General features: G+C 44.8%; 1 long non-coding RNA gene across 1 annotated transcript; it reads right to left on the bottom strand.

Annotated features, from left to right (window-relative positions):
* Positions 1–14,289: 14,289 nt before the first annotated feature.
* LOC144299712 (uncharacterized) lies at positions 14,290–62,898 on the bottom strand. The gene is made up of 5 exons (XR_013366373.1): positions 62,361–62,898; positions 60,776–60,919; positions 17,856–17,946; positions 16,717–16,801; positions 14,290–15,982 (listed from the first exon to the last, which is right to left on the bottom strand). It is a non-coding gene; the product is annotated as an uncharacterized LOC144299712 (long non-coding RNA).
* Between the last annotated feature and the right edge of the window lie 9,191 nt (positions 62,899–72,089).

Here is a 72,089-nt window from a genome sequence, read left to right as displayed (position 1 = left end):
CTCCAGGAGGGAATTTAACAGACAGATACACAAATTATACCTCTTGACCCTGTTGAAGTTCCCAGTCTAAGTCCATGGGAGTCTCCTGGCTGCTTCATCCTAGACAGTAGGGATATGAGTCCCTCGGCCCCAAATGCTATCCAGATAGCCTTCAGATTGTCTTCTGTGAAAGAATTTGGTGAAGTGGTGAAGTGTAGAGGTGCTGTGTGAGGGTTGTGATCATTCAAAATAAATGTGCATGTTTCTCATGCATTACAATTAGCCGATGCTGCATTTGGTTGGGGTGGCTGGAGAGAGTGACTATATAAATATAGACCAAGCTGAGACAGCTTTCTTGTGCCTCCGAAGCTGGCACTTAACCTGAACTTTATGTGCATTCTCTTGCCTGAGCCTCACCTGGCTGGGGTTGGGGGATGCTATCAACCTCCTGTTTGTTTAGATGGTGGAAATGAGAACAGACAGTGATGGTGAGTCCATCCAGATAATGCTTGCGTGTCCAGTTTCCTTATATGGTACCTCATCAATATGAGAGCTTCCCCAATAATTAGCTGCTGATTTATAGAAAGCAGTGTGCCTGAGAAATCATTTTTCTTGGGGGTCAGGAGGAAGACAGTATCCCTTTTATGAAACCTGGCTCATGTTGAGATTTAACTTTTTTTTTTTTTTTTTTTTTTTTTAGATTTTATTTATTTATTTGAGAAAGAGTGAGCACAAGCCAGGGAAGAGGCAGGGGGAGAGGGAGAAGCAGACTCCCCACTGAGCAGGGAGCTAGATATGGGGTTCAGTCCCAGTATGCTGAGATCATGACTGGGCCAACCAGGCACCCCGATTTAACCTATTTTTTTTTTTTTTAAGAAAAGCCATCTCAATTCTGTGTCAGGGGATATCTAGAGATTCTCATCCATCATTCCCTGGAAGACACTCTCCTGAGTCAACAAATGAGCATCCCAGGCAAAAGACATAGTGACACTTTGCTGATACCATGTCCAGGATAAAGATTCTACATTGAACAAGAATAAATAACCACTTCCCCTGCCCAGGTGAAAAAATAGAGAAGTCCAGAAGTCTCTCACATCTCTCTGCCTTGAATTCCACCAGGGTGGCACAGCAGCCCGTCTCACACACGGCAGGAGGCTCGGGTGACGGAACATGATTCCTGCCTCTTCCCTCCAGGTTCACTTTGCTGTGGACAGGTGACCCTTTGTTTAAAAATCTCAAAGTAGCATGTCCATTTCTACCAACCTTCTGTAATAGAAAAAAAAAAAAAGATATTGAAGCCCTGGGCAGAAAAACAGTTATTGTGTTCAAAGTTCTTTATTTGCCATCTGATAGCAGAAGGCAAGAATTGGGGGTGTGATGTGTCAATCCATTTTGCTCCATTCTTGCTATCAACGCTGCTCACCCACGAGCCTCCAGCTGAAGAGAATTCCATTCAGATGCCTTTTGCAGGGGTCTCAATTTTCAGAAAAAAAAAGTGACCTCCAGGATCACAAATAGCAGAAAGAAAAGCTCAAAGCCATAGATGACAACTTGATTTTCCACTGGCCAGACAATGGGACTCAGTTTAATAGCTTGAGCTAGGATTTTATAAAGTCATAACTGGCTACAATAAATTCCCCAGGTTTCCTGAAGAGCAATATTGATAAATGTGATCCAGCCATTGTATTCATTAACCTCATTCCAGCAATGAAAAAAAAAAAAGGTATTTTGATTTCAAATAACTTCCAACAGGAAGAACGCAAGATCACGAAAGTGAATCCTTGGTTCATGGATGTAATAAATTACAATGTGGGCATTTGGCTGCAGGACCAGAATTAAGACCTTTGCTTTCTGTATGACTCACTGGAACTGAATTGGTTTCTGGATGAGGCAATGAATCCTGGGGGTTTTTCTGAGTTTTGGAATACACCTTCATGAATTCTTTCAGACGTTCTCATCCAATACTCCAGTAGTTAATTACTTGCTTTGGCAACCAGAAAATAGGTTTATCTTATTTTTTAAATGACTTATCACGACCATGGTAGATCAATCTAACGGTTTAGTCAAATTGCGTCAAATTATTTATACACAGCCACAATACAATAGGGATATAAGTAATACAGCATCAGTATTATATCTTCTAAATAGACCAGATAGGGAAGAATGTTTGTGTAGAAGAAAAAAAAAAAAAAAAGACATTTCGGGCTAAAAGTTTTGCTTTATTTTGTTATGTTTTAAATAAATAACTACTACAGTTTAATTGTGGCCTCAGTTCAATGACACTCAAATACTTTCTTACAAAAATAAGAGCCTTCATAAGCTTTTTAAATGGATATAAAGATATATTCATTGTAGAAAATCTGGAAAAAAATAACTTGCAATAGCAATCATATACCCACCAAGAATAACTGTTTTTATTGTATATTCTTACATTTTTATAAATGTGTAAATTTTATTTTAATTTTTTAAAGATTTTATTTATTTATTCATGAGAGCACAGAGAGAGAGAGAGGCAGAAACACAGGCAGAGGGAGAAGCAGGCTCCACGCAGGGGGCCTGATGCAGGACTCCCAGAACCCTGGGATCATGTCCTGAGCCAAAGGCAGACACACTCAACTGCTGAGCCACCCAGGGGTCCCCATAAATTTTATTTTTCCTAATGAGTACATTTCTGTATCATGCTGCATGTGTAAAATTATAGTCTGCTCTTTCCACTTAACAGTATATCATGGATATGTTCAATGTATTAAGTATCTGTTTTAGTCCCTTCATCAAATTCCATCATAGATGGATTCTATTTTATGTATGTCATTTCCTAATATTGAAACTTTACACTGCTTCTTGTCTTCACTATTGGATGTTTCTTTGAGGATAACAATGTTCACAATATCTTTGAATGTGCGCCCAATTACACCATAGGATAATTTCTAGAAGTGGAATGATTGGGTTTTGCATGCATCATTCCTTCAAACATACTGTTAAGTGCATCTCTCCACACCCACTCATTTTACCCTGGATAAGAGTCGCCCTCCAGAAATTGCCCCCAGGTTTATAGATTAACACCTACAAAACCACAGGCTCATGGCAAACAGAGAAACCTAAAGTCTCCATGCCGAGGAGCTCCCTGTCTTCCAGGATGGGCTCAAAGTTGTCTCTTCAGTTTGCAGGCAAGCAGATCCAGGGTTTCTGCTCTGCAGTGGAGACTCTCCAGGACACTCATGGACTAGGACATTGTTGGGAGGGAGAAAGCTCCCTGGGCTCTACCAAGCCAACAGGATCACACGTGTGCATGCAAAACATGGACTTCACAAATACACCAAGATGGCCCAAGGCAAACAAGCGAACAAACAAAAACAAAATTTAAGCAACAAATGCAATATTGAATTGAGGTCAAGTCAATTTACCTATAATCCTGTCGTGTTGAATGTGAAGGATACTCACAAGTGATCCCAGCTCCAGAAACAGCATTGGGACAGCTCCCTTCCTGCTGCCAAAGGAAGACACCCTTCCTGCCCCTCAAAGACACCCATTGTCTAGCAGCAGCAGGAACTGATGTGCCTATGCTTGCCCTTTATATAAATGGAATCGTGGGGTATACCCCTTATTGTTTCTTTGACTTGTTAGCAATGGAGTGATGTCTAAAAGATTTACAGCTTATATTTTGTATGTGTGTATCTGGCCTATATTCTGTATATGTTGTGTGTGTGTATCTGGCTGCCTTTGCAAAGCACTGTGGGGCATGTAGTTACAGATAATTTATTCTAGGTGTTGTAGAGCACTCCTGAGTATGATTATACCACAGTTGGGTTATCCATTCTGTCCTTAGTGCTGTGGTCAGGCAGCTTTTTAGGTTCTCAGAATAGGATGCTGACCTGGACAGAATAAGCTTACATTTTATGGAGAAGACAGATATGAATGACCAATAACTCTGGGGAGAGATAGGTACTATGGGGATAGTAATGCAGGTGAGCATGAAGGATTTTGACGTGGTGGGTGGAAAATATGATATAGAGTGGGCCCTGTAGATAGCTCCAAAGAGGGGGTGTTTGTCCTGAGCTCCAGGTGGAGATCAAGTGTCAAGCAAAAGAAGGTGAAGGGGCAGATCCTTCCATAACAAGAGAATAATGAGCTCAGAGGCTCTGAGTTGGGAACAAAGCAGTCTGTTTAAGGCAGAAAGAGAAGCAGTGTGGCTAGAAGACAGGGGGTAAGGAGAAAAGGATGTGAGGTGGATTTAAGAGATTGGTGGGGCTAGACGATGCAGGCTCCCCAGAGCCATGAGAAAAGCAGGGGTTTGATTCTAAGGTTAGTGGGGGCCATCAGCTTGCTTTAGAGCAAAGGGGTGACATAATCCTTAGACGCCATGGAATTCGAACTCGTTTTTTGGACTCTGCCATTGTAACCACTGGTTGCAAATAAATGACAGAATAAGTGGAAATGTAAAGAATACACAGATTTTATTGGGGAATGAGGATTGCAATTTCAGTAACACGAGCTCGTTTCAGGAATTCTCATTTCTAGCTATCAGGGCGACTGAACACAAATTAAACTCACTCGGGGAAGTGGTAGGACAATGTACAAACCCCTGTCTCTCTCTGGAACATTCACTTCCCAAATGGGCCACTCCTTGTAGCTCACAGGAGGCTACATGAGTCCAACGTCAAACCTATTGTTACCGTATTTCTACTCTTGTTAAGCTATAAAATGCATTTCCATGAGATTAGAACAGACTTCTGAATTTCCTTTTGTTTTATAGGGATGGAGAAGATGAAGTGATTTGTTTAAAATAGAAACATCGCCATCAAACACTTTCTTTAAAGATGAGTTAAAGACACAGGTCTGCTAAGGAACAATTAGTTCCCTGCAGGCAGGGTAGACATATGTTTCCTTGTAGCAACATTCTGAGAATGCTGTTCCAGGTATTTTATCCTGTTTAACTGAGCATCCTCTCCTGTTAGCTGTGAATTTCTTCTATGATTGCATCTGGCCTTTGTTATTTTTTCCCCAATTTTGTACTTTTCTGGCTTTATTGATATGCTATACTATAACCCATTATTTATTCTTTTTTTTAACATACTATAATTTATTTAGGACTAATTACTTTTTTCAGGATTCTGTTTTTTGAATCAATAGAGAGAATGTAGGAAAAGGAGGTATATTCCCCCCCAGATGAGTTGAAGACACTGCCTGAAGCTGGTTTATTAATGGCAGGTATCTCTGTTAATTCAGTTAATGTTTTCTAGGGATGCTTATGACTTATATGACTGGATTCCACATGAATTTATTCATTTATTATCTATCCAAGCCAATATAATCAAGGCTTTTCATGGTCTCAACACTGACCCAGACAATAAGGTTATAGTGATAAATTAGAGAAACCCAATTCCTGCCCTTAGGAAACCTAGAAATGAAAGAAAACGAGATCACGCCGTTATTATAGGTATTACAAGCATTGCAGGAAGAAGCAGGGCTGCTGCAAGCCCACACAGTTACAGGGTTTGGTGTCCATGTAGAGCCCATGGTTCCCAGACAAGCCTCTTCGAAGGATGAAGAGGTAGACCAGAGGAAGAATGGTGGGCAGCCCAGCAAAGTTTATTGAGCAAGAGAATAAAGATCCTGGAGAGGGAGGGGGATCCAAGTGGGTTGTCTCTGGAGTTTCTAAGTTTAGGTGTTTTTAAGAGCTCTTTTGATGAACTCTCTTAGGCAATCAGGTTGTGTGGAGTCATGCCAATCAGGGTCACATCTCTGTACCTACTAGGTCAATGTCCACGTGTGGATGGTCCTCTTTTTTTTTTTTTTTTTTCTGATGTCTGGTGGCTTAGGTCCTAACTGGCCCTTGCCTGTGATACTGACAAATGCTTTTGTGATTAATTGTCTTATTTTAGGACATTTTGCAGAAGTCATTTCTGCAAAGGCTGCAAAGTAGAATGTCATTGCAGTTTTGCCTAAGCTGAAAAATAGGATGTCAGTGCTGTTTGCTGTCCTGACTCCCTATGTCCTTGTTGGGCACCCTGGCCCTGACTGACCCAACTGTCCAACTAACTCCTAACACTACCAGTGTGTCCACCAGATGCCTTCCCTACAGTAGGAGACTCCCACTTGAAAAACCAAGTGTTCAGCAGCCCGGGTGGCTCAGCAGTTTAGTGCTGCCTTCAGCCCAGGGCCTGATCCTGAAGACCTGGGATCGAGTCCCACGTCGGGCTCCCTGCATGGAGCCTGCTTCTTTCTCCCTCTGCCTGTGTCTCTGCCTCTCTCTCTCTCTCATAAATAAATAAATAAAACTTAAAAAAAAAGAAAAGAAAAACCAAGTGTCTTTCTTCTAGAATGAATGTTTTAATGTGCCGTATTAAACATACTTTTAAATATTTTATTTTACACTAATTTTGCATAGCTAGTCCTCTTAATCCCAATGATTCAACATGTAGAAGGAATGTTAAATTTTCAAGGGGCGGATGCAATTTTCACCTTTCTAAAATGGTGCTGCCTAATATGCCAAGCGCGTTGCTTGTATGCTCGAAGTACGGAATGCATCTGGAAATAATAACCAGGAATCTTAGAAAAAAGTGTGTGCATGTGAGTGTGTATGAGTATGCATATGTGTATGCACATATGTGTGTATGTGTATGCACACGTGTGTGTGAGTGTGTGTTCTACAGTGTGTTTTTTATTTTTTTCTTTTACTTTTTACAAATAAAATGTATGTGGGAGCTTCCTCTGGAGGAAGTAATAAGGAATAGTTTGCATGAAAAAATAATTAAAATAATCGAACCCATACATGAAAACATTTAAAATACATGTTGGGGGCACCTGGGTGGCTCAGCTGGTTAAGCAACTCTTAATTTTGGCTCAGGTTGTGATCTCAGGATCATGAGATTGAACCCTGCCACGGGCTCTGTGCTCAGCAGGGAATCCGCTGGAGATTCTCTCCCTCCTTCTCCCTCTGCTGCTCCCCTATCATTCTCTAAAATAATAAAAAGTAAAATAAAACAGATTAGGTGTAGGCAACAAGGGTAGGGAAGGGTAATGTGGGACTTGATCCTAGGACCCCGGGATGATGACCTGAGCCAAAGGTAGACGCTCAACCACTGAGCCACCCAGGTGCCTCAGGATAGTCATTTCTGAGAGAAAGGGAATTAAAAGGGAAAGCCTTGAAATGGCCCCTGGACATTGCCCTTGGGAGCTCTAGGCGACAGGAGAGTGCTTGTGACAGTCTTGATTGAGGAAACAAAACTGAGTCCTGGGAATGAAGAACCAGGGCACACAGAGAGACCTCCGGAGAGGTGTGGGGAGGTCCCTGCAGGGGCTCAGCAGAAAATGGATTGGCACACACCTGTGGCAACAACAGATGGAGGCCAGGGAAAAACACACACGCGCACACTCACACACTCGCACGCAAGGACTGGAGTGAACAGCACCATGAGAGCACACAGAAGCTTGAGATAATATCTGTCCCATCAGATAAACAGAAAAACTTAATTCAAAGAGAGATAGGGTCAAGCACTGAGGATGGTTTTCACTCCCTCCTGTGGAGTAATTAAATGCTGCTCCAACTCTGCCTAGTAAAACCTAAAAGACTAACCCAAAAGTATTGAACTGTTCCCAAATGCTCTGTGTTCCACACATACTCTAAAGAATATCTATAGAATTTAAGAAAAAAAAATCTAGCTCCTAGCAAGATAAATTTCATAATATCTTGCATCCAATCAAATATTAGCGGTCAGTGCAAAGAAGCAGGAAGACATGACACACAATGAGAAGAAATGTCAATTCATCAAAACTGACCTGAAACTGACAGAGGTATGAGGCTTTAGACAAGAAAGGCATTAAAAATTATTCAGTATGTTAAAAAAAATGTAGGAGAAAGGTTGAGAATGTTATATGACAATGAGAGAAATAGAAACAAGGATTATAGTTGAAATTGTATAGATGGGGGGCACCTGGGTGGCTAGGTTGGTTGAGCATCTGACTCTTGGTTTCAGCTCAGGTCATGATCTCAGGATCATGAGAGGGAGCCTCACATCTGGCTCCATGCTCAGCACAGAGTCTGTTTAAGATTCTTTCTCTCCCTCTGTCCCCACCCCCTGTGCTCTCTCTAAGTAAATAAATAAATACATACATACATACATACAACCTTTTTTTTAAAAAAAGATTTTATTTACTTATTCATGAGAGACACAGAGAGAAAGGCAGAGACACAGGCAGAGGGAGAAGCAGGCTTCCTGTGGGGAGCCCGATGTGGGACTTGATCCCAGGACTCCAAGATCATGCCCTGAGCTGAAGGCAGGTGCTCAACCACTGAGACATCCAGACACTTCAAATAAATACATTCTTAAGAAACATTGTAAAGATGGTATAGCTACAATGAGTGAGCTGAAACAAACATGCCCTGGCCCAGAATGACAGATTTGACAAGGCAGAGGAGACATTCAGCAAACTTGGTGACAAAGTATCCCCAGTATCCAAAGTAAACCACAGAGAAGGGGAAAAAACACAAACGCGCACTCGCACACTCACACACAAAAGCAAAACCAGAATACAGATTCATTATCTGTAGGAGATGTAGCCCAGTGAAGGTTTAAGGGGAGCTCCCGAAATAGGGGAGTAGGAACAAAAATGTTTGAATAAATTCTATGATGCAAGCATCAATCCACAAACCCAAGAAGCTCAATAAAATCCACTCACAGGAAGCGTGAAGCAAACCACACAAAAGAATATCATAGTTACATTACCCAAAACTAGCGACAAGGAAAAATATCTTAGAAAGAGTCAGAGTAAAAAAGAAATATTACATGGAAACAAGAATTCTAAGAATTACAACATAGTCTTTGTTAAAAAAATGCAAATGAGAAGACAGTGGGGTACCATTTTCAAACAACAGAAAGAAAAGATGTTAAATTACAATTTTATATCCAGAAATGTGTGTTTTTTGGCTGAAGGAGAAATAAGGACATTTTCAGATTTACAGAAGCTTGAAAGGATTCATCACAAGACTTCACTGCAGGAAACGAGGAACTCCATCTGAGAGAAGATCTCATATTGGAAGAAGACAATGGATCTACATCAAGAAATAAAGAGGACTCAGAATGGGTACTATGTTGGTATTTGGATCACTTCAAAAGAACATGTGCCAGCATTAATTCACACAACAAATACTTATTAACCACCACATAGGTCTTGGGCATGTCAAGTGGATCTTGGAAATACTGTAGTGCAGCTGCTGGGAAAAATGTAAATTCAGAGAGCAATGTATACAACTATGCTAGAATGTAAAACAATATGCAATTCATGGTCTTCACAATGGCTTGTTTTATTAGAAAGACAAATATCAACAGTCAAGGAAAACACAGTGAGTCAATAACAAGAACTAATTTATGACGGCTGTGCACTCCAAGAAACTCAATCCTCCACTTCCAAATCCTTGAAGAGATATGAATTAATGCCTATTGAGGGAATTAGCAAGGGCTTTTGATCAGTTATTGGTTTAATGAAATGTGGCATTTGGACTGATTTTTCCTTGCATATGCTAAGGATCCCCAGTCGCTGAAAATTGCAAAGTCATTTTTAGCTACTTGCAAAAATTCTATGCAGGTACTGGTTTAACTTTTGTATTGTTCAATAAATATTTTCTGGATCTATTATTCTTTCTCCAACCTGTCTATAAGGCAGGTTCCTTGTCTTAAAAGCCCCACATCCACCTGTCAAAGTGAATGCAAATGAATGGTCTGGATGGGAAGGTGCTCAACAAACAGGCAGCGTGTTCTGGGTATAAGGCATAGGCAGTGGGATCTGGGGAAACCATGTGTTATTTACTTCTCTGGCACTTTTCTTTTTAAAAGATTTTATATATTCATTTGAGAGAGTGAGAGAGAGTACGAGCAGGGGGGAATGGGCAGAGGGGGAGAGAGAAGCAGACTCCCCGCTGAGCAGGAAGCCCATTGCTGGACTCAATCCCAGGACCCTGAGATCACCACCTGAGCCAAGGCAGATGCTTAACCAACTAAGTCACTTACTAGTTTTATGACTGTATTAGTTCTCTTAGCTGCTGTAACAAAGTTTCAAATACCAGGAGACTTTAGACAACAGAAATGTATTCTCTCACAGATCTAGAAGCTGGAAGTCTGCAATCAGAACCAGGTTCCCTCCCAAGACTCCAGGAGAAGGTGCTGCCTTTCCCCTTGGGTTTCTGGGAGCCTGGGGATTCCTTAGCTTGTGGCTGCATCACTGGCATCTCTGCCTTGGTCATCATGGGGTCATCTTCTCCCCCATCCCTCTGTGGGTCTCGACATCATCTTCCATCTGTGCATCTCTGATCAATGTTCAAATTCCCTCTTCTTATACGGACACCAGTCATAGTAGCGTAAGGTCCACCTTCATAACCTCACCCAAACTCAATTCTACCTTCAAAGACTGTTTTTAGGGAAGGCCACATTCACAAGTACTCAGGGTTAGGACTTGAATGGATCTTTTCAACCCACAGGAGTGACCATGAGCACAGTCTTGATTTCTCTAGGCCTCGGATTCTACATCCATGAAATGGAGACAGTATCAGCAACAATCCCTAGGTTATCCTAAGACCTAAACTAGATCGGGAGTTAACAGCATGGTTCTATAGTGGTGGCACTTTGGGAGGGGAGGAAATGAGGTGACATTAGGACAGCATCCTCCTTGTTCAGGGCTTCAAGGAGGAAGAAGGTGGTGGGGAAAGTGTTAGGGGCAGGAGGGGATGGGGGTGAGTTAGAAAAAAGCCCATTTCACTTTTTGAGGCTCTACTGAAAATCTGTAATGAAACAGCAATTTAAAAATTGGTAAACTTTTTGGCCAACTAGGGCAACCGTAGCATATTAGGCCTTAGAAGAAATTGGAGAGCTGCTAAATTGGAGCAGAATATGAGAGAACATCATATGAAAATAGTCTGCATTATGCAGCATCAGTGAATGCTTTATGACTATGTGATCCCAGAAATTCTAAACAAAGTCTTACCTATTCATACTGTCACAATCCTAAGCAGATACAACTAAAATCTATGTTCATTTGCCAGAATGCACATATTTATTTTTCCTGAATCGGATTCCAAATTCTTGCTTCATTTTCAGATGTATCTCCAGGTCCCTGATAACTTGGTTTTTGCTCAGGGAGAAATCACCTGGCTAAGGACCTCACTGTGGGAACACTTCCTTCTCCTTCAGAATCTGCTCCGAGTTCACCTTATGCAAGGCTTCCATGAAGTGAGATCGCCACGCGTCCTCAAGTCAGGCATCCAAACAGCCCCCAGCGGGTAATTCCACAGGATGGTTTAAGGAGACTGCTTAGCTATTAACTAATGCTTTGTTCTAACTACCCTTTTCCAAGTGCAAATTTGCCAGCAATCCATGGGTGTACCACACACGAGTAAGTATAAATGTCTTTTGCGAACAATGCAAGACCCTGTTACTCTCATACAGTCAGTCCCAAGATGACCATTTGCGCACCTGTTAGAATTCCACATTCTTCCACTAGCAGCTTGAAAGCTCTTTAAGAAGTGCCCACCCACCCCACCTAGAGGAACATATGCAGGCAAGATCAACGGGAGGCAGGGTAAGGTGACAGAGATGCCAGCAACGTCGACGTAGCATAGCCTGATTATGATGTGTACACCTCCCTCACGGAAAGCCACAGTCCAAGGGGTTCACGTTTAAAGGGAAATAATCCTCTGGTTCTGACATGAGACAATCCCCCCAGATTGCAGGCCTGGGGCCAGGTGGTCCCAAAAGACTGTGCACTGTGGAAGTTTCAGGACATTTGGCAAAAGGTATGGATCTTTGAAACTCATTTGCACAACTAGCTTACTGAGGGATAGAGCTTTCTCTCTCTGAGTCTTTCCTCCACATCAAGATATCTCTGGGACTTAGAGTTTGTCACTGAGCCTTAGTGCCCCTGACCATTGCCGATCCTGTTTTGGGAACTCCTTGTAGCCCCACAGACACATCTGTGTGTGACAGATGATGCAGGAGCTGTGTAGTCAGGGCTACACCCACACACTTACATAAGTTACCTGACTCCTTTTTTCAGAGACACTCCCTTACTGGGACAGCAGAAAGGCAGCAAAAAAAACAAGCATTTCCCCCAAGCCATGTTAATATATCTTTCCTCATGAGGCTTTGTCGTGAGCCTGGTAACTGAGTACAGATCCACAGCTCCAGAAAGTAGCTCCCCAGTATTTCTTTCGTATCTGGGAGCATGCTTTGCCTGGCAGGCATGTTGCTGGCCTAGAGACTGGAGTGCATCCTGCATGCCCTCCCACCTGGGGCCCTGATTTTGTTCCTATGGTGCTGATCAGGGCATCTGTCTTCTTGGGACTTGAATCATTAAAATCCACATCTCGGGATCCCTGGGTGGCGCAGCGGTTTGGCTCCTGCCTTTGGCCCGGGGCACGATCCTGGAGATCGAATCCCACGTCGGGCTCCCGGTGCATGGAGCCTGCTTCTCCCTCTGCCTGTGTCTCTGCCTCTCTCTCTCTCTCTCTGTGTGACTATCATAAATAAATAAAAATAATAATAATAATAATAAAAATAATCCACATCTCTCACAGCTGTCCCCCACTGTCAGCAGCCTAAGAAGGGGTGCAGGAGGCAGAGATTAAAAAGAAACACACATCCTGACTTGAATTTAGGCCATATCGCTAACCTGTTTTCCAAATCTTTCAACACAGGCACCTGTTCACCAAGATCTAGCTTACAAGCCAGCCTCCACAGAACAGCCCAGTGATCTATTTGAAACATGCCAGGTATCGTCTCTCCCTGCTTCAAATCCTCCACAGATTCCACTTTATGCTTATAGTAAAATTCATACACCTCTGTACAATCTACCAGGCCTCCTGGTGTGGCCTCCCTCTTGCTCCCCTATGCCATCACTCATCCTTCTTCATTCCTACACCCACTGGCTTCTCCACAGGCATCAACCACACCAAACCACTCCAGACCAGTTAGTTACCAAGATAAAACTCTCTAAGATGTCAACTATGCTCTCTCTTAGCGTGAAAGCTCTTTTGAGTAGGGACACATTTTATTGATCTCTTTTCTTCCACCATGTTTCATACACTTACATAATCATGGGTCATGTCTTAAACAGGTGTATGGTTTCTCTAAGTTCAGAACACAAGTGGAAAACTCTCTGTAGAAAATGGATATTGAAAATCTCTTTAAATGCCTCTCAAGTATGCAGTTCACAGGTTTTGTTGTTTGTTTGTTTGTTTTTATTGCTGTATACCTAAGTGCTCTCCAACATAATTATGCCCATAAAGAATGATAGTCCCCAAGACACACAAAGGAAGAAACAAAAGACTATGAGCAGATGTGGGAACATCCAAACCACTCTTTTTCAAAGAGGACTATCAAATCCTTAGTTGTTGCAATGCCTCGGTGATTCAGTGGTTGAGTGTCTGCCTTTGGCTCAGGGCGTGATCCCAGGATCTGGGATCAAGTTCCATATTGGGCTCCAAGGAGCCCTGCCTCTCCCTCTGCCTATGTTTCTGTGTCTCTCATGAATAAATAAAAAGTATTTTTTAAAAAATCCTTAGTTGTCAATGAGACATGGTGTCACACCTGCCAGCATTCCAAGCCGCTTTAAGATTTCTTCCCTTTCTGTCTAAGGCTCAGCCTCTACAAACTTAGCATGTGTTCATAGATTTCTTTTGGAGAGGATTTCATGAGGACACAGGGTAAGATCTCACCCAAGGATTAAGTATTAATCCCAGCAAGTAGGTGCCCTTGTGATGCTGCACTCTTGTCTGTAAAAGATGCTCAACACGTGTCAAACAGGAAGCATGGACCAAAAGCCAGGATTTCCAAAATAGGGTAATAGACCAAAGTGCAGATTTTCAAAGAAATACCTGAAAAGGCATTCAATAATTCTTGAAGACTCTCAACTACTTCAAAAACACAAGAGGCAGAAGGGAGAATCTAGGGAGAGTGAGGACTTTGAAGGATTTCTGGGCTGATCAAGGAAAAATGGTGGCAAGATGGCAGTGGCACAGCCAAGTTTTATTTGGATGACACTGTAACAGCTTGCATTCTGCAAAGTCCCTCAGCACGAGACAGTCCAGAGGCAACTTCTGTCCTTCGGAGCTCCCTGGCCTGGAGACTCCCACCTCACCTGACTCATGAGCTTCTTCTCCTGGGGTTGCCTTGTTCTTCTCTTCTTCTGTATGTGTGTTGGGGGGTAAATGGAGACTGTTTACCTCCATAGACGCTCGACAAGACATTCACACAACTCAGCACATACTCTTTTTTTTTTTTTTAAGATTTTATTTATTTATTCATGAGAGACACAGAGAGAGAGAGAGAGAGAGAGAGAGAGAGAGAGAGAGAGGGATGCAGAAACACAGGCAGAGGGAGAAGCAGGCTCCATGCAGGAAGCCCGACGTGGGACTCGATCCGGGGTCTCCAGGATCACGCCCTGGGCTGAAGGCGGCGCTAAACCGCTGAGCCACCGGGGCTGCCCTTAACACATACTCTTAATATAAAATGTGGGGAAAGTTAAAAAGGTGGATCCAGCTCTCCATATTAAAGCCAATAATTTGCAGAATAAGAGAATCCTAGAGAGATGCCCACTGAGATCGTGAACAAGGCAAGAATGTCCACCATTTCCTTTGTATTTAACAGTGTTCCTGAGACACTGGTCAAGGCAATTAGAGTAACGGAAACAATTAAAGGCATAAAAACAGGGAAGAAAAAATAAAACTCCATTTGCCGAGGACCTAATCATATACCTAGTGAGCCAATGATAAATCAACTCAAATTCTAGAAGGATCCAGCAACATAGCAACAAGAGATTAACATACAGAGATCAATAACAGTTATATAAAGATGTAATAACTAGGTAGAAATGAATCCATAAACCTCATTCATAATAGTAACAAGGTAGATACATATTTAAGGATAAACATAAGCAGAAATGTTCAAAGCCAATACGCAAAAAACTGTAAAACACCCCTAAAGACAAAGCCCGCTTGAACAGATAGATGTGTTCTCTCTCGTTCTGTGTATGATATCAGGACACCATCAGTGTTTTAATTTTCTTCTCTAATGTGATCTCAATAAAAAATGTTTATGAATTTTTCTTGCAGTGACAAACTGACATTGGATTTTATATAGAAAATCAACACACAGAATAGTCAGGGAAATCCTGAAGAATTAAGACTAAAGAGGAGATTAGACCTAGCAGGTGGTTTTGTTTGTTTGTTTGTTTGTTTGCTTTAAAAGGAGCCCTGAGGGCTGGCACGTGAATAGTCAGATCAACGGATGGACTAGAAGTCCAGAATACCCCTAGCACAGATCATTTCCTAGTACCCGGCTAACGTATTTCAAAACATGCAGCAAAAATACCTCTTCATAAAAAAATGGTGTTGTAGGAAGTGAATAGTTCTTTGAAGAAAGAGATATAATTAGTTCCATTCTTCACACCATACCCAGGAAAAACTTCCAGTTGGATCAGAACTAAACGCGGAATAAACAACATGAAGGAAAAAAATGGAACTAGAAGTCGATTGCTACATAATCTGAGTCTCGGGAAAACCCTTCCAACTATGATTGAGGTTGCTGGTGGGACCCCCAGAGAGAGCAGCCCTCAGGGCAAGACCAGAGCCCTGCCCCCGACTCTCCAGATGAACTTGCTTACACCCAAGACCCCAGGAGCTCCCCAGAGAGTTGGCACAGAAGCTGGCTTTCAAGGATGGGAATTAGTCTGAGATGCCAGGGGAGGCACACAACCTTCACATGCTTATCTGCAGGTCAGCAAGACCTAGCATAGCCAGCACCCCAGCCAGACCAAGAGGAAATGTCATTCGACAGTAATCACTACATGTTTTTTCTTCTTTTTAAAAATTATTAGTTGATTTTCTTTTCTTTACCCTGAGACCTTCTGATCAGACCAAACTCGCTAAATTTCTTATAACCAAGAAAACAGGCAGGTTTTTTTTTTTTTTCTCTCTCTCTCCACGAGCACCTTGTGTTACTTCGCATGGTTGTCTCTGTTAAATAAAAGACAGAAAAAGAGAGAGACACCTCTTACAAATTACCTTCTGTACCCATTTTGTCTCCAGGCACATGTATTCTGTATTCATATTTCAGTGGGTTCGCCCTGTCCTTTCATGAAATGTTAATGCTACCTTTGAAGACAATATTATTAAATCACCCTTCCATTAAGATAGAGAAATGGCCCTGGAGTCTTTATTTCTCTCAACTCATTTCCTGTTAAAACTGCCCTGAAAGTCCGGGCTGCATTTTAGAGGCCACGGTGACTATGATGCTCGTCGGTACGTTTCACAAATCTTCATGGGCGGATGGAGTCATCATCATCTCAGGGGGTTCAGAAGTTCCAGGTGCTGCTGGTCTTTTTCTGCAACACGCGGCACTAACGTGGCCCGCAGAGTCGTTCTCATCTTAGTGATGTCAGGGGAGTGTCGAGTTGTTTTAAAAGGAACAAAAGCGGCATTGGCACCAACTGTCAGGGAGTGTAAGATTTCAGTGGTGTCCCCAAGTGGTTGGGGTGGGGAAGCGGGTAGTTTTGTTGGATTATTTTCCAATTCCCCCATCTGTTTGATTTTTTTTTTTTTTTCAGATTTTCATCCCTCCATGCTTCCTGTAATCAGAAATTCCCTTCTGGTCAGAAGCTCTTCTGTGCCCCTCTGCTTTGCTAAGTGCTCCTATTTGGGGTCCCCACGGTCACCCAGGCAGCCCCCACCATGGCCCCCTTCCACCATACCTGAATGAGACTTTGTGTCGTTCAGATTGCAGGCCTATTCGTGTTGTGCACAGTCCGTGTCACATAGCAGCCACTAACTCTATGTCTGAAATGAGAGAAGCAGAAAATTGGAGAAAATCTCTGCTATTTTATTGTACTTATGGGTAAAAGGCCATTATTTCTCATTTAAGATGTGTGAAATGTCAGGCTCTGGCTGCAGCTGTATTTACGGTTCAGCTAACATTGGTAGAAGTTTATAATGATTTATTAAATCTGCCTCTCCCACATGGACATGATTCATCACGCTTCACCCAGGAGCTCCCTGTGCCCCTCGGAACTGGGAGAAAAGCTGTCCTGGAAATGGGCCATGTCTTTCAGAGACTGGAGGGCTTTCCTTCTCTCACCTGGACACGGTGGCTGGATCAGAAATCCCATCTTCAGCACCCACTGTCTGCATGATGCTCATGTCTATGTTGGCTAGAATGAGTGCTCTGGTCTGCAGAGTGTTGGTGTATGCCTCCTAAATCCATGTTGAAATCCTAACCATTATTGAGATGATTTTAGGAGCTGGGGCCTTTGGGAAGCAATTAGATCATGGACAGTCAGTGGGGAAGAGGGGTGTATCAAGAAAGCCCCCTTGCCACGTAAGAGACAGTGAGAAGACAACCATCAGTGAGGAAGGGGCCCCCACCAGGTGCCACATCTGCCAGGACCTTTATCTTGGACCTTCTAACCTCCAGAACTGTAAGCAGTGAATTTCTCTTGTTTATTAGCCACCTACTTTATGGCATTTTGTTATAGGAGCCCAAACAGACTAAGGCAATGGGCTTGTGAAAAGTCGTGGGGAAGAAGCCTTCTTTACTAGAGTAATAAATGTCACTTGCTGCAACTCATAAATTCTGGAGTCTTCTTGGCCTAAAACAGTAAGGTGTTGGTTCTCCTGGGAGTCCAGTGTGACAGGGCAGCTCTCTTCCACATCACAGCCAGGTCACTGTGGCCCTGGAGTGGGAATGAGAGAACCCCTGGCCCTTGGCCACCACCACCCCTGCCCAGGCATCCCTGGGGACTCACTGGAGGTCAAACCAAGCAGCAGGATATGTCGACCCTCGTTCAGCAGAAGGGGACCAAAGTCAATATTTATCCCTATGCAGTGTCCTTACCAAGAGGCCACGTCCTCCGGTTCCCACAGGTCTGGACCTGGCATCACCTGTGCTGCCCACCTGGCACCAGGGGCATTTGAATTCAGGATGCCTGGAATGTTAATGAAAAGTGTATGTTTTTCTGTCTTTATATATGTATTTGTGTGTGCTGATGTCCGATTCTTAGAATAACTTTTTTCCAGTCTGAAGATTGAATGTGAATATCTTGGAGAAAGAAGAGATAGAAGCAGAGGCACTGCTCACTGTGGTCCTTGCAGCACTGCTGGGAAGGCTAAAGCTCTGATGGTCCAGAGACACTGTGCTTTGGGCACGACTCTGTAGTCCAGCCAATTCTGAGTCCAAGGCTGACTTCTGGGGGGAAAGGTGATATTCTGGACTTTGACATTCTAGAACTGAAGCCCACCTTTCATCAAGGGTGGAAGTGGCCACAGGACATTAGGAAGGCCACAGCTATGGATCATTTGACACCAGGAAGGTGAATCTACTCTAAATACTGGTGTACATGATACAGGATTCTGACAGTGGCCATTTCGCTGGGGGCAGCACAAAGGATGAGCCATTTCAGAGGGAGGATGAGAGCTGGTGCAAAACCATGCCATTGACAGCCATCTCCTTGCAACCATATAGTATTTACAAATTCGTCTCAGTATGCAGTCAGATCATAAATGAAGGTTCCCAAGAACTGGCCTCAATGAGGGAAATTAGATTAGATTTAATTCTTTTGATAAATCCTGACTCTGCCCCTGGTTCTGGGAAGCAGAGGACTTGGGAAGGCCTGAGATAAAACTGGTAAGAGCTGGCATATTTAATTTAGTAATTATTATTAATATAAATGATTACTAATAAATGAGATTTTGGTAACTTTGTAATGATGTGGGAAACTTTTTTTTTTCTGTAGTGTGGACAATTAACCATGAAGAGAATAATTCTAGACCTCATAAATAAAAATCAAATTGAATAATCTTATATGCTTAGGGGAAGATGAAATGTTCTACTCATTAGTTTTCATAATTAAGAACAAGAAACAAAAGTGTTCAATAATATAATGGTAAATAATTTAATCTTTATTTTGAGTCTACATTATGGTAAATTAGAAAGAAAATGAGGTTAAAGGAGATACTTGCAGCATCAGGAAGGGTTTCCCGGCATAGCGGGGAGTCTGGAGACCTGAAGTCTAAGGACTCTGTGGTCTACTGAAAGAGATCGTTGTGGGTTGCTCCTGCTGCAAAGCCACAGTCTAAAGCTCTGGTCTGTTTGGTGTCATCTAGAGCTATCTGTGAATTGGAGTCAGAAGGAAAAGAAAGAAAGAGAGACAGAGATGGAGAGAGAAGGAGAAATACAGAGGAAGAGAGACAGTGAGGCTCCAGTAACTCTCTTCCGATAATGGGTACACAGAGAAAACATGTTCTTTTCAAGTACTCACAGAGCATTTACCAATATAGGCCATATTCTGGGTCATCGGGAAAGCTTCAAGTGATTTAAAAAGATTGAAATAATATGAATTCTATTCTCTGACCAAAACGGTGCTGAACTAGAAATCAAAAGATCTCTGAAAGATCTCTGAAACGTTCCCAACTATTTGGAAATTAAATAACACAATTCTAAAGAATCACCCAGACCAGACATTAGAAAAAATTTTAAGCTGAATCAAATTGAAAAGCAAGATGTTGAAATCGGTTTGACATTGGGAAGATTATTATTTCAGGGCAAGTTGGTTGTGACAATGCCTATATTAGCAAAAAAGAAAGTTCTTGAATTAATGAGCTCAGTTTTCTCCTTGAGAAATGGAGACAAAAATTGAGGAAGAAAAATAAAATGAAATCCATAGCAAGCAGAATAAATGATAAAGATCAGAATATGAACCAATAAAATTGTGAAGGAAAAGCAGAGGAAAAAGATCAATGAAACAAAAGCTGGCTCTTTGAGAAGATAAACAAAATGGCAAGTCTTTAGTTAGACGGATGAGGAAGAAAGAGGGAAGACACGTGTTGCCAGTGTGAGCAAGTAGAGGGATGAGCTGACTGCAGGTTCCACAGATCGTGAGGGAATCTGCAGGAAGTGCTAACCTCAAGCCTGTACATTCAACAAAATGTAGTTGGAATAAGTTCCTTGAAAGACAGAGTATCAAAGCACAGTCAGAAAGAAACAGAGACACTAAATATCCCTGTGTTTACTGAAGAACTGGAATATGTGTTTAAAACCATCCCATGAAGTAAATTCCAGGTGCAGATAGCTTCATTGGTGAATTCTATAAATATTTAAGAAAGAAATAATAGCAATTCTATTCACCCTCTTCTAGAAGATCGAAGAGAATACTTCCTTTCCAACTCATGATATGAGGGCAGCATCATCCTTATACCAAACCTGCCACCCATTTCATAAAAACAAAGAACGTATACTAAGAGTTCATGAAAATAGAGGGAAAGGTTTAAACATATATAGCAAATCTAAGCCAACAATATGCATACACGGTAATTCGTCATCACCCCCTCAGGTTTATTCCAGGAATGCAAAATTGTCTTAGTTTTTCAACATTGATTAATGTTATCACCTTATTAATAGACTGAAAAATTAAAACCAACACCAGGGGGTATGTTTTCCATGTTGTGCTTGGGGGAAGGGTCAGAAAACTATTTAGAATGGTTTAAAATACAAAGTCACTGGGGCATCTGGGGGGCTCAGTCGGTTAAGTGTCTATCTTCAGCTCTGGTCATGATCCTGGAGTCCTGGGATTGAGCCCCACATCTAGCTCTCTGCTCAGTGGGGCATCTGCTTCTCCCCCTCCCTCTATCTCTGTGATCTCTCTCTCTCCCTCTCCCTCTCTTTCAAATAAATAAATAAAATTTAAAAAAATACAAAACCGTTTGTCACGGATATAATGAAATGTCCAGCAGTGGCTATCACAGGCTGGTTTAGTGGTCTCCAAAAGATGTTATCAGGAATGTAGGCTCCTCCCATTCTTTCTTCCTAATGTAGTCAACTTGCTATCGCCCCTCTCATGTTTGATGCCTCGTGATCCCAAAACTGTTGCCTGAGAGCCAGACATCACATTTGCACAGCCCTCACACAAAGCAGTACCGGATATTAGATGGATGAAAAAGATCTCCTTGTGTATCTTTTTTTTTTTCTTAAATCAGGCAGAGAATTCTTGCTCCAAGCTCACCACCAGTTCTGACTTCTTATTTCTCATCCTAAAACGAGTCATATGTGACCCGAGGCCAAAAACCAGGAGGACAACAGCATTACTGTAACTGGATTAGACCAGTCACCATTGATCCCTGGGGTCGGGAATGTGCTTAGCCCAACATCGTCAGGTCTGGTAAGGTGGGAGAAGACCAGAATGGCTGCTGGCTGTTGGCAGGAGACAGTCATTTTGAGTAATTTTAAAAACAGATTTCCAATCGGGGATGAGCTGAAGGAAGAAAGTTCGTGTGGGAGAGCTGACTATCCGAAGGGCTTATTAAGGAGCACCAATTAAAGTGACTAATTATTCATAGTCACTCTGCCCTCAGAGAAACAGCACAGGGGGAGGCTGGTTGCTTTCTTAATCGAAGGTTGCATTTCATAGATGCTCCCCTTCTGGTCATGTCTCACCCCCAAAATTGAGCTCCTTGTCCACATTAAACATGATCACCATAAAACCACATCTATCGCTTAGCGTCTGTCTTAGTGTGTTTGGGCTACTGCAATGGAATGGCATAGAGTGGCTCGCAAGCAGCAGACACTCATTTCTCATGGTGCTGGAGGCTGCAAGTCCAAAATTGGGTGCCCACAAATTCCGTGTTTGTTGAAGCTGCTTCCTGGCTCATGCATGCCTTCCTCTCCCTGTGTCCTCACGAGGCAGGAGTGAGGGAGCTCTCTAGGGTCTCCTTTACAAGGGCACTAATCCCACTCATGAGGCTCCACCCTCATGACCTCATCATCTCCCAAAGACCCCACCTCCTCACAACATCACCTCAGGCAATAGCACTTGCACTTGGGAACTTGGGGGTCACCAACACAGTCATAGCAGCAGCCAAAGAGACATTTGGGGGAGTGAGGGGATAAGAATTCTTTAAATGAAGTTGGTTTGGAGTTGTGGACAGATAGAATTATTTCAAGATTCCCTGAGTGGAACACCTGGGTGGCTTAGTGGTTGAGCATCTGCTTTTGGCTCAGGTCTTGATTCCGGGGTCCTGGGATCGAGTTCCACATCGGGCTCCCTACAGAGAGCCTGCTTCTCCTTCTGCCTAGGTCTCTGCCTCTCTTGGTGTGTGTCTCATGAATAAATAAATAATAAAAATCTTTAAAAAAATTCCTTGATCAAATAAAAAACCTACAAAGCCCTTTTAGGCTCAAAGAGGGTTTTTTTTTTTTTTTTTTTTTTATACTAGAGACAAATAAACAACCAAGCAGGCATGATTTAGAACTCTGTTATCACTCTTCTTGAATTTTCCAGATTAAACCCGATCATTTTGGGACAAATCACCTCCCTCCCAGTCATTGAAAGAGCTTGGGGTGGTTCACCATGAGCTGCAAACATGGCCATGATAATAAGTTTGATAACTCTGTCAAATACATCCTTAGCATGATATGGAAAATGCATGCATTGTGCTGCTACCAGTTTGGCAAAAATGCCATCTGCTTATCATGGAGGGCTCAGACATGGTGTGGGACTCACCCACGTGGAATTGAGCCTCCGTGAGCTTATTTTGGTCACGGTGACAGCTGACCCTCTGCAGAGACCTCAGGAAATAATAGTCACACTCATTCAGATGCTTCTGCTGTAGTTATGATTCCTCAACAACCATTCATGCGTCTGCTACTGGTAAGAGAACAAAACAAAGTGTGAGGTCAAGTGAGGCACGAGCTGGTGGGAGGGCTGTAGACGTTGACAGGAACGAGCCACTATCGTGGACGGGTGGACAACACTGTGTCCCACCAGCCTCCAATCCAGCAAGCGAGAAGCTGAAGATGTGAACACACCAGAGTGTCCAGACAGGCTCCAGTCTCCTCCTTGCAAACTGGCAACCCCTGTCCTTCTTCGAAAACCATTTTTACTTATTTTATTTTTAAATATAGCAAATACATCAGGTGCCTGGATGACTCACTTGGTTGGGCAGTTGCCTTCAGCTCAAGTCATGATCTCAAGGTCCTGGGATCGAGCCCCACATTGGGCTCCCTGCTCAGCGGAGAGTCTGGTTCTCCCTCTGCTCCTTCTCCCACTCGTGCTCTCTCTCTCCCCCTTGCTCATTCTCCCTCTCTCTCAAATAAATAAATAAAATCTTTAAAAAATAGTTAATACATCAATATGGATTTGCCTAGAAACAAAACTAGAAAGTACAGATTAAGGAAGAAAAGGAAAATCATGAAAGCCAGGGAGGAGGATGATTTATGTCAGTGATCTTTCCAGCACACTGTCCTCAGTTGCTCAACTCAGGGTATGCACACATGGCATTGTGAGCATAATGTCACAAATATGGAAAAACTAGAGGTACTTCCTCTGTTCCCCCACCGATGATGTGATAGCAGCAGTTTTACAGACTGACTCTGGGCTGGCGGCAGGACACCTGTCACACGTAAGCTTACTCACACCCTTGGAAGCCACCTTCGAGGGTAGGACTCCAGCAGCTTGGCCCCACTCGGCTCAGCTTTACAAGACACACTGTAATTAGTCACAGCAGCTCCTTACAAGTAGGTCCCCTGGACTGAAATCAATAATCCGTTCGCACAGTGGATTTTCCAGGCTCTCTACGTCTGGGTGATGTGTCATTGTTTAGATGGTGTCAGTCGGACACCTGTACACCCTGAAATCTGACCACTGCCAGGTGGCCCCTTGCTGCAGACACAGCGATGCAGGCTGGGCTAGTTTAGAGGTTCGGGACATTGGTTACAGCTCAAACAGCCCATGTGTCAATGACTTTTTTTTTCCCAAAGAAGCAGACTCCCCCAAATCCCCTCCTTTATAAACCGGTAAGCAGGTGGCTGCAATTTCTATCACCCTGATGTTTTAACTTTTTCTTCCTTTCTGGCAGCTTTTTAACAAAACTGCTAATGCACAAATATTTATGCCATTCGCTTTCCCGCACCCATTTTCTTCATTGTCTCCATCAGAGAAAGTTGTCATCAGAAATGTGAGCACTAGCTACCAGAAACCCAATAAGCAAAATAAGGAATGCGTTTTTTTTTTAAGAAAAAAAATGTATATCTAAATAGATCACTTGTGGAAAATTATGAGCAAGGACAGATTATGATTTCACATTGTGGAATTGTGCAATTTTCTCCTGCCAGGCCCTGAGCTATCATTATAATCAGAATTCTTCTTCTTGAGGAACCGAGATGAAATTTCAAAGTTTCTAAATGGTGTAAGATGGAGGCAGATAAGCAGCTAATGAAACAAGTTAATGGGAACTCGGTGAGTGGAGAACAGTGAGTAATTACAAAAGGAGATGAGATCTTCCGTCACCCAGTAACTTTTCCACTTGCAGATACAGAGGGACCTGAGTTGGGGTTGGCAGAAATTGTTTCAAGAGGTAAATAGCATGAACTGCTCCATCTACACTCCTGCGCACACCAGGAATGAGCACCTCTCCAGCCCCCATGACATAGGATACACAGAGTCCTGCCCACGGCCAGCCCACTCTGCACCCCTGTCTCAGCAGATCCCGGCAGTGGCCTGGCTGAGTCGTCCTGGCTACACCAACCAGATTCCCCTAGGCCACCCAGGGCTGGTGCTGCCCCCTCTCAACTGTGGGGCATGATTCTCCTCTTTAGCTGAGAGATCCCCACCCCCAGCAAGACTTCCCTACCCTGGCCCCCTGATTCCAATACCTCCAAGGGACGGCACAACCTTGAGTCACCTTCTCATGGCCACAGGTCAGATGACCAAGGGCATTCACATAGAATTTTCTCCTATTCTGTAGACTGCGATGGCATTGACACAGCTCATAGCATTTATATTATAGCTGATATTCCCAAATATGCATATTTTGAGAGGTTAATGAAGGATTTATTCTCTTAGGCTCATTGATAACCCTCACAGTAATATTCTCAATGTAATTGCATTTTTGTTCATATATGAAAGTCCTGCTCCTGGATAACTAATTGTAAAGCTAAACTTGTCAATCCAGCCCTAAGCTGAAAATTATTTGGGGGTGCCCAGGGGGTCACAGAGTGTTGGACTCCTGGTTTCTGTTCAAGTCGTGATCTCAGGGTTGTGAGATGGAGCCCCACATCAGGCTCCAAGCTCAGTGGGGAGTCTGCTGAAGAGTCTCTCCCTCTGCTCTCTCTAAAATAAGTAAATGTATCCTCTAAAAAACCCAGAAAATTATTTGATTGTTTTCTTTTAAGAAACAAACAGTTCATCAAAATTATTAATCTGATAAACTACAAAGTTACTTAGATTAAGCAAAGTGGTTACTTTTTAAAAATTTTAAACATGGTTACATATTTTTGTCTGGGAAGTAATTCCAATAAAGTGATTTGTTTTCATACTCATAAGATGCTACATAATCTTTTTAAATACCCTTTTCATCTCATGGATATTACTTAAATTTATAAAAATAAACTTCCATTTGTTACACAAATTAAAATTCTGCATTTATACTCAAAGGAGAAAAGGGCTATTGCATAGGAATGCACAACATTGACAGAAATGAATTTTTTTAAAGTAGGGTCCATGCCCAGTGTGGAGCCCAATGGGGAACTGAACCCACAACCCTAAAATCAAGACTCTAGCTGAAATTAAGCGTTGGACACTTAACCGACTGAGTGACTCAGACATCCCAGAAGTAGATTTTGGGGGTGTCTTTTTAGGATAAGAAAATTGATACAAGAGTCTGATATCTAAATATAAGTTCAGGAAGCACACATCTGGCCCATTTGTTCTCTCATACATCATCTTCCCTGTTTAGTTTTATGCATTCTTGCAATTTCCCAGCTTGAAAAAAAACACTCCTAATCACAAGGTTCAGTAGTACTCAGCTGGCTCCCTAGAGTCTATTACTTCTTGGATGGCAGAGTGCTGCTGTTGCAAGTGTAGGGAAATAACGGGGAATGCGGTCGTTCTGAAATGTTGTATCATAGTCACTCAGACTGAAGCTTCCTGACTTCCATCAGCCCTGATCTGGAAAACTCTTTAATCTCTGCCAACCACTGGATAGGTCTGAAAGAAATATTCTAGAAAATAGTAGTTTTCTCAGTATACATAAATTGACTTCCTCTGCAGTGAAATTCACTTTTGCAGAAATATAGCAGATGTCAGGAATCTTCATAGGTGATGTGAAGAGAGGTTTCTATTTGTTTAAGATCAGAGAATATCTGCCAGTATCAGGTAATACTGACCTTAACAAAATAATATTCATAATGGTTTATTTCATTCACTGTATACTTACCCCACCCTCAGCTATATCTGGGCTCCAGTGTGTAGTTGTGATGAGCTGCTAGCTGCCACCACGTACGTGCATTCTTAATCCTCTCTTTTTCACTAATAAAGCCCCCAATTTTAGCCGGCTGTGCAGAATAAACACTGAATTTCCCACCTCCCTTGCAACAATATGTGGTCTTGTGATTAAATTCTGGGCCGCAGGATATGGAAAACATGCATGCATCTTTGGGATCAAAATGTAAAAGGAGCAGACGTATCAGCCCCCCCCCCCCCCCCCCCCGCCGCAGGCTGGAATAGGATGCAGAGATACATCATCCTGAACCATTTAAATAATGACGGTATCCAAGGGATGGGTGAGCAGGAAAACAGAAAGTGCCCTCACATGCCCATTTATTAAGGAATGCCTAATGTTTCCAGAAACCCAGATAAGTGGGTAATAACCATCAGTCTACAAGGCTGCGGAGTCTGGCAATCAGACAGATACACTGAGTTAGCTCTGGAAGTTAGATTTTCCAGCTAGGCCTCTCGATAGAGTGGTGACAGCGAGAGATAAGAATTTTAAAAGCTACAAAAGCAAATTTTCTGTGAAAGCCAGTATTTCATTTTAACCGGCAAAGGATTTAATGCAGGAGGTGGCGAGATGATCCATCAGGGCCGAAAAAAAGCTTTAAATTCCTGAGTAGCAAGTATAGATCTCCCACCCAAACAGTATTACTGGTCATAAAACACTTTCCCTCCTCACATTCCTCCTCAGAAGGCCTCTTGCGTGGCAGGCGGACTTACAGCTAATCCCTTGCAATTAGGGGTTTGATATCTAGATGTTGGAAGCATTTGGCCAAAGGCCCTAGGTGACAAAACGGAAGTAGAGAGAACCCAAAGCACTTATTTTCTGTTTTGTCCAAGGACACAAGGATGGCTTCAAGGCTCCCTACCGTGAAGTCCTTGCTTGTTCATGGCCAAGGACTAAGCTTTGATCCGCACACACCTGGCTCCAATCCAGCTGGAGTGCCGTCCACTACTCCAATGGAGGGGGGGAAATGGGTTTCCTTCCTGCAAGCATGAAGCTGAGAAAAACACCCACTGTCACGTTGTACTAATATGCACCCTGCATCATCCTGGCAGCTCAGACTCTTCATTAGACTTTATGTCTGCTATTGGTTGAATTATTACTTCTTTTTTTTTTTTGAAGTGAGCAAGAGAAAGATCTCTGGAGTGGTTAAGATCGGCAGATGCCCAGGCAGTTGGTCTCCTGTGTACACACAGAGAGTCTAATAGAAGAAAATCCCCTGTGCAGCCAGCAAACAAATCTCTAAACTTTATGGGCAGCTGTTCATACAGTTAAACTGTGGCATCCGGGATCCCTGAGTGGCTCAGCGGTTTGGCGCCTGCCTTTGGCCCAGGGCGCGATCCTGGAGACCCAGGATCGAATCCCACGTCGGGCTCCCGGTGCATGGAGCCTGCTTCTCCCTCTGCCTGTGTCTCTGCCTCTCTCTCTCTCTCTCTCTCTCTCATGAATAAATAAATAAAATATTAAAAAAAAATAAAAAATAAATAAATAAACTGTGGCATCCTGTGAAGTAGAGGAGGCACTGATGTAGGTGAGAATTCTGATAAGATTTGATTATTCATGATACCTGAGGCTCAGTGGTTGAGCATCTGCTTTGGGCTCAGGTTGTGATCCCAGGTCCTGGGATCGAGTCCTGAATTGGGCTCCCCTCACGGAGCCTGCTTCTCCCTCTGCCTGTGTCTCTGCCTCTCTCTGTGTCTCTCATGAATAAATAAATAAAACCTTAAAAAAAGATTTGATTATTCACCATGAGAGTTTTGTCTCCTGAAACTTTTTATTTGGAAAGATGCTTCTGCTGGCTTTTTATAAAATGAAATTGGCAAACATCTGTAACCCATGTCCAGCTCTAAGGGCCAAGAATATGGCTTAATTAAATACCAAGAGGAAATACCCAGAATAGCACAAATTTTCCTAAAAAGAGGTCTGCACTTTACATTTGAGCCCTAATACCCAACTCTAAAGTACAAGAGTATTTCTTTAACCAACTATTGTTAACATAATTATAGAATATAAAAGATAATCTCATATTATGTATTTTTACTATTAAGTGTGTATATGTATATGTCCATTTTGACCATACAAATCCAAATTGGAGATATGGTTAATGATACTCTTTTTTGAGTACAGTTTCAAAATAGTTGTACTCAATTCCTACCTTCAGTACTTTGTATGTAATTCATTCTCAAATCAACAGCTTCATTAAGACAGAGACCAAGATTCTGGGAATTCAGATATTCTTTAATTAGGATATGAAAGAGCTAAATTAAAATTTTATTCTAAGAGAACCACGCCATTTGGGATTTGAGTAGACATTTCTCTAATGAACATATACAAATAGCCCATAAGTACATGAAAAGATGCTTAATATTGTTGGTCACCAGGGAAATGCAAATCAAATCCACAATGAGATGCCGTCTTCCACCCAGCAGGATGGTTATGGACAGAAGGAGGCAATAACAAATGGCAGTGAGGATGTGGGATAATTGGCAGTAGGAAGAGAAAATGGTACAGGCATTTTGGGGGAAAAAAATTGCCAGTTTCTCAAAAAGTTAAATATGCAGTATCATATTATCCAGAAATCTCTCTCCTAGGTGTTTATTTGTCCAAGATAATTAGAAATACATGTCCACAAAAAGGATGGAGCAAATGTTTACGGCGCATCACTCATAATTGCCAAGAAGTAGGAACGACCAGTGTTCATTGACTGATGAATGGAGAAGCAAAAGGCTGTCTATCCCTACGATGGAATCTTATTCAGTCATAAAAATGAATTAGTGATTCATAGAACATGGATGAACCTTGAAAATACTACGTTAAGTGAAAGTTGTCAGTCACAAAAAGCCACATGCTACATGGTTCCATGTCTATTTGTTTGTTTTTAAGATTTTATTTATTTATTCGTGAGATACACTAGAGAGAGGGAGAGAGAGAGAGAAGCAGAGACACAGGCAGAGGGAGAAGCAGGCTCCCGTGGGAGCCCAATGTGGGCCTCCATCCCTGGACCCGGGATCACGCCCTGAGCCAAAGGAAGGCGCTCAACTTTGAGTCACCCAGGTACCCCAGCATGGTTCCAGGTTCAGGAAATGAGCAGAACAGACAAATCCAGGGGTGCTTGAGTGGCTCAGTGGTTGAGCGTCTGCCTTCAGCTCAGGGTGTGATCCCAGATCCTGGGATCAAGTCCTGTATCCGGCTCCCTGCAGGGAGCCTGCTTCTCCCTCTGCCTTTGTCTCTGCCTCTCTCTCTCTCTTTTTCTCTGTATCTCACGAATAAATAAATAAAATCTTAAAAAACAAAAAAACAAAAAAACAAAAACAAACAAACAAAAAAAAAAAAACCACAGGCAAATCCAGAGAGACAGGAAGCCGGTCAGTAGTTTCCAGAAGTGCTGGGGAGGAGCAAGGAGGCTGCTAATGTGTACACAGTTTCTTTTTTTGGGGTTGATAAAATTACCTGGCAGTGATGGCCGCACAGCCTTATGAATATACTAAAGACATTGAATTGTACACTTTAAAAGAGTGAATTTCCTAATATGCCGATTTTATTTCCATTAAAAGAAAATGATCAGCGTATCCTTTATTGGCTGCTTCCCTTCCCCTGCCCCATGCCCCTGTCTGTTCCAGTTTCCTGGAGGCATTTCCTACCTAAACTACTTGTATTTCACTAATTGTCTCAGGATTTGGTTTGGAAGGAATGCAGATTAAGACAAAATCCACTTCCAGCTTAAGGCAAAAGAGGGGAGCAGAGATCATGATGCCTCAACTCTCTCCAAAGAAACCCACTCTAGCATTCAGCCTCTGGGACACTTCATCTGTGCGTCCTCAAGATCTACAGACACCATCTTTGCAATGGTGCCGAACCCCACTTTGAGAAGCCAGAGTTCTAACCTCCCCACTGCTTTGCTGAACCCTGAAGCATCCCTTTACATTTCATTAGCCGTGTATCCAATTTGTAGGGTCGAAATATATACACTTAATAATATAAATACATAATATAAAATTACAGCTCATTATTTTTACATTTTTACGAATAATATTATTTACAGATACAAATTTTACAAATTTCCATAGTGACTTTAGGAACACAGTATTATAATACATAAGTCACTTATAAATACATGCGAGTCACATGTCTTGCACCCATTTTGAAATCTCCACATTCACAAAATCGGTGGTAGTCATTTTTAGTAGCCCTGTGGCATGAAAGCTTAAATACATCCTTCACAATTTAGTATAAAAGTATCCGTAAAGGAGAGATTTCAAATTTAGGCTTACAATGACCAGATCTCATGCATTTTTATTCTTTATAAAGAAACAATTTATTTCTTTATAATTTAATTCATTTGACCTAACAAATACTTATTCACAGGCTGTGCTGACAAATTCAGAAGGACTTCATAAATCATTCATCAAAAGGCAGTTTGTCACAGATTCACTCCAGCTTTAGAAACAAGCCTAAGAGCTAATTTCGTATTGCTTCTTGAAACGATCCATAATTCATAATTACTGTTTTCTTCAAATGTGACAGGTATTTGATTCTGTAAATGCAGAGTTTGCTGACCACACACCCATACACACATGCATATTTCCCTAAGAAAAGAGACCAGGGGCTCTCCAAAAGAAGGACATTGCTAGCAACTTACTTAAAAATAGTCTAGGGGAAATAAAGCAATTTTTAGAGAAAAACAAAACAAACAAAACATAGGAACCTGCAAGCAGAATTCCCACTGCTGATTTCAGCAAAAGGATGTTAGTTTAAGTTTTATGATTGCTGGCGGTATATGACCTAGAATAACTTTTTGTGTGTTGAAAACAGAAATTTATTTCAGATGTTCGGATAGGTAAATTGAAAGCCCTGGACTTTTGCTTAACACGATGTCCTAATGGTAAAAATGAACTACCGCTTATGACTGTCTTGTGGTTTTTAACATTCAAGAGACTGATATGTGAACACCAGGCTGAATTGCCAAGAACGCTGCGGTCGTAGTGCTGGTTCCCGTGGCTTCACCCCTGCACTCGCTCTCCACCCAGTGAGAGGAAGAGCTCCCTCGTTCTGTCCATAGCAGGGATCTTGGGTGGAAGTGGGGAGCAGAAGTAGGGATGGAGGCACAGGGGAACTGAGCAGGAGCCTCTGTGCAGTACAGATGGGTGCCCTCCCTTCCTGCTCTCCCCGCCCTTCCCTCCCTGGGGCTGTAGAAGTGGGTTTAGGTGTCTGGTAGCCTGGTCACAGAGAAGCAGGAGAGGACTTCTACTCCTGTGAGCCCGATGGACGTGGCCATTTATATTTGGGAAATGCTCGATACACCGGGGACTGCCTGTATTTGGAAGGTTCATTAACTCAGCATCCTGTTCTCAACCTCTAAGCTGCATTTTGGAATCCTTGGTCCGTATTTTCATTAAGCCTTAAAACGTTTTTTAATGTGCATTTGGTGCCAACTTTTTTCTAGAGCTGTATCAAAAACGAGAAACCTGTACTCACATCACAATGTAGTTTTGATAGGGGTGTTTTGTTTTTACAAGACAGGATTGGGTATAACCATTGAATTAAACGTAGCAATCATGAAAAAAAAAAAAAAAAAAAAAAAAAAAAAAAGAAAGCCCTGGGAATTTCAGCATCATAAATTTCTGATGTGGCTTTGGAATAAATGGAGTATATTGACTTCATCCTTCCTTTTGGACTTAAAAAGTTATTTATTGAGCACTGTTGTGGTAAGTAGCAATATCGGGATGTGTTCAATGCTGAGAGAGGCTGTATATGTTATCCTACTTGGAACACTTAGCCTCCTTGCAAGTATGTGAAAAATAGCTTTAAAAACATTTTTCTGCCTTGTGAACTCAAAGGAAACAACTTCTTTAAGCCTCAGAGACCATAACAATTTTTTTCCTGTTAAAAATGTGACACTAAAACCAATATCCCTCTCTAGAGGGTGGGATGTGACCCCTAGGATGTTTCCTCCCCAGGAACCCCCCTTACACAGTAATTGAGAACAACACAGAAACAGACCGGAAAGGGCTCAGGGATGCAATGTCGGAATCCAGCAGCCCCACACTTTCAAGATTCCTTTTCATACTCAGAGAAGATTAGATACACTCCCAATTAATTCTTCAGACCCTGGAAATAATATTCTTTAAAAACAAAACAGAAACCCAGCAGTGTCAGCAGCGCTCAGGCAACAACGTCCAGTCTGCTCGTCCTCCACCAGGTGAAATACTGACACTTACAGGCTGCTGTGGCCAATTTCTTTTCCTTTGAAGTGATCAACATTTCCAAGACAAGCTCCGGTTTCCTTCTGATGAAAACAGAGCTCACAGAACGTATTGATCTCTAAGTGAGAGGTATTATAGGGATCAATGAATAAATATGGTAAGGGGGCCGGACAGGACAGTGGCCTCTGATGAGGGCTGCCTGTACCTATGGTTTGTTAAAAAAAAAAAAGGGGGGGTCAACAGAATAAATTTGAAAATCTAATTGGCTTTATTAAGTGATTCACAGATCAGCAGCATCCTGAGAGGGGTTTTCATAGTAGGGGTGGGGGGTGGGAGTGTGGGGAGTGGGAGAGGTGGGAAGCAGTTGTTAGCAAAAGAAAAGAAAGGATCATTTCAGGCAAAGTCACCTTCCCTCATGGGGAGTAGGAGTTCCATTCAGTGGACTGCGTCACCTTCCTTTGGAGGTTGGAGAAGGCCATGTGACAGATGGCCTCACTGGTGCTGATCAGAAGATTCTTGATGACAGATTAAGACTACATTTCTGGGGAAGCTGGAACTGCGGTTAGTTTAGGCATTAGCCCTGGCTTGGTGACTTGGCCTAGCGATTCCGTTTTGGGCCTTTGGTTTTCCTCTTTAACACACACAGAGCTGCATGGCTTCACGGCATCTCAGGATCAGGATGTCCTCAGGACACGGCTGACCGCGAGGAATAGAATCCCACCCCACCTGCTCATGGAACAGCCACCTTGTGGCACAAGATTCCTCCCCTCGTCTGGGGACCGCCTCCTTGTGTGCTGTCCTGCCATCTGCACACATAGATGCTATCACCGTTGAGGGCTTTTTCCCAGATCAGGTTCTAGAGAGGTCCAGATGATCCCACTTTGCTTTGTTTTGTTTTTTAAAGATTTTATTTATTTATTTGAGAGAGAGAGAGAGAGTAAGCGAGAAAGAGAGCACAAGTGGGGAGGAGGGGCAGAGAGAAAAGGAGAAGCAGACTTCCCACTGAGCAGTGAGCCTGACTCGGGACTTGATCCCAGGACCCTGAAATCATGCTCTGAACTGAAGGCAGACGCTTCACACACTGAGCCACCTAAGCTCCCTTGATATATTTTAAATATATATATAATTAATTATTTTAACACATAAATATATTTATCTTGTAAATATACTACTTCCAAGATAGCTATGGCACCTGAAAATATGAATTCAGAACACAGAGTAGATATTTTAGCTTGGTAACGGCACCTGATTGTAAGATAGTTGTATATCATCACTGGCCAGCACTCTCCAGCCTTCCTCACTGTGCTTCTGCTTGTGTAAACATCAACCACGTGCACATAATGAATGGCTCAGTTTGTGGCTTTCTTGCAGAGTGTCCCTGCAAATGGTCCTTCTGTGCTTGCTACTAACCCCAACCCCATGGAAGGACTTATGGAAAACTTTCTCCATCAATGGTTGAAAGAACAGGTCTGGAGAAAAAGGGAAGTTTCCCAGAGCTATATCCTTTTATTACAAAACCCAAGCCCTATGGGATGAAATATTGTCCATTTTTCCAGCTCAGACTTTCAGCTAAATGTGTCACCATAATGCTGGCTGGATCTAACGCTCATTTTTCAAGCCTGCAACTCCCCCTGGTCTCCAGGGCCCTGTTTTTAGCAGAAAATATTTGTGCTGGGAATGGACATTCTGAAAGAGAACATAATGAAGTCTTCACTCAGTTTCAAATTTTTCAGAATGTTGCTCATAAGAAAACAAGAGGTTATGTTTATTTGGAGAAATTTGAATTGGTGCAACTGGCTGCCAGTACAACAGAATAAAACTTGAAAATAAATTGTAATTAGGGGAATCACTACTGAAGAAAAGTTCTGTAAATTAAAAAAAAAAAAAGCATCATGCTCTGGTGACTCTATGTCTATACAGGTTTCTGTCTTGTCTTCCTACAAAACAACATGGGAAAATATAAAACCTGTCTGGGGACCCCCGGATATTGACGCTGAAGACCCAGATAGAATTGCAGAGATGGAGAGGGGAAAATAATTTCCCAGGAGAAGAATGCAGCAAAGTCACAGTGCCCGTGACAAACCATATTGCACTCCCAAGAAAAAAGCCAAAAACGAGGAAGTGATTTTTAAAGCTTCTTATTTTTTTTAAAGATTTTATTTATTTATTCATGAAAGACAGAGAGAGAGAGAGAGAGGGGGGGGGCAGAGACACAGGCAGTGGGAGAAGCAGGCTCCCTGCAGGCTCAGGGCATGATCCTGGAGATTGGATCCCAGGTCTCCAGGATCATGCCCTGAGCCAAAGGCAGATGCTCAACTGCTAAGCCACCCAGGTGCCCCTTTTAAAGCTTCTTCTCTTTTTTTTAAAGATTTATTTATTCATGAGAGACACACACACAGAGAGAGACAGAGACACAGGCAGAGGGAGAAGTGGGCTCCCGACGTGGGACTCGATCCCGGGTCTCCAGGATCACGCCCTGAGCTGAAGGCAGCGCTAAACAGCTAAACCACCAGGCTGCCCCCTTTAAAAGCTTCTTAAAACCTGTGTATGCTCACTGAGCATATGCCTTAAACACTCGAACTTAGAACAAAGGAAATTCCTTTGGATTCGTGGGACTGATGCACACTTACTGTACACACAGTTGCAGTACATTTGACTATTCATTTAAAACACATTTACGGATTCGTTAAAAGTGCCCAGTGCTGTACTAAGGAGGTGCTGGTGAGTGAGATGCAGAGGGACCGTCTCCTCTCATCCCCTCTGGAGCTTGCGATCTAGAGGTTGGGTGTCTCCTGGGCACAGATGGTTTCCAAGACACAAATTAGAAGGTAAAATGCCTGACCCAGGGAAAATCCAAGAGCCGAGGAAGTGACAGCAGACAGTGGGTAGCAAGAACACCATAAAAATCGAAGGGGAGTCTTCCATGAACTTGTTCCCTGGGCCATCTGGAAAGAGGACAAGCAGGCTTACGCCACAGACCCAGTGACAGTCACTGCACTCCACATGGGTCACAGCAATAGCCAATGTACACAGGGCGCCTGTCCCTTGCCGGACACGTGGGATTTTTCATCTTCTGATGACACTTTGGCTCTTTTTATCAGCCCAGCATCCCATGTGGATGGCTATTTTACCTGGACCACTTTATTTTAATTTTTTAAAAGACTTTATTCTTCCATTTACACACAGAGAGAGGGAGGACAAGCAGGGGGAGCAGCAGAGGGAGAGGGAGAAGCAGGCTCCCTGCTGAGCAGAGAGCCATGTGGGTTAAGATCAACAGGACCCCGGATCGTGACCCGAGCCAAAGGCAGATGCTTCACTGACTGAGCCCCCCAGGTGCCCCTCCCGGACCACTTTTAATTCCCTGATCCAACTCGGCCAGTGGTCCTGGTACATCATCACATCCAACTGACTCAGCAACCAAAGTTGGCAAGGTTGAGCAGGCTGGACAACACGCCGGCAGCCCTGCCTGCCGAGCCAGAGTGGGCCGGCCCTGCTGACACCGGGAAGAGAGCATGAGACGGTAGCCCCACAGCCAGCCCCATGTTGCAGATGTTGGTGAGATACAACGGCATTTCAGAGCAGCTTTGTAAAGGCAAGACAAAGTCTAGAAACCAAGCCCTTATTTCCACAAATAGGTTATAACTGAAGGTGGGTTGAAATTTAAGCAGGTGGTGACAGGCATATTCCAAATTGGAATTAAAACCACTGAAATTACTTCTGTAAGAGCAGACTATCTCTGAATTACGACTTTGGGGCAGACCTGCAGCCTGAGGTAAGCTATACGCCAATGCTGCTATCCAGGGAAGACTTCGAAATCTTAAGCTACGCAGAGCTACGGGGGGACAGGGGCCTGCCATCGCAATCTGTAAAACACTGTTCAATTTTCTGAAGCATTGACTGCCACTGCCCTAAAAACAAGAAATGTGAGCAGAGCTATAATCCATTTCTGTGATACTTTAGACATCCATGTGAAATGCACCGATTTCAGTCCAATATAAGAATGATTGGTCTACCTATGGCCAGCCCCAAGGTAAGGATGTTTAAAAGCCCAGAGACACTGCCAACTGCATTCTGTAGGGTGTCTCGCCTCGAATATACCCAAGTCCTCCAGAGCACTAACCATTAGTTTTCTCTGGGTGAGATGTCATTAGCTTCTCCAGGATCTAGCATTGCCCTTAAGTCACAATCTTTAGGGAAGTAGACAGCGATCATTGCAGACATAAGTGAAAGTTCTGAGTTCCCATTCACAGAGGAGATATGACACTTGGGTGGCTCAGTGGTTGAGCATCTGCCTTTGGCTCAGGGTGTGATCCCGGGGTCCTGGGATCGAGTCCCACGTCAGGCTCCCTGCAAGGGCCTGCTTCTCCCTCTGCCTGTGTCTCTGCCTCTCTCTGTGTCTTTCATGAATAAATAAATAAAATCTTTTAAAAAAATGAATTGTCAATATAAAATGAACAGTTGATTCCCCCGGACAACTTACATGTTCAAGTGTGATCTCACTTCCCTGTGACAAAGAATCTCTCACAGGCAAGGCAAATATTTGCTCTTGCACACGAGGTCATTCATCATTCTGTGCTGTTAGCAAGTTAAGACCTAGGGATTGATTATTATTTGGCACCGAAATGCATCCAGCACCCTTAGCTTGAGGTGGAAAATGCATAGTATGTACTTGCAGTGACCCCTTGCCGCCACTCTGGAGCCTCCGGGAGTGAAATCACTGGGTCTCTCGATGGAGATGAAGGAGCAGGTCCATCCAGCAGGTTTCAGGGTATGGGGGACACACCCTCCACAGGCCCAGGCTGAAAATTAAGAGCCACATGCAGGCTTATTTCCTTATTTGCCCTGTTCTGCCTTCTATTCCTTAGCATTGACTTGAATTTTCCTTTATTCCTTTCTTCTCATCTTTAAAATTAAGGAAAAAAAAAAACAAAGATTATTAAGCAGGGCAGCTGAGTGGCTCAGTGGTTGAGTGTCTGCCTTTGGCTCACTCAGGTCGTGATCCTGGAGTCCTGGGATCAAGTCCCATGTCGGGCTCCTTGCATGGAGCCTGCTTCTCCCTCTGCCTGTGTCTCTGCCTCTCTGTCTCTGTGACTCTCATGAATAAACAAATAAAATCTTTTTAAGAAATGATTCCTAAGCACTAAAATCTAGAGAATTTCACGTAATAAAAGGAGAGGTCAGAACTAGCCGTGAGCTGAATTGTCATGTTTCCTTGACATAGTAATGCCATCTACGCAAGTGACATCATTCAAAGAAAAACGTGAAGAATTTAAGGAATCAGAATTTTCACTCTCTCCCAAAATGAAAAGAAAAATTAAGAGAAAAGACGCATGAATTTTATTTCCCTTTTAGACCCAAGCAAATAAAGACAGAGGGAACAAAGGGGGTATAAGAAGGACGCACATTTTTTTGGAAGCTAAACCAAATGCCAAAGGTAAGGCAATTCAAGAAGAAATCCCATTTATCGCACAAAGCTTCTAAGAGTTTGGGAATCATTGAGCAAACAGACAAACTGGGTGCCCGCAGCTCTGGGGCTGAGCAAGCCTCTCTGGGTGGGTGCAGCTTGCCAACTCCGTCCATGGAGGGGGGGAGATGGCTGTGTGTCCCCTGGGCCAGATAAGTCCAGTCCTCTGCTACTGCTTCTAACCTCACTCCCTCCACTCTGTCCCAGGAAGAACAGTGGGCGCACTGCCCCTGAGGCCAGGATCTCCTTTGAAACATCCCCAGGCCAGTGTTCCCGCCATGGTGAGGGCTGTATTATGGCCGCAGCATTCACACAACTTGTGGCCACCAGAGGGGCCCATTCTCTCTTCTGCTCTCCCAGATACAGCCCACATGCATTGGGCACCTGCCCGCTGCACCTGCCTCACTGCAGGGGACATGCATCCAGGTCCACAAGTGTCCTGGTGAAGCTGCCACCACCAGACCAGGGCTGAGGGCTAAGGCTCCCACTCTCTGCTTGTGGTGGGATGGGAATTAGTCCAGCTTTGCCCCATTGAACCCTCCTCTGCACCCCTTCAGCCCCCCCGCCCCCCCGCCCCCCCCCCACACAGGCCCATCCTCACGTCTTACTGGTCATCAGTAAGTGATTCTGGAATGTTTACAAGGTGGTCTTTCTTGAAGTTCACTGAGAAATCTGTTATCTTTCCCTCCTTGCTTCCTTATCCAGAGCTTGCAGTGGACCATTCTGTTGCCATAATTAATAGAAAATTCCTATTTCCTACTCCACTTCTCCCAACAGACTGGGAATCTTTGAAATCAGAGACAAAGTTGTATTCATGACCATGTTACTAAAGCCTAGCCCAGGAACTGTTGCAAAGCAAGTTCTTAGTAACCATTTGTGAATTAGATATCTGAGGGCCTTATAATTAAAGAAATAACAAGATCATGATGAGGAATGGACTGAAATGGAAGCCTTGGAAAGGCTGCCACATACAGTTGTACAGGTTGTGCACTGCTCAAATAAGGCACTATTCACATACGTGGTCATATAAAAGATGTTCCCTAGTGTTGATGGGATATAATGTGAAGCAGATCCCATGGAAGCCTTGTATGGGTCAGGGGATTGCAAGTAAAGTTATCTGTCTCTCTTAATCTCTTTCCCTTTTTAAGCTAATCCTGGCCGATTCTCAGGTGAAATCTCCAGGTAATCTCAGCAAATGAAGGTCTATCAGATCACAGTTGCCTCCAAAGTGAGAAAGTGAATCATAAAACTGAATCCTAAAGCCAACTGGTGTGCTTTCATACATAGCTCAGACTCTATTCAACAAGATCATTTTCAAAACTATCTCAGGTAATAAAATATTACTGTTTCACATCAAGATATAGAATTAATTGCACAAAAACTGTAATATTAAGGCTGAGACTCAAAAGGGTGGGTAATACAAACACAAAGGATATTAGGAATAAGGACATTGTTCCAGATTCAGTAAAGACATCTCTTTACTAAGAACGATGAGGTATCCAGGTAGGCAAAGGAGTGGAATTACTTTTTATCGCAAAGCTGGAAAGTGAAGAGAAGCCATTACAAGGACTATCTCTACACACAGTTTGTTTTGATGTTTTCCACAGTGGATTTAAACTCATAAATTGAACTGCATGTTTCAAAGGAAGAATCTATACAGAGGTTTTTATATCTTTTTGACAGTGTGAAGTTCACGGTCAGTGGTGGGTTGCTGACGTCTTTCTGGAGGACAAGTGCGGGGCTGGGTGGAGCTCCAGCTCAGGCACAGCTGGGCTGATGGCGAAGCAGAACGCACATGGATGAATAAAATACTGAGAACGTCTCCTGGAATACAAAGCAAAGCACTGAACAAATGGAAGACACACACACACACACACACACACACACACACACACACACACACAAATCTTTAGTGAGAACGACATGGGTCTTACCAGAGGAGTGCTAATTCATAAATCACACTCACGGGTAGATTAACCAATAGACATAGCAAAGCAAAATCACTGCCATTTGAAGATAGAAATAGAATCTCCCAAGTGGAGGGGAAGAAAACAAAAACCCCGAATAAACACATGATTCCAAAGGAAGCATGAATGGAGGGAAATAAACAAAGGGAAAACAGAGAGAGAAGGGTCCCTTTCTCACAGACCATCTTCATGCCTCTCTATGGGGTCACTCGGGAGTGATCTGGGTTCCCTGTCGCCGCCTCCCCACTCGGGAGGCTTCTCTGACCCTGGCAGTGTGACTTGATCTCTCTCTCTGTGAACCTGAAGACATGCATGCCTGGTGGCACCATCCATAATAATACAATAACCATAGCATCTTACTGTTGTCCACGGCCAGCATCCGCCGCCCTTCCTTGGCCTTGGGACCGCGCTTCCTGAGCGGGTGTAGGGGAAACAGCCCTCCCTGGTTCGTGCTTCACATCCAGTACCACACTCAAGAATAGCCAGTGATGCAGCGAGCCCCCTTGAGGCATCTTAGCAGCCACTGCTACTGGTTCAGGGACAAACGTGGGTCTGTAGAAAGCCCCCAGAGGAAGCGCTGCTGACTTCAGAGGGACTAAGGAGCCCTCTGAAAATCTGAAAGCATTGACAATTGAGTGCAGTGAACACAACGGCACATTTTTCAAGAGGTAGCAGGTTGGAGCTATTTGATGAGTGGCTTCTGGACTCTTTACCTCCACGCAGAACTGGAATAATGGCATTCTGACTGCCCACGGTGGGCTCCTGCTGGCTCTTGGAAAGTCCTGAGTGGAGGCTCACCACTCTTCTTGTGTCCCCAACCAGCTCACCCCAAGACACTGACCTAATTCCTAATGGAGCTGCGTGAGCTGACCCCTGGCCGGCCAGCTTCTTAGAACCTAACACCCAGGCTCCGCTTCTGTTTCTTGCCTCCCTTCCTGTACCGCCTCGCTGAAGGGCCCACGTAGGAGAGGGACCCAGACCCTGATATCACATCTTACTGGCGGATTTGCGACCAGTGCCAATCCCCAGCCTACGGACAGACGCCACCACGTCAAGACCAAAGAAGCCTGGCCCGTACTGCCGACAGAGGGTAAGCCATTATCTGGGGGGTGCCGCTAGAAAGGATGGAGGGAAGCTTCCTTTCCCACTGGATATGAAGCTGGAGACCATTGACCCTGGACCTGCAGACCGCCTGTCGGAGGTACAGCGAGAGGAGCTATGTCTGATGACCCCCAGGGGACAGGTGTGCCTCCATCCCAATGGATGTTCCTGCACAGGAGCTAAAAGTGTTCTCCTTTGGGGAAGCTAGATTCATGAGTGTGTGTGTGTGTGACTTGCAAAAGAAACAGAGCCACTTGACTTATGTCATAAAGTCAGGACCACATAGTTATCTTCGTCTCTCTGGATTTTCAAATGTGAGAAAATATTGACACAAAGTGTCTAAAGAAAGAGGAGAAGGAAGAATGGGAGAGAGGAGGAGGAGAAAAAGAGGAAAGAGGGAGCCAGAGGGATATTCAGGCTTTAATTGAACAGGCAACATAAGAAGCAGAAAGGCTAATAAATTGGAGGCCTGATAATTACCATAAATGCTTGTTCTACCCCAAGGACTGCCACCCATTAAATAAAATGCACTGCTCAGGCAGGGTGGACTTGGTATCACAGTCCCATGGGTGCTTGGCAAAACTAAACCTCTTCCTTTAAAACCTCATTTCAGAAAGTAATTTTGGCTGGATTGTAAATTATTTGGGTCAGCGGGTTTTGATAAACAAGCTTGTTCTAAACTGATCCACCAGAAAAACCAATTCTAAAGACAATTAAAAATGAATTGTTTTTCATGCATCAAGAGCAGCGTTGGTGGAGGTCTATCAGGGGATCCAGGTGAGCGATATATATAACCGGTAGCACGGATGACCCCCTCCTAAGACTCCAATCATGAAATTTTGGTCCTTTGTGGCCACACAGAGCAAAATGAAATGAAGGATTCTGGGTCTGTATCAAAACAAATCTTTTTTTTTCTTCAGAAAATTAACAACGTTTGGGCTTCCTTTGCTTTTGAAAGAGGCAATACAGATGAAAACAGGAGAATGAAGACTAGTTCCATAAATTGGAGAACTATTTTGTTCCCCTTTTATAAGCTGGGAAAAAGTGGAGTCCAAGATTATTGTTATGATGGCTGGTTTGGGAACCTGGAATGAATGACTTCATGCTGGGGGAGGGGGAGGGAGCAGGCTGGGAAGGGGGGGGTACATGCTGGCAGGTGGCGGGTGGAGGGGGGGGCTTGCCACTGACTCAGAAGAGCTGGCAGGTGGCACAGGTGAGCAGGATGGAGGTGGAGGGGGTGGGGAGTGGCCACCTGGAGGGCTCACTTGCCCTAAGTCAGACACTACTGCTCCTGTGTTTTCCAGGAGCACCAAAATTTTTCACTGAGCTGTTAATTTTCTATGGGTACATCACAAGTCTCCATGAACTTGGTGGGTTAAAGTCCCCGCTTTGTTATTTCCTGCTTCCCTGGGTCAGAAGTCGAGGCAGGCTCCACTGGGTTCTCTGCGGTGGGTCTCCCGAGGCAGAAGTCAAGGTGGTGACAGAGGGACCTTCCTTCTTGGGCTCAGCTTCCCACCTCATCCAGAATGTTGGTAGAATTAACCTTCTTATGTTTTCTAAGTGAGCCCTGCACCTTCACGTCAGCAACCGCACATCAAATCTTTCATGTTTCCTATCTCCCTGACTTCCTCTTCCTTGCTGAACCAGGAGAAAGCCCTGCTTTTAAGGGTTCAGTGATTAGTTGGGCACCCCCTCCTGAAGAACTCAGGATAATCTCCCTATTTCAAGAACAACTAACTCGAAGCCTGAATCACACCTGCAAAGACTCTCTTGCTATATAAGGTAACCTATTTACATGAGAGACCTCAGGAGTAAAGGATCTAGGGACTTAAATTCTGCCTGTCGTAATGAGACGATACACAGCTACATTTTATCTAAGATTTCTGAATTTTTAATTATTAGCAACTATTCAACATTTGTTTTCACATTGTTTTTTGTCCACCAAAGACTCTTCTTCTTGGGTAGAGAAGCAGCCACATGCTTCTCAAATACAACCTTTGCTTCAAATTATCATGGACACCAGGAGAATACTAAATAAGAATACCAATTTGGCCACTGAAATCATATGTCTGCACTCAGTTCTAGGGGGCTGTGTTGCCTCCAGGGATGTAAGACAAAACAGCTCTGTTTGTCTTGACGTTGCTGTCCAGGGCAGGGCAGGGCAGGGAAGTGGGGTTTACTGCTCCATAGAGTCATTCAGGGATCCAGGCACTTTTCAGCTTGGGGATCTGCTGTGTTCTTAGGAGTCATCTTTTTTATAAGCAGTCAATGGATGAGATAGAGACAGTGTGGAGAAGTCAGACCCGCTCTCAGGTGCTTCAGCCCAAAGGATTCAGACGTTACCACTGCTCACACCCATTGGTGAGAACTGGTTCTCTGACCTCTGTGAGTGCAGGTGATCTGGGGAAATGTGATCTACAATGTACTCAAGAAGAGGGAAAAGCAGATATTTGTGGCCTTGAAAGAATCTGCCACAAAGACAAACAAGGCAATTGGAAATGTGCTTTCACTACTGTAAAAAAAAAAAAAAAAAAAAAAGTATAGCATCAGCACAATTAAAAATCCCCATGGAAATAATGCACTATGGGAAATACATCTGTGGATTTCAAAATCCAGTTTGAGAGACACTTTGGATTAAAAGATATATGGCCAAATATTTTTAATCACAAAAGCTTTCTGTGTGTCTGTAAAATATAATTTATTAACACAATGATTGATTAAAACACAACTCCTCAGAAGCCTGGAAGCACTGCAGAAAAGGTGGCTTCTGTCATAAACAGAACATTGCAGGGAAAGAGCAGAGGAAGAAGGTGCTGCCATAGCTTGCTGGCTCTCCTCACCATTTCCCTTCTCCTTTTCCACATCTGTAACTGCAATTAAAGGTATTTGGTGAGACAAGAAATGTGCTCAGCTAATACACTTCACTCCCCCGCCTCTGGTGTAGCCAGGTTTGGTCGTGGGGCTGAGAGCTGGTCAAGGGAATATGGGTGGACTTATTTGGTGGGATTTTGAGGAAGGTTTCTGAGACGGAGTGACTCAGCCAGGGGACACAGTAGGGACAGCCAAGCCACAGGGCAGAGAGCAAGATTAAAAAACAATTTGACTGCCCATGCTGTTGTTTGTGGTCGTGGTATCTATTCTGTTTATCCATACATCTCCTCATCTATCTATCTATCTATCTATCTATCTATCTATCTATCTATCTCTATCCATTTCTTCTATGCAGCCAGCCATCTACATCTAGACTGTTTACCTATCTATTATCTAATATTTAACTAAACCCCCATTTTGAGACATTTATATTGCCTCAGAAATGCTGCTGTTGTGGCTGTAAAAAGAAAGCACTACAAATAACCTTTCTTTCCATGTTTCTACACACACCCCTATTTTCTTAGCCTAATTCCAAGAAGCAAAATTACTTGATTGAGAGGCATACTCAGTTGTAAGCATGCAGATTGTCCCAATCCTTTCCTGAAGTTTTCGCTTCCACCAGGGAGGTCTGAAATGTACTTTTCCATTTTGTGAAGTTATTGACAATCTTGTTAGCATAAAGAGATATCTAATCTTTGCTTTAATTTATAATTTATTAATTGCTATTGAATTTGAACCTTAAATAATGCATCCTTTGGCCATTTGCAGCTCATGCTTCATAGATTTCCTATTCATTGTAGCCTGTGATTTATATTTCATTTTTTCAAAGTGTGGGATGTATTTTAAATTGCGGAGTTCATCTTCTGGTTGTATCTGGATCCCCATCTACAGTGCTGTGAGCCGGGTATGATAATCACAATCTACTGCTCTAAGAGAGGAAACTAGTGCTCAGGAGAGTTAACTGCCTCCTCCAAGGTTGTCCGCAGAGGGTGAAGATGAAGATGTGAACCTAAAATCCTAAATCCCATAGTCTTCACCAGAAGAATAGATCATGTTCCCCAGCCGCTTTTTCCTCTGCAACATCCATCACAGAAAGATGTGTGGTCAGCTTGTAAGAGGAAGGAGGAAACAAGAAATACAACAATCCTTGGCCATGTCCTTGCAACATCGGGTTGGGAATCTGCAAGAAGATGGCACAGTGTGGAGGATGAGCTGCTGACTCGGAGACAGGAAGCAGCTTCCACCCCTACTGGACTCTGGCCTAAGCAAGTCACCCAGTGAGCCCAGCTTCCTGCATCTGAAACAGAAGAGGCGTAGTTTAAACCTCTCCTGCTGATTTCACCACGGTCACAACCAGGTCATAACATCAGAAGGCCAGTGTGAATAACAAATCCTCCGTGAGAGCACGTCTTCTAATAAGGAGTCAACATGAGAAATTAAATATCCTTAATGTTCTAGCAAATAATATGATGCATATAAAATGGCTTTGAAGATATGAGCTGTTCAATCTAAATGTATGGCATCGTGATTGAATTTTTACCTCTCCTAAGTGTCAGACTGAAAGACCCCAACAAATGTGCAAATCTTAAATTTTTTACATCTTGATAGGTTCATCTTGAGAGGCAAAATTTCTCCAAAGATTGAGTCTCTGCATGAATTCAAAATACTTAGGAAGTGAGATTTCTTGTTTGTGTCAGAGTCCTCTCTCACCCCAGGATAAGGCCTTTTTGATGGGTAGAATGAGGTTCCAGAGTTTCACAGGGACCTCGGCATGACCTGGGATCCCAATGATAAAGACATTTGAATCCCAGAGACTTCCCAAAGGACAAAGCACACCCACTGTCATAGAGTACTTCTGCTTGAATCCATAATGTAGTTTTAGAAACAATCACCCACCAGAAAGAACTGATTTAGGCTGCTTGGTCTTCCCCATAGCATAGTGTTCCAAGGTCAAGTGTTCTAAATGAGAAGAAGTAGGAGGAGCCAGTCTCCTAACACCTGATCCTGGAAACTAGCATAGTTTCACCGTTAGTAAATTCTCTTTGCCTGGCAAGGCCACAACATGCCAACATTCAAGGGAAGGAGACATAGACAGTACTTTCAGGGAAAGGAATTCATGGTCGCCTTTAATTTTCCACCCAGAGAGAGGACTAAATATTATTCTTCGGTTTACTCCCTCAATTGCGTGCACTTACTCAGTGAACAACTTGAACAGTTGTGCAAGGGGTCTTGACCAGGAGAGTTCCCCAAATTTGCATTCTTTGCAAATTATTTCTCCCAGACAGATTAAGATTAGGAACTTCTTTCAAAGCACAGTTTGCCGATTCCCCAGCTGACACATTTTAGAGATATTTAGTGTCACTGAAATGGTTGCCCAAATGTGTGACGGTACATTTCATGCACAGTAGATGCCCATATGGACATCCAGGAAATTACTTCAGGTAATGTCATCATGACATAATTAAGTTCTAGGTACGAGCAACTCGCCTCACTAACCTCATGAATAATGATGGTGCAAAGTTCAGTGATGAAATGTCTTTGATGTTATTGTGCAACAGGAACTTTCCAGGACTTAGCCAGACAGTGCAGCCTTATCCCAGCAGCGGGCCTCAGGCACAGAGCACGCGGAGCCTCCTAATCAGAAAGGACCCACCCTGGGTCCCGGCTCACTCATTCCAAATTCCTGGAGAAGACAATTCATCAGATCATCCTATACAACTTGATTTTCTCTCTTCACCGAAAATGAAAGCGAACGGCCTCGCCACAGGCAATACTGCGCTAAAATAGTCAGAACCACTAAACTGAGAGCATTCTAAAATTACAATGAATTAGGACCTTTGTAGGGTGAGGATGAGGGTGGAATTCATTGGCTTGATTTGATATATACTCTGTTCATCTAATTTCTGAATGCAAGAATGAAATGTGGCGGCAGATTATTGCCAAATTGTATAAGGAGCTCTAAGGGGAACTCGATCCCAGTTACTCTGGGAAGACTGGTCCCTTCCAAATTTCCTGCCGCCTGAGCATCCCCCGGCCCAATCCCGAGGCATCCCCCACCTCCTTCACACCTGGGCCATCCTCCCAGCACCGGGAACCACACGGCTTAGGAGGACTGAGCCTGTCCCGATCCCTGATCACCGCTGGCACTGCCCTGGCCTGCAGGGCAACTCGGGGCATAGAGATGAGCTGAGGGGCCTTCACAGGCCGAACCGGATCTGTTGGAGAAGCCCCTGGAGGTTTCCTGGGGTGTGGGAGGGGAAAGCTTCCACGGTGCACAGTGAGGAGTATGGAGGCTCGGGCTCTTGGCAGGACTGCGCCCTGGAGCGTGGGGGCCGCGCAGTGGCCGGGGCTCCGGAGAGCTCCCTGAGGGTGCTGCAGAGATCCAGTGGGGCCGCCCTCAGGCCTTGTCCCAGGGCCGATCCCCGCGGTTCTTGGCACCCTCGAGAACTATTATATTCTCCTTTTAAAAAGGATTGAGAAGGAGGTTTTCTACTCAACGCCCCACGCCTCCTAAGTGGACCAGCTCCGCGCGGTAATAGTTGTGTGCTCTCCGATGTGGTTACGAGCCTTCCTCTTTAACTGATGATCAATATTCGGTCCCCACAGAATGCTGTGCTCCGGCCTTTGGGTATTTCTTTCAGATAGGAGACAACATCAAAGAAAAGAGAAGTTAGAAGAGGACAAGAGCTTTGCTGGAAGAAAAGAGTGTACACCGGTTACGAGTGGGGTTTCAGTGGGGCTGGTTCTTGGAGGGAGATTAGCACCCAGGATGTTTCTGCAGGGGTCCTGGCAGGACCGGCATCTACGGGAAGCAAGGAAGGGCCACAGCATCTGGAAGAGGCAGGAGACGCGCTGCAAGGTGGCTTCATCCACGCAGGCCTCAGTACCCCACGGGAGCTTTGACATAGGCCGCCCCCGGAGGCCAAGTGGCCTTGGGAGGGCAGCTCTCTCCAGCTAGGCACCATTTCTGCTAGCTGCGCACTGTCATGGAGAAGCTTCCAGGAGACGGATCCCTTCCATCATTGAGAGGGGTCCGGGTGGTACCTCTCAGCAGACCTACAGAAAGGAGGGAGGCAGCGCCCCACCTGTGGCCTGCTTCCCAATGTGTGTCCCCGCCGCCCGCCCCCTGCCAGCTGCTGCTTCATGACTGCCCAGAGACGCCCTTCCCAGCTCACTCCCTGCCCGGGTCCTCTTTGCTGGGGGGCTTGAGGGCACGTTGAGACCAGGGGGATGACTGCCAAGCTGATCGAGAGGGAACAGCCTCTCTGCTCCCCCCAGAATCCCACTGGACGCCATGGGCCGCTCGGTTCTTACTCCTTAAAATCCAAGGATCTGAAACTTTTCTTATAATTCTTTGATTCACTCATTACTTCAAATGCCTCCTGTTTCATTTGTTTAAAGTTTAAATGGATTCACCGTCTTCAGCAAAAGCATCCTTGCCTTCATGGCTATGGGTACACAGAATGGGATGTTGTGCTGTCAGGCACAGGGCAGGAACCACACTGTAAATTGCATTTGCACACTTTCTTGCAACCTGGTACATGAAGTTGCAAAGGCAATCTCTATGAGCAAATGCCAGAACTTGTCTCTCTGTGGGTCCTTCTTACCAGACACTCAATCCTAGAACAAGCTCACCCTCCCCAGAGGGAACAAGAATCTTTCTGTGTGTGTGTGTGTGTGTGTGTGTGTGTGTGTGTGAACCTACATTTTTGTGGGCTTTTCCCTCTGGAAACTACTCTGTGATTGGAGGAGGGCCCTGTGGTCTTGGATAGCTAACCCAGGCCTTTCTGGGCTCATTCGGTGCACCTGCAGCCTCTTTGTGGGAGTGAGGGAGGGTGCACAGAGTGATGAGATGAAGGTGAAGCTGATTGCTTGGAGGGGAAGAGTGCTTGCTCATCTTTGCTCAGTAATTTAACCGCCCTCTTCAGAGAGAAACCCCTCCTCCATCGCCATACCCTAGGGTAAGACTCGGGGAAGGAACACACACTCCTGAGGACAGTTTCTCAGAGAAAGGCTGAGCTGGAAAGGTAACGAACCAAGAGAAATAATTAGTTTCTAATGAGAATGCTGATTCCATCCCTAACATCACGCCTCCAGCCTGGAGGAGAGCCACAGACGGACTCACTCGCTGTATGATACAAAAACAAGGCAAACATATATACACAGCAATCATGTGCATGTTCTGCAGGCCCATGTATGTATGAAAACACCCGGATGAAGGTCTGAAATAATCCACGCTGACTTACCGACGACACGTTATGTATGAGTTGGATGCTAGGATAAGGTTGGGACATATACATTTTAATCATTTATATTAGATTGCAGTTTAATTTCAATATATTACATATTTTTAGAATTTTTATATTGAAATCTCTTCAATTAAATTTTCCATTTCAATTTTTACATTTGCGTATGCATTACTTATGTAACAAAAATTAATTTTAAAAGGTTTTTTAAAGATTTTATTTATTTATTTGAGTCAGACATCTAGAAAGAAACCATGAGCAGGGGGAGATGAAGAGGGAGAGGGAGAAGCAGTCTCCCCACTGAGCAGGGAGCCTGCCATGGGTCTTGATCCTGGGGCCCTGGGATCATGACCTGAACCCAAGGCAGACACTTCACTGACAGAGCCATCCAAATGCCCCAATTTTAACAGATTTTAAGGGATGCCTGGGTGGCTCAGCGGTTGAGTGTCTGCCTTCGGCTTAGGGCATGTTCCCAGGATCTGGGATCGAGTCCCACATCGGGCTCCCTGCAGGGAACCTGCTTTTCCCTTTGCCTGTGTTTCTGCCTCTCTCTGCGTCTCTCATGAATAAATAAATAAAATCTTTTAAAAATAAAAAATAAACAGATTTTAAAATGAAAACAACCCTCTTTCCTATGCAGAAACAGTGAACTGATCTTACAGTGTTTACCAGGCAGGTTACAAGGTCTGCAAATCCCCCCAGATGCCCAAACCTCACATCACCCATCGTCATTCATTGATAAGAACAACAGGAGGAAAAATGGTCCCAAATCCAATTGTTAGATGAACACATTTCCTCTTCAACAAATGCTGATCACATATCAGCTGCTAGACGCTCTTCCTCTCCTGACATGTGGCAGGAAATTCCCACAATCACTAACAGACAGAAAATCATCATTATCACCAGCATGGTCATCATGGATTTCCAGTCCTCATTGCTCCTTGAGGTTCCTCTGGGAATCTGGGTTGCAGTCTCCGGGTCAAGCTGCCCGATAAGCCTTCTCTCTCCCCACCACCTATCCCCACGAGCACCCATCTGCAGTGTCACACAGTCTCCAAGATAATACAGTGTGCACAGCATCTGGGTGATAGAGATCAGATGTGTGTGTGTATATATGTGAGTGTGTGTGTATGTATGTATGTGTGTATATATATTCCTGTACATATATCCCTATACATATTCCTGTGTATACACAAATATGTATGTGGGCATGTGTGTGTATAAAATATATATGTTTCCAGCAAATCAAATAGGATTGCTGCTCTGACAGCAACAAGGACAGTTCGCTTCTCCGACAGCACCAGTGTTTCTCTTTCATGCTAGTTAACATTTTCATTAATAACTAACGAAACATGGATAATTGTTTTATGCATGAGGACAGAACCCTTCCCGTGATGGGACTACCAGGCTGGGCATCTGGCATCTCATCGTCTCTAGGGCTAGCAACCCACAACTCAGCGAACACGATGCATGAGCTGGGAGTAACCCCCCACCCCAAATGTGTGGTGCTACAGCAGAATGTGCAGATCTGGGGACCCAGTTAATCCCTGGGTCAGAGTCAGGGTACCACGGGTTGAATGTCCCAGAGCTCTTACTCTACCACGGTCCATGGGAGCTCCATGTCTAACTGAGGGCAATGACATAAGCGTGGCTTTCCGTAACGCACTATCCAGGGGGTGCTCTACTTCTGTACATGGCCCCCTGCTCTGCACTCTTCCAGAAATGAGCTGCAAAGTTTGCTCACCCTGGGGGCTTGATAGAAGTGGCTTCAGAAGCTGGAGGGGCGAGAGCAGAGGGTAGAAGAAGAGGAAGAGTGGGGGAAAGACTTGGAAAGTGTAAGAACGTGGAGGACAGCCCAGGAGTCAGGGGCTGGTCCGGAGTCACAGCTGGATGGGCAGGATGCAGAGGCTGGCATCACCCGGGTGGGGGTGTCCTGTCCTTGGCCTTGACAAATAGGAAGGAAATGTCCTTGGCCACTTCTATGGAGCGGGCTGTCCCTCCCGATGTCGTCCTGAGAGTGCACCGAGACACTGCACGTCATCCGGCAGCACAGAGCTCAGGACACGGACGTACCCTCTCTGTGGGGCTCAGGATCCAACATTTGGTGGATCTGCGCAGAGTACAGATCTCCACAGCACCCTGGGACCTGTCCTTCCCTGGATTCTGAATGGATCATTGGTTCTCCTATTTCCGTCAGAACAGAAAGGGAAAAGCGTGAGAGGGGACAAGTGGCCAACAGGAAGGCAGGCTAGGTTCCCACAAGTGACCAGGGCCACAGCTGGCGCCTGTCCCCAACTCCCACCACAGTTCTCTCTGCTTCTACATCCATTTGAACATTTAATTTATGGATGCAATTAATAGAAACCAATCAGGCAAGGCTTTGCACACAGTGCCATGTTCAACAACAGATGTTTCCAATAGTGATTATGTTAGAATAATAACAACGTGGGAAAAATGCCTGGTCATCAGTACTGGGTTGTGCAGGCTAATGAGAGTGATGGTCTCACCAGATCACGGCCGGTGAAGGAGCTTAGTGGCCAGAAATCAATGCAGTCCTGCAGGTGGCCCACTCGTGTGCCTGGCACGCGGTACATCCTCAATGATCATCTGTTTACTTTATCAACACTACCATTACCACATACAAGTGCTGCTATGGGATTACTAATACTCCATCACTGCGTTTGTATGTTGGGCTGTAGTTTGGCCAATCTATGCTCGGCTGAAAAGAAGAGCTTCTTTGGTTCGGACAAGTGGTTCTTAAACTTTCTAATCTCAGGAACCCTTTGCATTCGTTAGAGTTTATCCAGAGGCCTAAAGTACTTCTGTTGGGGTGGAGTTTCCTCTCATGCCAATGAATGCAATCCCGCTTAAATCTATCTGACAAAAATACCTCTGTGAGCAGAGCATTCAGATAAAGACAGGACTGCCAGCTTGAAAGATTCCTGCTGGCTTCCTACAGGAAAGAAAAAGAAAAGCCAAACTTCTCAGCAGATACCCTCCAAGAGCCATGGGCCCGGAGGCAGCAGGCTTGAGCTTAGATTCTTGTTCTGTCCCGAACTCCTGAGGGACCTCAGTGGGAGCCACGTCCCCAACTATGTGCTCAGCTGTACAATCAGGACGTCAGCCCAGAAGAAGCTATGCATTCCTCCGGCTGTGAGGACTTGGTGCCTGGTTCTTCCTTATCTGTTGGAAAGTCTGGTATTAACACAGATGCATGGGTCTCAAGGAAGGAGAACCTACCCATGTGCCAGCCTAAAGGCACCTCCAAGGTGGGGGGAATATGGATTCACAAAGCCCTGAGTGTGACATTTGGTTCAACCAGTCATTACCTGCTGCATGACCTGGGGCAAGTCACTCCTTAGCCTCACGCCTCTTCCCAAGGGCTCAGTAGTGTCTTGATATCAGAATGGGATGCCATTACTCCACTTGTAGCTGGAGCCCCAACCTGAAGCCCCACAGAGGGAGAGAGAGAGAGAGAGAGAGAGAGGTGGCCAGAGGCGTCTGACAGGTGGAATTCAAGGTTGGCATCTTTCCTGCTCACCAGCGACCAGGCCATGATGGGAAGACTCCTAGTGCTGTGTGATCTCAGGTTCCCATCAGCAGAAGAATGCTCCTTCTTTCATGGAGGAAGGCCACAGACCTCCCCCCACCCCCACCCCCCGCCAGGAGGGCTCTGGATAACCAGAGATGAGGCTCATGCCCTAGTTCTACCATTCCCTCGTTCAACAGCAAAATGAGGATGTTACTTCTCCAAAAGAATGCCAGAACATCATTCACCATGCATCCCCCACGTCCGCTCGCTGTACAAGGCTGAGTGCCTCGGTCCTCATTTGGCCTCTTGTTCTGTGTAATCAAGAGAGCCCTTACAGTCTGCTCACCACCAAAGCCACATGGCAAGAGTTTAAATTGTGAATCGAGTGCCACAACATCAGTGAGGGGCCCTTTCCCTCCTACTGAACACAAAATAAGTATGTCTCCAGGAGCCCTGGGCCCTGTCTGATATCCGAGACACATTCACAGACCCGACTCTAGCACAGCCTCGACCTTGGACCTGAGGAGGATGGGAGGCACCTGGAGAGGAGGGCAGGGAGCATTCCATGTGGACTGAGGGAGCGAGGCTGGGAGGCTCACAGGCCTTCTCTGGCTCATTCCAAGATTTCCCTGCATGACGCAGAGACAATTCCAGAATGTCAGCTCTTAATTGGAGATGCCAAAGACAGACATGAACAAAAGAGCTAATTAATATTGAAATCACAGTGGTGTTGATGGGAAGAAAGCCTCGGGAAGGCAGCAGTACCCATCCTCAGGCCAACAGGAAATACATGCCCGTCCCCAATTAGGAAGGTACAATAAAAGTCCAAATCGCCCACACAAAGCAGGACAAAATCAGGCAATAACAGCCAAGCTGCCTGACAACTTATTCTTAGCCGCCTGGCTCCTGGTGATGGGCAAAGGGAAGGAAATTCATGCCCAGAAATAGAATAACAGTGTTCTCTGTAGGAATTTTTGCCAAGCACTGCTAAGAGAGAAAGAATCGCCTTAAGCCTCCTTTGGATTTCTCTCTGTCTCCCTCTAAATAAAATTAGGATCAGTCTGAGAGCTCCTTGGAAGCTTGTCGTAGCCCAGCACCGACATGGACCCTTTTGGAGAAGTCGGTGAGGAGACCATTGTGAGCCCCCTGCCTCCTCTTCATCGATGCCCGTGGGGTTCTGACAACGTCCCCTTTCCCACCCCCGCTCTGCCTGTGACAGGGGGTCATCTTCTGTCTCATGTCCTGCTGTCCCAGGGCGGGAAGGTCAGACCGGCACCCCAGGCCACATGTGCTCGCAGAGCTCTTTCAACCCGATGACTTGCCAATGTTGAAAAGTCAAAACTCTTACACAAAAATCTGGGTTTCCGGAAATATCTGTCTTTATAAAGTCTGTCTATAAATGGGCAAAGAAATAGGAAGAACTGTTTGTCTACTTTTTGGCGCGATGAATTTGGATATACAGTGGATTACCGTTTACCCAAAACCCACTGAGCACAGTTACTGGTTTCTTGAGCCATAAAACTCAGTGATGCTCACACCCGCCTTGTGGGGTCGCATGGATGGAACACTGGGCCAAATCTGACACAAGCAGAAGGAGTCAGGCGTGATGTTGCTGTGTGTGTTAGTTGTGTGCTGCTGTAACCATTCACTCCGATAGACCCAGAGGACAGGACCCTCAGTGGGACATGGACTCTGCCCTCGAGGGGCAGACATGCCATGTGCCGAGTCCCTCTGACATGTATCGACCTGGGGACATACAGAGGTGAGGGCCTGTGGGGGCGCACAATGGTAAGATTGAGGTGACTGCATGGGTGGGGGGCCAGAGCAAAGACCAGAGGACATTGAGATGTCCACAGGTGCAGAGGATGGGAGAGCAGTGCTAGGCACAGGAAATAGCAGGAACATGGGCAGGAAATGTACAGAAGCTCTGCCCATCTGGGGACCTATGTAGAGTCCAGTCTTCTTGGTGTGCAAAGTGATGGAAAGCTCCCTGTGAAACAGCCCTCCCTTATTGCCCCACTCCTATACCATGTGTTTCAGGTTAAATTCATCCCACCTGAAGCCCTAATGGTAGGCATATGACCCGGACGAGACCAACACTCTCATTCCATTCCTTGGTCACAATACCATTGCATCGAGAATAAACACTAGACCCAAATCCATTCAAGCCTGGGATTCTTCTTGACAGTGTTAGAGACAGTTCTGATCTTTCTGGCTTGACTATCAAGTGACAGAAATCTATGAGCAGCTGGGGGATGCTACATAGAAGAATACTACATATTCTTGTATATAATAAGCACAAGACACAGGATATCAGACCAAAGGGACAGAGAGAAACCAGATCCTGATGATCTTCTGATCCAATCTGGCTTGAAGGCATCTTGGACACTTTCAGCTACTTGAGCCAATACATTCTTTAGGGCCTCAAACAGGGATATTTGGGTTTCTATGGCTTGTCAACAAGCAAATAAAAGGCTGCAAAAATAACTAATGAGGGAATTCCAATTAGACCTACCAGATCCGATTAGCTGCCACACCTGTCCAAACCACATCTGCCTGAATGATGGTATCCTTAGCTCAATGACTGTAGTTCAAGTGTGTCTCTCTAGAGCATTGATTCCAAGAAATATATTCCCTTTTATTATCCTTTGGAAGAGTCAAACTTAAGGAAAACATAGTCATAGCCTTTTTGTAGCTGCTGAACATTAACCCTGGAAATGTAGCCAATCTCTCAAAGCTGATGATTTTCTCCAGGAGTGACATGGGCCTCTACGTTGTGGCCACATATCACCACAAGTGCATCACATCCCTTAGAAGATACTCTGCCTTCAACACTGGCAGACCTAATTTGAAAACACGATGCCTCCCTGGGGATGGGATTAGCATGTTAATGTTCTTTCATCAGCCCTTTGGCTTCCCATTATTGCAAGCCTGGCTGATTCTGGAGGCTGAGAAATTGAATTATTACAGGGATAAGGTAGTGGGCACCACCCCTGAGGTCAACATGGTTCTATCTTTAGAGTTCTCTCCCCTGTGGAAGACCCCTGCATGGCTTCTGGGGTTCTGGAGACCTCAATTGATTTACTAACAACACAACTGTTAATCAAATTAAGACCATGAGTCCACAGCATGAGCTGAGTAGCAAGATAGACACTCAAAGAGGACAATATATAGTCATCACTCTAATATCCTATTTCCAATCCTGTGAAGACTTTCAAAGACTCTTGGCAGAAACAGTACAATGTGTCTTCCTAGAGGTATGGTATTGAAAAAATTTGGAAAAGTACAGTACTAGCTGATTTCTCTGATGCGTAAAGTGTAGGAATGGCCTTTTGTTACTAGCTGGTAAGAATCCCCCTTAACTGGAGTGCCTAAGTGGCTCACTTGGTTGAGTGTCTGGCTCTTGGTTTCAGCTCAGGTCATGATCTCCAGGTCTTGAGACTGACCCCTGTATCAGGCTCTGTGCTCAGTTGGGAGTCTACTTGAGATTCCCTCTCTCCCTCTGCCCCTCCATACTGTGTTCTCTGTCTCTCTCTCTCTCACTCAAATAAATAAGTAAATCTCAAAAAAGAAAAAAAAAAAAAAAAAAAGAATCCCCCTTAACTACATCCTGGGCTGCTACCCAGGATGGAAATTCAGTAACATCCAATAGTTAAGCCTATAGGCCCTGATACCAGCCGGTCACACTGCAAGCTTGGTTGCTGCACTTACCAGCTGGGTGACCTCAGGTAGATATTTAACCCTTCGGTGTATCCATTCTATTACTTATAGAGCATGAATGGTAGTATTACGTACCTTGAGGGCTTTTGAGGATTAGATGGGTAAACAGTTGGGATGTGATGATTGTAAGAGTACCTGCCACACGTTAAGCACCCAGTCAATGTTACCTATGAATATGCATTAACTCCTGTGTAAGCTCCTACTCAGGGAAGCTACTTCCGCTCCATCTTGGCATGTTCCACAGCTCCGTACATTTCCCTCCACACTGTATACCCACAGTAAATGCTTCTAGCATAATAATATTCCATATGAAGGAAAGAAGACTTCCATCAGAGGATCTAAGGACTCAGGCCCAAGGCTCTACCTAATGTCAATTCCTTTGACCTGGGCCCTTCATCTCTCTTTGAGGATTGTCACTAGAGATAGTCCAACAAACTGTATAGTGCCCTTGAAGTGGCTTATTTCATCTCCAAATCACTGTGGCATTTATTCACTCACATGCTCAACAAATATTCCTTGAGGACCATAAGTGTACTGGACACTGTGCTGCACATGGGACACATCGTTGGGTCAGGGATGGAATTTGACTCTGTGGGTCCTTCAGTGTATTAGAGGTTTAACTGTACAGCGGTAAAGATAGAGATGTGAGTACAATATAGCTAGAGACATAACATTCACTGACAAAATGGAGGTCAAGCACTGCGTAACCCCTTTATAGACATTATCTTATTTTACTTCCCCCTGAGATTCCTCTTTGGGATTGTTGCATACACCATTCTAACCGTGTAATGATAATCCAAGTATTTATGCTCAGAATAAGTGCAGATTTCCATCTGACAACACAGCCATCAGAAGCTACAAAGGAGACAAGAATTAAATAGGGGGAAATTTAACTCATTTCCAGCTTCTCCTTAATCTTCCTTATCTGTGATTTGCTCAACACCACTTAAAAATCTAGACCTGGCTGCATATTGCCATGGGAAATTTACCCATGACCCAAATGCAAGAAATTAACGAGAAAAGATAAATAAACAAACCAACTAGGCCTTTTTTTTTTTTTTAAGACTTCTAAAAGCCAAGGTGTTCTTTAAAGGATTTGCAAGGATGACTGATGATTGGTAGTTTTGCCTTCTAGTCTGGTGCTAGAACAAACCTCTGCAGAAGGTACCTTTCCACTGTGCTATTATCATCCCATTTAACAGATAAGGACCCTGAGCTCAGAGAGGTTAAGTGATTTGTCCAAGGTCAAATAGAGAGGGAGGTGGACTCAAGATGTGAGCAGAGGTCCTCCCTCTGAAATCCTAATCAAAGGGTTCACTACTCTGCATTTTCTTTCTCTATAGTGAGCTAGAGAGGCTCTCTTTTAATTTCTACTCTGGTGATTAAATAGCATGAATCTACTCCATCTCCAGAATGATGGCCCCAAAAAGGCTTAGAGAGCTGTCCTGTCTCTCTCTTCACCTCGCCCCTGGGCCTTTTCTACTCATCACCAGGCTACACACTCAGGCATCCTCTAAGCATCTCTCTGTGACAGACATCGAGGGCCCTCTACGCCCCTGACACCCATGAGAAGAAGATACTCCAATTTCCAGGGTTGCTCTCATGCCTAGAAAGACCTTGTGAGAGCTAGTGTTTGTTGCTGATTTTTATCAGAAGCCAGGGTACGAGACATGCCTCACTTTTCTCTGAAACCTACTACTAGACAACCACGAGCAGGAGTGCAGCAAGAAGTGGCAAAAGCCCTGCAAGCCTCTGTGGGAGAGTGAGAGGGAGTGGTGGGGAGTATAGAGCCTGCCTCTATACACAGCTTTGACCCATCAGCCCCAGATGAGGCTGACGGGCAGGAGTATGAACCCAGTGTGACCTAAAACACATAGTTTTTCAAAAGGAGCTAGAAATCCAGGTTTCAAGGCAAAATTGATGATTTTTACATGGTGGCCAGCGAGTCAATTTAAAAAATGCAGAATATGCACACATCCCTTCTGAGTTAGACGTGGCCTGCAGTCTGCACGTGTGTGACCTCTGTTCTGGGATCAGGCACTGATTAATGCCAGTGAAGATCATGTCAGCCTCATGGCAACCTTTTCAAACAGTCAACTCATTGGATTTCACGACTCACAAAAATGTCAAGGCTTTTTCACACACACATTGCCATTAAGCCGTGTCTCCCAAAATCTCTGCTAGGGAAGACTTTTTTTTTTTTTTTAAGACACTAAAGTAAGACCTTTCCTCATCTTGTTAGCTTAGGTCAAGTTTCCAGTCGCTGTAAATCATTGTGTTCTTCTAGATTCTGGACCCATAGGAATTCCCCACAATGCCCCTCCACCCCCAACTTGCTCCCAGCCCTGAGATCAAAAGTCAATTTTGTTTTCATGTTATCACAATTTACCTTTTCCCAAATTCACACTTTCTCACTTTGCAAACCTCAATGCACAGAATTTCCCCCATCTGCACTCTTCCCGTGCAGAATTTCTGGTGCTGATGAGTGTCTACTGCTGGATAGGCCCCTGGACTATCCCACGTTGGCAGAGGAAACGCACAACTCTGTGGCTACTGCCAGTCCTCTAGCAGTGGCGGGGAGATGGAGCCGTAGGGCTCGCATCATAGCTATGAAAAATTCAATACAGCTAATTAACTAAGTCCTCTGGGTTTACACCGGCCCAAAGATTTGGAACAGAACCTGGCATGGCCCAGAAAAGTGATTAAGCAACTGGGCTTGGTAACCAGCAGGCTCAGTGTGTTCCTCTGAAGGTCAGGCTCTACTTTCTGGAAAGAAAGCCCCATCTTCATGCAACCACAAGAGTGACCATGGAGCACTCAGCTACTGTTTTCCAAAGTGGTTTGTCTATCGAGCTGGGGCAGAGGATATGTTCACTATGATTCTATGAGTGAATCAGAGTCCAGCCCTCCATGGGCCTAGCCTTGCCTCTGGAGAGGAGAGTCCTTCAGGGCAGGAGAGTGGGGACCCCAGCCTGGGGGCTCTCGGGAAGAAGCACGGGCTTGGGGAGCTGCACAGGTGAGCCAGTTGTTGGGGCCACGGCAGCCTACGTACACGGATACAGCCTCTCTCAAAACACTGCTGATTCTTATCACTCTTCAGTGACAATGACGTGGGAGCAAGAAATAATGTGCATTGTCAAAGGCAACAGAGGGAAATGAATCATCAGCCCTTTTGTTGCTGTTTTTGCCGGCCAACAAAAACGCGGTGCAGATTTTTCTAAATTTGGATTATTCTAGGCCTCAGGCTTGTTGAATCACACATGCCCCGAGGAGCAGGACTGCCGGAAGCCCCAGGGTTTTAAGCAACATCACCTTCTGTCTTGAGGGAGAATTAATGTTCCAAGACCAGGAACGGGCTGTGCCAAATTTGAGTTTCCTTAGGATCCTTCTTATTTTTTAAATATGCCTCTTAGCAGTCTCATTGCTCTTTACCAAGAGCATCTCTGGCTTATGGCACTGCCTCCTCCGAAGCCTCCAACAAAGGCTAGCATACAACATCTGCAAACCAGCCCCTCCCACACCTTTGCTACGACAGAATGTCCTGCAGGCTTCTATACCAGGTGAAGATCTTAAGCCTGAGACCAAGTCTCCTTCAATGTCTACACCAGAGGCCGTGGAATGTCAGGGCAGACAGAGCTCCCAGCATTGTTTTTTCCTAAAATGAATCAATGGATGGGCCCTTGGGGCTCCCTTAGCAACCCAAGGGAGAAGCTTCAAGTCCTTTCTCCAGGAGGTGTCCACTGCAAAAGGAAATGGACAACCAGTGTGCCAACCAAACATCGGCAGAAACTCAAAGTTTGCTGGTTCACACAGACCCCTGCAAAGAACACGGAAAGAAATGGTGTGCTGGTTCCTGGCTGAATGTGACATCATACCTCCAGCTTATCAGAATGATAAAACCAGCAGAAATGCCCCACAGCCGGTCTTCCTAAACTGGGAGATGGATCCCACTGGTAAGACTCACAGCAGGTGGCACATTGATTAACATGTTGTCATTAGTCATTGAATGGAATGCGAATTTCAAAAAAAAAAAAAGTACATCAAGCTCATGATTTTCTTGTCATATAGTGAGGCTAAAATTGATTTACAAGTTTAAAAAAGGGAATCATTTAAGGAAAATGTGGTAGGAAATAATACATGACATGGGGAATTGGCAGAAGTAGGGAAGATAGTACTTGGAGAGGGAGAGACAGAGAATTATTTCTGTTCAAGAGACTGGGGGTCCCCTCTGTGGAGAGGGTATAGATAGGCCCCCTCTAGAGGGGTCAGCCCCCCACTCCTTGGTGTGGTCACCCTCGCTCCAGCCCAATGAGACCCTGGGACAGAGGGAAGGGCCCCCAGAGGACCGGACCCCTGGCAGGCCCGACGGTCAGGACCCTTGTACCTTCACAACATCTTCGTCCGCAGACCTGCACTCCACAGCCTCTGACACGTCCACCACGGAGCCGTCCTCCTGAATGCCCACGACCTTGACAGGAACCGACACGGCCTTCCCGGTGAGGACAGCTGTGTTCAGCACCTCCGTGTCCTGCACAGGAGAGCAGAGGGTGTAGGTCACACACGGGGAAGCCCATGAGCAGGCTGGGGCCGCCAGCCAGACCATTTCCACCTTAGCTCATGCCCTGCCACTAAAACCACGTCTGCGTGGACCAACTCCCCAGGTCGTGCGACACGGCAATTCCGGAGTCGGGAGCATTTCATCCCAGCCTGAGCTCAGGAAGCCTGACGGCTAGACCTCCTTCTCCACCCCCAGGGGCAGGGGCATCATCCTATCCCCCCACAACCCCTCCTGCCACCCCACCCCACCCCACATCCCAGCCTAAAACCAGGCTCACACGCTGCACAGGGTGCCTTCCAACATTCGCCAAATCTCACTCAAGGGTCACTTGGTAAGTGATAGCTTGTGCTTATTAAAACAATGAACATGGTGCTCAGTGCAGTTTCAATTTAAGAAGACAAATAATAGGGCACCTGGATGGCTCAGTCAGTTAAGTGGCCAACTCTGGATTCATCTCAGGTCATGATCTCAGGGTAGTGGGATTGAGCCCTGCATGGTCTCTGAGCTCAGCCCAGAGTCTGCTCGTCCTTCTCCCTCTGCTCCCCAACCCCCATATCTCTCTCTCTCTCTCTCTCTCTCTCTCAAATAAATAAATAAAATATTTTAAAAAGAAGACAAATAAGAGCACAAGTAACAGAAGAGAACTAACTAGTCCCAGAATATCAACCTCTGCACCCCTGACCTGACCCAGGATCCTTCTTCCCCACCAAGCCTCCATGTGCCCCCAGTCCCCTCTAGCCCAGGGATCTGTGAACATGTTAGTTTCTCTCTTCCTCTGCCGATCCCTGGGGTCCTGTAGGATCTACCTTTATGACTTCTGTCTCACCTGTTACATTCTTGCCATCTCCATGGCCACCCCCACCCCTACAGAGAGACTGTCCTCACTAGGACAGCCACAACGGCCTCCAACCCATGTCCTGTGTTCACTCTCCCCATGACAGTTGAAGAGATTCTTTTTCATCTCAATAGAATTCAGATCATTTCTCTCCTAGATTCAAACTCTTTGAAAGCATCCTACTGTTTATTCTTAAGATAAAGCCCATGCTCCCTGCCAGTGGTGATCTGACCCTGGCCCACCCTCCGGCTCTCTCACCCTTCCTCCTGTTCCTCCTCACAGACTTCTCTTACTTCTCTCCACGGTAGCACACACTCAGCATGCCTCCCGCTCTTACCCATGCAGAGCCCTCCACCATACCTGCCTCTGCTCCGGCCATCTCAGCCTCCATGCCCACTTCTTCAGAGGAATAGGGCTTTTCTGCCCTCCACAGTGTGAATGAGCGCTGCCTTAGCCTGTCCTGCACAGTAATGACCACCACAGCTCACCTTATGTTTATCTTGTGTTTGTGTTTCCATCTCTAATGACTCATTAGACTGTAAACTCCCCAAGTGCCTCAGCCCCCTTTGTTCTGACCTGTGTTGCATCTACAGAACCGGGGATGGTATCTGGTGTGCAGAAGAGAGGTCACATGTGTGGGCTCTGGAACTGGACTGTCTGGGTTTGAAGCTAGCCCAGCCTCTGTTCCAATGGATCTGCAGTCATGGAAAACCTGACTCAAGTGAAATGATCCAACACGGGTCTAATTATGCCTCTTACATAACCAGAGTCTGGAGGACCGTGGCTGCTGCCTCTGGTCCAGTGACTCCCCGAGGTCAGGGCTACTTCTCTGCCGTTCTCTTGGCCACTCCCTCATGTAGCAAGATGGCATCCGTCACACCAGCCATCTGCCCACTGTCTACACAGGGAGAAGGCAGGATGGAGAGTACACCTGCTGTGCCTGCTCCTTTTCATCAGAAGTCCAAAGCTTGTCACACGGCCAGCCCACCTGCAGAGGAGGCTGGGAAAGTGGGCATCTGGAGTAGAGTTGGCAGTGGAGTAGGAGTGTGTAAATGGCTTTTTATAGTCCACTACCAGGTCTGCCACGAGTTATTTACTTCTCCCTGTGCCTGAGATCCCTGGAATACAGAGATAATAAAAATATATACCATCAAGATTTAATGAAAATGTGCAAAGCTTAGAACATTATATGCTCATTGGCATATAATGAGCAGCAAGAGCTCAATAACTGTAGGTCTTGCAGTAGATGCTATGAGAGATTGCTTCTATGAATGAATGAATGAAAGACCACCAGGCAGGTTCACAAAGGGACTCTAGTGAAGATGCTCTTCCACGCTTGTCCAAGAGAAAGAGTCAACAGGAGAAACCGATGGGAAACTGGGCCACAGCAGCGAGATCCTCGGAATACTCAACAGTAGGCTCCACCAGAATCAACCCAACGGATGATCATTTCAAGTGCTCCCTTCACTCTTGGAGCCCCTAGTCTCAGCTCAGGCACTAAGTGGGTCCACAGTCATCTTCTTCAATCAGCCCTAATTGTCCCCAGACACAGAATGGGTAAAAGAATGTCCAACAAAATGACAGGAGCGGCAGATGCTTACAGAGCACTGACACCCCACTAGCTGCTGGCCAAGCACCTCATATTCAATTTCTCTGCTGGACTTCCCCACGATACTACAGGCGATGATTATAGTTATTACTCCCATCTTACAGGCGATTTGTTCTTTGTTGGTAATAAACTTGCAAATAAAAGCAACTTGTAAAAAAAAAAAGTAACTTATTAACAAAATACAGTTTTGGAATAAATATTTGAAAGCCATTATCAATTAAATCTGCAAAGGATAAATAATTATCTTTTTAGAAATATGGATTCTCTCCTCTGGATTCGTTCATGCATTCATTCATTTGTTTATTTGCTTCTTCATTCCTGCATGGTGACCTTGTTAAAGGACATTTTCAACTTCCCATGTGTGCAGGCCTGCCCTTGGGCCCCTGGGGAGCTTCACATTAACATTTACCACAGTCAAGATTATTCCCCAAAACCTCAAGCAGAGGCTCTGTTTTAACCCCAAACACACATAGGTCTGCTTCCCTTAAAAAAAAAAAAAAAAAAAAAAAAAAGAGGGGCCTCTGGATGTCTCAATGGTTGAGCATCTGCCTTTGGCTCAGGTCGTGATCCTGGGGTCCTGGGATCAAGTATTGAGTTCCACATCGGGCTTCCCTGCATGGAGCCTGCTACTCCCTCTGCCTGTGTCTCTGCCTCTCTCTTTGTGTCTCATGAATAAATAAATAAAATCTTTTTTTTTTTTAAAAAAAGAAGCATTCCGAATATAAAGAAAAAACAAAAACAAATCTCTCTAGGTCCCATAAGATTAAAGTCGCATCATCTTGGGATGCCTGGGTGGCTCTGGGTTGAGCGTCTGCCTTCCATTCAGGGTGTGATCCAGAGTCTTGGGGATCGAGTCCCACATCGGGCTCCTTGCATGGAGCCTGCTTCTCCCTCTGCCTGTGTCTCTGCCTCTCTCTCTGTGTCTCTCATAAATCAATCAATCAATCAATCAATCCTAAAAAATAAGTGGCATCACCTTGCACCTACTTAAAACATAAGATAAATAAAGTTTGTAATTTCTGGAATGTCCTTCATTGTGATGATTTGTAACTCTAAGTGAAAAAACGTCTATTACCCTGCACCTAATGTTCCTTCTCCAGACCACTCTCTTTTTTGGGAAAATCGTATATTCTGGCCAGCTGTCCTAATTTGGGCTTGACTAAAACTCTTTTCCTTTTCTTTACAATTTTAAAAAAGATTTGTTCATTTTGCATCAAAAACCTGAATGCACTTTTGGAGAAAATCACAATGGTATATAAGATGCAGCCCAAATGACAGAGATTTCCATTCTTCCCAGGGAAAGGAAATATATATACAGCTGCATTGAAGGTGGACGGCATGAAGAGAAGTCATGGTGGGAATCGATATCTGAACTCACCAAATGCAGGATAACCATATGGATATAGGAATGTTCACATTGTCTACAGAGAACAAGATGTCACCTTGTTTCAGCAATAAAGAGCCAAATTCAACTTGTTGCCTGCAGACTGAGGAGGCTCCCAGGGGAAATCTGAAATTGCCCCCTGCCCTCAGGAGGAAGGAGGCAGTACCCTCCTGATGCCAGGCGACACGTGTGACAAGCAAGAGAATTTCATTCCAGGCTGGTCTTGGGTGAGAGACTCTCTTGCCAGTACCTTGGGGCTCATGGAGGGGCCTCCGTGGGTATTCCGGCACTGTCCACACAGTCCAGTGCCACATGCCCCTCAAAGCCATGGCCTGGAAACCAGCTCCCACCATGGGAAATGGGGGTAGAGCCCCATCCCAAGGACTAGAGTGTGAGGGCCTCCTAAGGCCCGGACCAGGCACAGGTCAGCCAGGGTCATGCCCTCTCCATCATTCAATTGTGAGCATTGCTTGTATGTTTTCTGTGCACACTGGCAAACTATTAGGTTCCCTGCCCCCCCAGTATTGACCTCCCTGCAGTATTTTGCCCACCCTACATCTCTCCTCCTCCTCCTCCTAATAGCAACCTGAAGGGTGCTGATACTTTCTGCGCAGGGTGGGTAGGGGCCCGTGACCCAACTTTGGCTAGGGCACTCTCTTGAGTGACTGTTTCAAGTGAAACTGAAGAACAACAGAACCTATTCCTGAAAATAATGACAGGGTTCCTGGTTCCAGCCGTACCTGAAGCCTGTCATCCCAGAAGTTTTAGCCTTTTACTTAGTGTGATTGGCTCTTGATTTTGCATGTTTTGTTTTGTTCTGTTTTGACACTTACAGCTGAAAGCATTCTCACAAAGAATGAACCCAGGCTCCCCTCCAACACCAGGGAAACAGAGTAGACCTTCACTAGTCTCTGCCCACTAGACACTCACTTCCAAGAGGGCCTGCAGTGATTTCCCAGACACAGTTTCAAAGAGAAGTGACAAGTTTATAAGCAAAACAAAACCCACTATTGATCCAGGCTTATGCTTTTCTTACAAATTTCTTTGCAACTGTGTTCACCTATTTCCACTTTCTCATGACTCAGATGTTTACACCTATTTTTCCAAATGTCCACAAACAGCCTCTCAGGAATTCTTGCCTACCTTTGGCACAGTAATAATCCTCTTTTCCCGTTTAAATATTTCACTTAAATCATCCCGCAATGCCTGAGACTTCAAACAATTCACCATCTATCAAAAGACAAGTCTTTTACTCTGCTCCTATTTGTGCAAGCTTTGAGTTTTATGCCTTGAAAGCATATTTATGTCCCTTTATGGGGATCAATTTCCATTATGATTGCATGATATTCTGAGCGGAAAGACAATATATGTCTTGGCAGTTTATGCACTGAGAGGCGTGAATGCGGAGTCGTGGGAAGGCTCATCATACCTCCGTGTGAGTACTGAGTTCCACTGCACAAGTGGTGGGAAGTGGACAATATAAGTTCTGTGCAAGAAGTGATCTGCCAGTACCAGAAACTCCAATGAGTGGATCTAGTACAGGACCCCTTCAACAACTTCTCTGACCAGCTGACATTTTTCCAGAGGGAGAAGTAACATTGGACACAAAGGTCACAGTTAGAACATATAGATGCTCAGAGCTTGGGGCTCCAGTAGCTCTAAGAGTATGACATCTCCCTTTGTGTTATTCAGACGGTCACATATTCTTAAATGACACTATTAACACCAATAGTGTCTCAATCCGAGGTGACAACTGAATCTAGAGGGATCTCAGAGCTAGAAAGAAGTGCTAGAAAGAATTTGTTATCCGTAGACACCTGTCTTCAAGAAGGGAAGGGAGCCATGACTCCTTTTTCTGTGTGTGGAAATTGATGGTCTGGTGGGCTCATTGAACTACCACAGCCAACATAAAAGTAAAGGAGATCGGGAGCATCCTGGGCTTCCGTGTCCTGGAGCCGCATACTAGCACCACACACTCAAGATGGGGGGAAAAAAGGAAGAAAACAAAACCCATGACTCTGATGTAAGTGAGTATCTGGTATGTGCCAGGAGTCATTACAATGATACGCCATCCTGTGTAATCTCTGTTAACAAATTTACGATGTTGGTTCTATTTACACCTTCATTTTATCCAGAACTCAGGATTGGTAGAAGCTCTAAATGGTAAGGAAAATGGATGGACTGCCCAGCATTTCAGCTTCTGGGAATTCACTTAGAGAAAAAAATGTCATACAGGAAGCCTGTTAGGGATGCTCACTGGAGCACTGGTTCTAACATGAATATGTCCATGAGTGAGGGAAGTGCCTAATGAACTGGTGTGTGTGTATGTGTGTGCTAGGACTTTTTAAAAAGATTTTTTAAAAATTTATTTATTTGAGAAAGAGAAAGCATGAGCAAGGGAGTGGCAGAGGCAGAGGGAGAAGCAGATTCCCTGCCAAGCAGGGAGCCTGATGTGGGGCTCCATCCCAGGACCCCAGGATCATAACCTGAGCTGAAAGCAGATGCTTCATGACTGAGCCCCCCAGGTGCCCCTGTGTTAGGACTCTAAGCAGCAGGTAAAAGGTTGGTGCTGTTGGAGCCACATATAGGTCAAGAGCAGGTTGGCATCAAGCTCTTGGCGTCTGAAACCAGGTCCTGCTGCTTCTGACTTCTACGACCATGGGAACGTCACTTCATCTCTCATACGATCTCAGCTGTACAACAGGATGTTTTTCAATGGATTTCTGGGGATCCATGAGGTCAACAAAGCAGGTGTGTCCACCTGCTCTTGGGAGCACACGGCTGGATGGCCTTCCTGTCCTCTCTGGATGTGGATGTTTGGCCAATGAACTGAGTGCGGTGATGAGCTCATTCCCAAGCAGAAACTCTAAAAGCACAAGAGCCTCCCATCTCTGCCATGGTGACGGTGATGGTGACGGTGGCTGCCTGAGTGGCCTGGGCCCAGGGTGAGGATGGCGCAGAGCGGAGCTCCGGCCAGCCTGTGCTGGCCATGGCAAGTGAGCAAGAACGAGCCTCTGCTGCTCCAACTGTTAAATTTTAGGGATTACAAGTAGCATTTGAACACATGACTCTGACTGTAATCTTGGCCGAAAGGCAAAGCGAAAACAAAGCCTGAAATAAATAATAAATCCTATTAGTAGCATTTTTCCATGGATAGGAATGAGCAATTCCCAAACTGTCTTCATGTCCCAGGGTCAGACGAGTTGGTGCACTGAGCGCCGGGGGGGAGCCGGGCATCTCCCTGATGGAGAAGTGGATATGGGGCAGTCGGGCAGCGGGGAGGACAGCTGCACCCCTGGGTCCGGGGCAGAGCTGGGTGGAGAAGAACAGGCGGAGGGGAGGTGGAGAGAACACACTCTTGTTTTTTTGCATAGTTTAAATGTTTTTAAATATAGTTTAATTTTTTAAATAGATTGAGGTATAATGTATTTATTGAGGTGTAATTGTTACACATGTGTTGGAACAAAGTTAGTGGGACAGCCGGACAACGACTCCTGTGGAGATGGGTAGAAAAATGGGGGAAATGACGGTCAGGGAGATGACAGAAAGAAAGAGGGAGAGTACATACGAGGGCAAGTCCTGGTCTGTGTCGCCTGCATGGTGAATTCTGCTTCCTCCGACGTAGTGGAGTCCACGTGCACTCGTGCCGCAGCTGACGGCAGGCGTGATCGTGGAGGGGTCCCCTCTGATTCCTCTCTCGCACCTCAGTGTTACAAAGCTCTGCTTAATTCCAAAGGTTACTCTGTTATGTGAAATAAATCTCCTTATACATCTTGGGCTAAATTAAAATTTAATCAATCTTCAGATTGCCACAGAACCAGCAAGCAAATGACAGCTGCTCAGTTAAAACTCAAACCTGATTAGATGCACCATTGAGAGGAATTCTCCAGAGGAAACTCGAGTGGGGTTATTGAGACTGCCGTCCACAATAATGACTGTGTTTAAATATGAATAAACCCTTCTGTGTATTTTCCCGGGGACAGGCTGGTGCCGTGGTGACTGCAGTGGGCAGGGGAGCCTTGGCTCTGGGCTCAGGCTGATCCCTGTCCATCCATCTGGCCCTCCCCATGGAGGGACAGAGAAAGTGGAAGACAGGCCAGGAAAACACAGGGAGGGAGAGATGGGGCCTGGGGGAGAAGAAAGATGTCCGCATAAGGAGAGAAAGAGGACACGCAGGCTTAAATGAAGTCAGGAAGAGACACATTACAGGCTTCATGACAAACCAAGGAAAGGCATCAACTGCATCAGGAACAAGACACCAAGTGAGAAGCAAATCAAGCAAGGCCAGGAGCTCGTGAGTCAACGGCACGATGACAGCCAGACCCCAAGTGACAGACAGAAAGACCCACAGGTGGCAAGAAAGACAGAACAAAGAAACAGACAGGTCTTACACCTCCCAAGTCAGGGCCTCGCTGCTCTGAACAAAGCAGACAGCCTCTCTGGTAGCTCCATGGCAAGAATATGGTGTCGTCAGGGATCACGGACCACTGGGCTCCGTGACCATCCAGCTGACGCTGAGTGAGCTCTGGCCCGTCCATGGCTGCGACATAATGACAAGGCCAGGAGGCCGGCGAAAGCATCCCTCCAAGTGCACAGCACCGGTCAGGGTCTATCTAGAAAGTCACATCCACCATCCATCTGAGGGACAAGATGTGTGCTGCCGGGGCAGAAGGCTCCGGGAAAGGCAACCCCAAGGAATAGGAGGCATGGCGGAGTGCTCACGATGTGTACTGCTCATGCCTTGCACAGTTTATGGAATGCCCACAGCAAATCAGGAGAAGCTCTTAGTTATCTCACATTACAAATGAAGACATGAAGACAGCTTGCCCAAGATCAATCATGAGATGCTGGACCTGGTTCTCAAAGCCAGGAGATCACACTCTCCAACACTACACCGTTTGGCTTACCAATAGAATAATACACTGGCAATGCCTGAAACCCATCTCACACTTCCTCTGTGCCGCTGCTGCACCAAGCACCTTACACATACTATCTCATTAATCCACAGAGAGGGAGCACCCCCACCCCCGACTCTTTGCTTCCCTCTTTACACACAACTTATGCTATTTTTTGTACACTTACAGCCATCTCTAAAGTATGTATTCAGTTACTTGTTTAAGATCCGTCTTACCCATTAAACTCAATCCTTAGCTTTCCACTTTCCCATGAAGATAACCCCAAGAGGGATTCACTGCTACCAGATTTTCCCTGTCCCCCATCAATATAAAACCAGATGAAATATATGACATAGCTGTAATCACATATAACACCGTGGGTAGCACAAGATCGTGGTCGTTGAAAGAAAGGGATGGCATCAGGTGAGCCCTCCAGTTATCACAACTGAGCATCTGCAGGCAGCTTCCAGGCAGCAGCTTGAAGAGGAAGAGACCACGCAGGATGCAGGAGTCAGGCTGGGATCCGAGAGGCTGAGAGTAAAGGTGAAGGTAGTTAAAGTAACTGGGATGGAAGGAAGGTACCTGGACAGAGATCTGAACACCTGCAGAGAGGTCCCCTTTTCTCTCTCACTGTGTGGTGTCTCTGCATGTAGATGGGTTGAGGCTCCCAAGGACAAGAAGAGCACAACCAAAAGCCGTAAGTTGAACTGGTTCCCTGACTCAGATGAGACTGGTACTGTCCAGATGAAGGGACCGTATCATACAGTGTGTATTGGGTAGGGTCATCAGATGGGTTATACCTTTAAAATAGGATGAAATTAGCCCTAGAACTGAGGCTGCTCTGCACCTGCCCTAGTGAAGCTTAAAAATAAGTCTCCAAAGACTAAAATGATCTGTAAGTAATTTAATATTATGCTAGAAAAAAGTCCAATGCTGATGACAGAAATACATTGGAATCTATGTCTGTACAGTGTAGAATTCACAATATCCAGGAGCCAATAAGAAAACACCATGCATGAAGAAAAAGCATAAAAATATGACCCATGGCCAGCAAAGAAAATCAATCAATAGAAACAGATCCGAGGATGATCAAGATCATCAAACTAGCAAACAAGGACCTTAAAATAGTTCCTATTAATATCAACTATATGCTGTAAGGAAAATAAAATGAAGGAAAGCATGGACATGACAAGGTGAGAAATAAAAGGTATAATAAAAGACTCAAATAGAAATTCAAGAGATGGAAAATACAGTATTTGAATTGAAAAATGCACCAGATGGGATTAACAGAAGATTATACACTTCAAGGGAAAATAATATGATGACATAGCAATGGAAAATATGCAAAATAAATATTCCCATCTGCTATTGAAACTCAAAAGCAGATTTTGTGTTAATACACAAACAAATACGCATGGATATGTTCCAGTAAAACTTTATTTACAAAACCAAGCAGTGGGCCAGATTTAGCCCAATGTCCTAGTTTACTGACCCCTGCTCTGGATGATTGTCCTTCTGAGTTCATCAAAACCACTTCTCCTCAAAGCTGTCCGATATTAATCAGTTGCAACTCCAGCCTTTCTGTTTTTCAAGATAAAAATCATAGTGTCAGCATTCTCTCGTACCCAATATGGAAGTCACGAACAAATCTTTTCAGATCTTCCTTCCAGATTATGACCACTCTCTACCAACTCCACCTCCAAAACTAGGTCCTTGGATGAGGCCACCATAAGCTCCCTGCTCTATGGCGGCAGCACTCTCCCAAGCAGTCCTGGCTTCTGCTCTAATTCCCCATCATTCTTTGCTCAGCATGGCAGTCACAGCAGGCCCACCAAAACGCCTATCAGACCTTGCTTTTCTCAAAGCTCATGTCATTTATCCACAATATATGATTCTGGATGAAGCCTTTATAAAAAGGGAAGAGCTTCTAGTATGACCCACGACATCTGATGCAATCTTCCCTGCTCTTTCACTCATTCCCTGCATCTCCCTGTTTTCCTTTATCTTCAGGAGCTTTCAGTGTCTTGTTGGATCATTCATGTTTTCCATTTACTCATTCAACACCTGTCTCCCAGGCACCGACTCTGTGTGGGCCTAGGCTTACTCAGATGATTGTAGCCTGAAAGTCCCTTCCCACACACTCCGCATCAAAGACCCCGATATGTCTTTCCAGGGGAGGTCAGTTTTGTTCTTTGACACCCACTGACCAACCCAAAATGCAGCGGTTAGAGGAAAAGATGGGAGGGCAGTAAACACAAAGCAGAGAGGAGAAGGGGAAAAAAGCAGAGGGAAAAAAATGAGTGGATGAGGCTGGAAGGATGCTCCTCAGAAGACTGTGTCCATTTGGGAAGCCAAATGCCTGTACTTGGATAACCAAGTACCAAGTACTTGGATGCTCAAGTACCAAGATAACCTCT

This window comes from Canis aureus, chromosome 27 (assembly GCF_053574225.1).
Source record: "Canis aureus isolate CA01 chromosome 27, VMU_Caureus_v.1.0, whole genome shotgun sequence".
In the NCBI taxonomy this organism is placed as follows: domain Eukaryota; kingdom Metazoa; phylum Chordata; class Mammalia; order Carnivora; family Canidae; genus Canis; species Canis aureus.
This window is presented reverse-complemented; position numbering and strand designations above follow the sequence as displayed.